Genomic DNA, 72,089 nt, shown 5'->3' with positions numbered 1-72,089 from the left:
GCCATAGCGCCTACTGACACATATTTCTTAAACATTTATTTCTTACTATTTTATATGTATGTGTGCCTGCATTTTATACTATTTTATATGTATGTGTGTGCACTACATTTGTGCCTGGTGCCCTCAGAGGTTAGCAGAGGGCCCTGGGTCCCTGAAACTGGAGTTACAGGAGGTTGTGAATCTCCATGTGGGTTCTGGAAACTGAACCCACATCCCCTGTAAGAGCAATGAGTGGTCTTAACAGCTGAGCCATCTCTCCTGCCACCTTAACACAATATTTTTTTAAAGTAAAAATAAAACAACACCGACAGATAAGTCTATTGAGCATGATGGTTGGTGGTTGCCCCAGGCTGGTGTGGGGGGGATGGGGAGCTGTTTAGGGGTTTCCTTTTCACATAATGAAATGTGTTTCAGAACTTTATGGGGGTGCTGTTTGCATACACTTCACACACATTAAATGTGACTGCCTTCCCTTTAAAATGACTAATTTTATATTATGCAAATTTATGTGAATTTCACCTGGATTTAAAAAGAAAAGAGCCAATGGATTTTGCCAAGCCTTATAACTGATCCTGGAGACTCACTTAGTGGAAAGAGCATGGACAGACCCCTGAAAGTTGTCCTTGATCCTCCCCTCACAAGCAGCATATGATCCTCCCCTCACAAGCAGCATATGATCCTCCCCTCACAAAGGAAGGAAAAAACTTTTTTTCAACTAAAATGAAAAGTATGTATTCTAATTTGAGGGTTTGGTTGTAGTTCAACCTGGGATCAGCATGTATGTGCTGTGAGTTCAACTTTTGGTCCCCAAACAATAACAGTATAAATAATAATAATAATAAACAATAAAAAATAATGTTAACTTAGGGATGCTTTCTCATATGGGAGCTTTAAGAAAGGTTCTGCAGTCAGGCACAGTGGCACACACCTGTAATCCCAGCACTCAGGGAGGCAGAGGCAGGTGGATCTCTGTGAGTCTGAGGCCAGCCTGGTCTACAAAGCGAGTCCAGGACATCCAAGGCTACACAGAGAAACCTTGTCTTGAAAAAACAAACAACAACAACAAAAAGTTCTGCATCCGTCAAAACTTCTCTTGGGGAGACACAGTACACAGTTCTGCTCACCCCAGACAGGAAGCCCATGACAGACAGTAAATTTGTGGTTTTCTATGCCCATCTTCAGGTACTACAGCTGGGCAGATACTCATTCTAACCAGTCAATACTGGCCTGGCTGACTTCCTAGCCACGTGTCTCATTACCTGCCATCTTAGTGCCATCCCTCTGTCAGCTCCTTCTTCATTCAGGTCTCCATGGTTACTCCCCATCTTTCTTGTCCCCACCTGAGACCCTCTCACTGGGCTCAGAAGTCCCACCTTATCCTCTCCTTCCCAGCTATTAGCTGTCCAGCTCTTTATTTAACTAACCAGAAGGTGATAGAGAACAATGTTCACAGAATACTAAGACAGGAGATGTTTCACAATAATGACAAAACCAAAGTCTAGCCTACAACTGGACCTCTCCTGGCACAGAAATCAGCATTTGAATACATAGTACACAAAAACATCCCTCCAACAATGGACCACGAAGTCCAACTTGGTGAACTATGAGTTTAATTGGGGTTACTTACAGGAACATAAATGACTCAAAGAGAGCTACATCACCAAAGTCCACCCCTGCATGGGTGACAGCTCACAAAGCTGGGAACCTGTAGCACACTGCACAGCCTTCTAAACCTCTTCCACGCAGCTCACTGGTTTCTTCTTCCAGACAGCTGGTCTGGTCTGCATCTTCTTTGCAGCTCCCCTTTGCTCCTCTGAGAGGAACTCTTTAAGTTTTTATTGTTTACTCTAGCCAGGAGGGACCTAGTAAATCTTGTCAATTTCTGGAACTTCCTGAAACTATTTTGTTTATAGTTGTTTAGCTTCCTGCTTAAGGAGCTTCCAGAAAGATGGAATGTTTCAATCTCCAAGTAAATTGTTAAACAACAGTTGTCATGGAGGATAGGAGAAGAATGGAAAAAAGGTTTTCTTTGACAAACTTAACAGGTTTCTAAATTTTCCAAGATGCAAAAATAATTTATTAAATTATGGGGATGAAGCCAGAACACCTGTGTAATGTGTGATAGAGGTTTATAATGCTTTAAATCTTATACAGGAGGAAAATGTTATAAATGTGAACTCTCAGAATCTGGGATTCATTTTAAAATACTGACAAGAAGCACTATTTAGTAGAGAGCACTGTGATCAAAGGGACATCGGGAGACCCCCTGCCCATGTGAACTGGTGGGAGAGAGGGCAAAGAGACCTGTGCTTGGTTTCAGAAGTAATGGGTAGGGCCATTGGTGCTTTGGGCAGTCAGGGAAGATCCTGCAGACTGAGGCACCTGTGCTACTCAGAGTCAACTTTGGTTCTGTGAGTGTCATAGGCCTTGTAGAGCAGTCAGGGAGGTGGCTGCTGGCACAGAACTCCGAGCAGGCAGTGATGCCCTAGTTCCTGGACTGTGTCCTCTCAGACCTTGAGGTTTTGGTGGTAAGGGCTCTCAGCAATGGGGCCGAATGCCTTCAAGAATTCTCTGACATTTTGAGGACCATAACAACCTGTTGCATTACAGTGCAGTTAAATGCAATGATAGGACTGTGAGATGGGGGAACACCCCAATTCAGAGTCAAGAGAGAGACCTGGTGTATTCACCACTTGCAAGTCACATGTTCTGTGGCCCCTGCCCTCATGTCGGGAGTGGGCAGCAGGAGAAGCCCCATCAGCTACCAGTTAGGTTTACATCATTCTGAGGACAATGAAGACAGGCTGTCTGGCAGTTCACTGAGCATAGAGAGCTCATCCTGAGAAGACAACACAGAGATTGCTGCTCAAAGTGGAGCCAAGGCCCTTATGGGAAGAGCACGTTCCCATCAGCCTCTGTCTTCTCCACCCTTTGACTGTGGTGCCTGGAATCACAGAAAAGCATACAGAAGGCTAAGACCCAGAAGGTAGGTCAGGAGGTTATTTTGTGGGTCTTCATGGACCTTTTAAACTAACGATGTACATTTTTTCCCTGCCATTCCTCAGTCATCCTTCCCATTTCAGCAGACATTTCCCCCCATATTTCTGCCTTGTCTTGATTGATTTAAGAGCTCTTTGACAATCCAAACCTCCACTAGGCCCATTATCTTGACAAGGCTGAATCAGAGGTATCCGTGCGCAGAGCAAGGCTTTTTGGCTTCAAAAAATAAAACTCTGCCACTTAGCAAAAATGACAAGGAAAGTATTACTGGGAGGACCGAGGGGTTGTGGGAGTGCACTGGAAACCAGATGCTGGGAAGTCTAAAGATCAATAGTTCTTTCCCTTCCCTCCCTGCAGGCTCTTCTCTGCCTTTTCCCTCCTCCACCCTTCATTTTCCAAACTGTGTCTCTATTATTCCCTTTTCCATACACTAGCCTCCTTGGCTAGTTCACTAGTTTGTGAATGACCCCAAAATAGCTCCCATGGCCTCACGCTTAAACTCTTCATAAACTCATACTGCTTGCTTTCTTTTTAGCTTTCTGTTTGATCACAATCTGACCGCTGTTTATGGAATCAACATGCATCCTGGAAATAGTAGATAGAGCCACACAATTCTTCAGTCCAAGTCACCCAAGTCCTTAGTTATCCAGTGGCCACTGCCAGCTTGAGCTCAGATGAACATCTGTGGCTAATCAGCAAAGTGCTTTCACCAATGAGATTCCCTTCTCCAAAGGTTTTGGGCCTGGCAGGTTACAGGGAAATATTTTCTATTCCGGCTTTTGGTTTTTCCAATCTGATGAAGAGACAGGCAACAAGATAGAAAGGAGGTGCTGGAGAGGTGACTTGGGGAGTAAGAGAGATCACTGCTCAAGCATGAGGACTGGAGTTTGGACCCTAACCCCATGTCTAAAGCCCAGTGTGGCTGTGTGTACCTGTAAGCTCAGTACTGTACAGGGCTTAGGAGGAGGGTTGGGGCTTCCTGGCAGCTAGTCACCAGCCTAGCTCCGAGGTCACAGAGAGGGAATAAGGTGGAGTGACAGAGGACACCCACCCAACAGCCTCCTCTGCACCACACAGAGAGGGGGGAGTGGAAATGCCAAAGGTAGAAGGTACAATAGATCGCCTGGAGTGTAAAGTTCATGGCAGCCTGAGGCACCTTGAACAATTCAGTAAAGTCCTGCACCCAGTGGCACTATCTGAATAGGCCTGGGTCTAGCCACACAGAATAACAGGCCGTAGCGGGCAGCAGGAACAGTAGCAATGTCCAAATGTCAGCCAGGCTCACTCGAAAAATCCCAGCACTTGGGAGGCAGAGGCAAACGGAGCTCTCTGAGTTCAAGGCCATCCTAGTCTATATAGAAACTTTCAGGCCAGCAAGGGCTAATAGTGGGACCTGTCTCAAAAATAAATGAATAAAATTGTCCATGGTGATATACTCCTTTAATCCCAGCTATGTCAAAGACTGAGGTTGGAGAATTACTTAAACCCAGTGATTTGAAGTCAACCTAAGCAACATTGTGAGACCCTATCTCAATTAATCAACCAATTAATTAATCCACTGATACAAACAGATGCTTTTGAAGCAGGATAAAAAAGTTAATGAATTAAATGATAGTATACGTTCTTTAAAGATTAATATCAAGACAAATTTACTATGTGATTATATAAACATAATAGCTATACTTGAACCTTTCTCAGCTAAACAACCTGCACATTTTACTCTGGCCTTTCTGTATTACTTGACCCTGAAAGAGGTCTGACACTGTGCTAGAACACTTTTCTACATGTTAAGTGAATTAATGATGCATCAAAGCGATGGACTGAGCAGTTCATGAACAAGTAGATAGATGGATGAATGAATGAATGAACACGATTCTTATGTCAGATAGGTAACTGCACTTGGTCATGAGGCACACAGTTTAGTGACAGAACATGTGAGCCCCTTTACACACACTAAAGTCTGCTGAGTGATATTTACTTTTCCTGACATCTCTTCTGAGCACACTGTCCAAGAGTTCACGAAACAGGGGAGCTCTTTTTCTGGGTGGTGACTTTCTGGAGCCTTCTGTTGACAGAGAGGATTGGGTAGAAGTGGCAATGATGTTATCTGTCACATCAGAGCCTTCCCATCCGGCTGTTTGCCACTTGTCACATCAAATATCCAGACTGACTTACAAGAGCTTTGGAGAACCTGAAGAGCAGGGTTCATCCTCTATGCTGTCTGCAGCCCCAGCATTTGGGCTGCTTTGATGGTTTCTCTGTGGCTTCAAGGGTGGGAATGTAGACACTCTCCCTGCATACTGATCTGGGGGAAGACACAGTGCCATCTTGATTGTCGTGGGGACTTTGCAAGGGACCATTGCAGGGTGTGCTAGAGACAGCTCTGCTATCCTCCTCTCTGGACACCCCTAGGTACTAAGACCTTTCTTCCCCAGAGCAGTGTAGATGTCAGTCACATTCCTTTAGGAACATCCAGTGCCCTCTGAATCTCCCTGAATCTGACCCTACCTGTCTTCATTCCCATCACCTTCTGAATCCACAAAGCCTCTGGTTTCTTCCAGATGTGCCGTTGCCTTTACACTCCCTGGCCCACTACGACCCTGATCCGAAGGCATCAGCAATTACAAGCGTTCTGTAGACCTGGATTTTAAAAGCCTGTCATGGCCACGTTTTAGGAGTTTTGACTCATGGGATGTGGGTGGCAATGCAGCACCTTCTCTTGATGCAGCTGTGTCAAATGTGAGGGGGTGGCATTCTGTGCTGTTTCCCATTCCATTTCATTAAAAAAAAAAATCTAATTGCAGTCCTCTGGACACTAGTGGATAGATATGTTCACAGTAGACTTTTCTTCTGGGCTAAAAGTCATTGAAGCAAGATCCTGAAGTTTTAGGAAAAAAAAAAAAAACTTTGGTAAGTCAGTCTTTTTATTTAAGGTGGATGACTTATGAACAGAGGCTGAAAGAGCAACTGCAGCGGCACTACCTGCCTGGCTTCCCTGCTCCCAGATCGTATGTCTGGTTCCTGCTGTTATCAGGGTCCTCTCAACAGTTGAAATTGAGCTTAGAAGCAAGAAATTGTCGCCTGTATAAGCTCCAGGTGTCAGCAGTGGGAGGAGAGCCCAGGGCGTGGTCTCTTCCCTAGTGGCAAATTCATTATCAGGTAATGCGTTCTTCAGAGGAGAGTTAGTTCATGGACATGCAGCTCTTGCTGCAGACCAGCCTGGGCTCGCTCCTTGTCACTGCAGAAATGGGGTGTGGTCATGCATTCGTATAACCTCATCACTCCAGCCCATGTGGCAGGGCTTGGTTTTCTCTTCCCACCACCTGAGTCCTGGAGAGAACTAGGTCCGTCAGCTCTTCAGAAAGCATTTTTACCTGCTGAGTCATCTTGCCAGCCCAATTTTTTTTTTTTTTTTCAGACAGGTTTTCACTATGTAGCCAAGGTTGGCTTTGAACTTGTGGCAATTTTCTTGCCTTTGCCTCTTGAGTGCTAGAATTACAGGTCTGTGCCGCCTCACTCTGCTAAGATGTTTTGTTTTTAAATGTTTTTTTTAATGTATTCTGAAATGTTCATACAATTATGCAATGCACTTGATCATATTTACCCACCACTATCTCCCCCCAGATCCCTCCTAGTGCCATCACTTCTCTCAACTTTTTCCTTTCTTTTTCTTTCTTTCTTCTTTCTCTTTCTTTCTTTCTTTCTTTCTTTCTTTCTTTCTTTCTTTCTTTCTTTCTTTCTTTCTTTCTTTCTTTCTCTCTCTGTTTCTTTGTTTATTTACTTTACTGTTACTAGTAATTCCAAATCCAACCAGCATGTTAGACACCATTGTGGCATTTAGAACAGTGTTTCTGTGTTTCTTCTTTCTCCTCACCTCTACACAATGCCCATCTCCTGCTTGTAGCCCTCCCCTCTCCCAGTTATATCCTTTTCCTGTCCCATGTGTCCTTCTGTTCAGCCCCTATCTACTTTCTCACCTAAGCTCATTCTCCGCAGCCTTTCTACAAGCATAAAAAGCCAGTGAGATTGTCTTGGGTAAAATAGCTTGCCATAAGCTGGACAACTTGAGTTCAGTCCCGGAGTCCATGGTATACAGAACCAACTCCCAAAAGTTGTCTTTTGACCTCTACATGCCCGTCCTCTGTTTCTCTCTCACACACACACATATGCACTTCTTCTTTTTTTTTTTTTTTATGTAACAGTGAATAAGAATCCTTTAGGAAAAAAAGTTACTGTCTGCTGTCATCAGGCATAAAATATTTTCCTTTCCAGGAAAAGTAACTTCTTTGTGGTTAGTGTTTTGCTTTAAAGTCCTGCTAAAGTCCTTTTAAAGGACAAAAGCTCAATGCATGGCTTTAGCTCCTCCATGCCCTTGACCCAGGATGTGTTTGTTGTAATAACTTGCTGAAAGCAGCCAACAGGTTAGAAGCAGCCTTACACAGCAAAAATCCACCATTAACTGTTGGAAGTCACATGCAGACTATAGGTTGGTACATCTGTTTGTGGTTTCGAATGCTGTGGAATCAGTTGGGGTCAGAACTTTCTTCCCTTGTAAAACTCTTAAAAGACTTTCTATTAAAAACCCCTCATTATTTTCCCATATGATTCTTTTTGTTTTGTTTTGTACCGTTCAATAAATAGAGCAAAGGCCTTTGTTAGGGACACACAAACACACACAGAGGCCGAGCAGACACTGACAGGTCAGGCACACATGCAATAGATTATATACAGGCCAGTAATTAGACTATAGACCGATGGAAGAAACAGGGAACAAAGTGGAGAATTCAAATTTGGTCTTGCTCTTGGTCAAATTAATGCAAAAGGGAGTTAATTACTTTACTTTCATTCCTTAATGTGTCTTGACACATTCGAGTGCACATGGAGGCCAGAGGTTGTTAAGTGTCTTCCTCTGTCTCCTCCATCTTATTTCATAAGCCAAGGTGTCTCTTTTTCATCCACACCAGCCCAGATATACCTGTCTCACTGTATTCATCCCACCTTTGGTGTGCCTGTCTCATTTGAACTCTGCAGCTAAGCTAGGCTCAGCTTTGTTGGTACTTGAGTGGAGGACAAGGTGTCTCATGAACTGGAAGTCCAGGAGGCCCCAGGGATCCTCCTGTCTGTCTCCCCAGATCTAAGGCTACGTTTTTACATGAGTGCTGGGTGAAGGGACTCTGGGCAGCTTAAGCATAGAGAGCATGGCTCTGGCAAGCCTTGCATTTCTCCCCAGTTCCCTCTGCCTTGCTAAATTGTTAGATTACATTTCTAAAGCTAGCCAGCAAGGTCTATTCCCTTATTTGACCACTTCCTCTTCCCAAGGCTGACTACTAAGGACCACCTATAAGAGAATTGAAATCCAGCAATAAAAAGCTCCCTTTGGCTCACCTAATCAACATGCCTAATGAAAATTTAAACACCTCATCCAAACACAAGGTTTCCCTTTGCACCTTTATAAACCTCCATTTGCCTATGTGCCACATAGGCAATGTGTCCTCTCCATCCAGAGGTAGTCCTCTGGGACAAATAACCCTGCCCTCTCTCCCTCCTTGTCCTCTGTCCCTCTGGGACAAATAAACCTCTGTGCTGAGAACTTGGTCTTGGGGTGTCTTAGGCTGACTTCTGAGGTTTCGTAACATGGGCATCAGAACTCAGGACCTCCCCCTCACACACCCTGAGCCATCTTCCCAGTCTCCTGGTAGAGGGTTAAGCTAATGTTAGTCACTTTCATGAACTGGTTCATGATTTTTTGTTTTTTGACACGGTTTCTCTGTGTAGCCCTGGCTGTCCTGGAGCTCTGAGAGATCTGCCTGCCTCTGCCTACCAAGTGCTGGGATTAAAGGCATGCACCACCTCCACCCGGTGGTTCATAGATTCTTGCTGATTCTTTTGGGAGCCATCTCCATGGATCCTGTTGAAAGGGTTAGGCTAACTTTGTAACCTATATGTCTTCTAAAGCCTATAGTTTTGAGTTTTAGGTCCAGGTTAAGCTAAAGCCTCTTAGTACCTTTCCAGAGAGTGAAGAAATGTGACCCTATCCGTGAGGACAGATATAAAAAAAAGGGCAAGCAAGCAATGACCTTCACTCAGCAAAAGAAGGACCAGACCCTTGTCCTTGAGATAGTTTCTTAGCAACGAACCTAGACTTCTGATTAGCTTTTGATCTCCAGCCAAGAGCCCGCAGCCCTAATCTTCAAGGATGAGCTAACCACCCCCACCTTCAATTGCAGCTGCATCCACACTTGGCAGGACTGGCCAAGCTTGAACACCTAAGACTAACCAATTATCTTACTTTATAGCTTCCTCATCCAATCCTAAATTGCCAAAACTAGAACTTCAAATCTCCCGCAATTTTTCTTTTAAAAACCTAAAGGCCTTTGTCTCCTGGTGCCACTCTTTGCTGACCAGCAGGGGTGACCCCATTGTACAATGGTTAATAAACCTCTTGCTTTTGCAACGAGTCTTGGTCTGGGGGAGTTTCTGGGAAGGGCGCGATTGAACTCCTGAGCTGTGAGACCCCAGGTCTTACACTGTTGACTCTGCTGTTATGTTCTCTCAGACCCTGCTGTGCAAGTCCTTACCCAAGCAGTTGTCTCAAAGCAAGTCCTATTTAAGATAGCTGTCAGTTGATCCCAAGCTACTCAGCAGGCAAGTTTGCCAACTCATACCTGGACATCCCAAGTCCAAGTTCTCAGCACAGAGATTTATTTACCCCAGGGACAGAGGGCAGGGAATAGCAGACAAAGACAGGAGGTAGAGGACAAAGGAGAAAGGGAAGGGAATGAGAGAGAGGGCAGAGTATTTGTTGCAGGGGACAAAGGGCTGTCTCTCAATAAAGAGGTAATTCAGACCACACTTTGCCAACTCATACCTGGACAGTCTACCACTTAATTACCATCCACCACCAGCACAGCCAACTAGCCATTTGTCTTCAGTTTCCCAGCAGCCTCAGTGGCACTGATGGTGACAACTATGTTGGATACTACTTTGTAAGCTGGTCCATCCTTTCCTCATTGCCACTAGGCAGACAGCAGTAGGGACATAGATAGCTAGCACTACAAATCTTCCTTCATCAAATTCATTTCCAATCAGGCTCTGAAGGACTAACATTTCCAAAAATAATTGTTCAAACACCTCTTGCAGATCTGGGGAAAAATAAAACCAACCAAATCCTACATTTTGATCTGAACTGTTAAAGATATACTCTCAACCCTCTCAAGTCAGACTTTTAAAAAAAGTGTTAAAAAACCCAGATTCCCCCACATGGTGTGGTAGGAGACACCTGTGGTGTAAGCCAACACTTGCTCCAAGGTTCAGAAGCCTTAAGATGGGCTGAACTCAATCAAGTGGTCTGCTAATGTGATGTAAGTCCCTGGGGCCACAGGAATAGACCCACTATAGAGCACCAGAGGTCCTTAAGAGGCCTTTCTGCTTCGTCCTGAAGATAGTCATTTTCCACTCTACAGGCTCCAGAGTTTCTTGAATCCACCTCAGCCCTCCCTTCACCCAGATCTCCAGTTCTTGCCACCTCCCTTTCTAAAAGTCAGGACAACTTTAAGGTGAAAGAACAGGTTGGCAGTTTTTCAATTTCCACTGAGTTTTGCATTTTCCTGTCATTTAAACAAATGTCTCTCCCCCTTTTCTCTTCCCTGATACTTTTAAGCACTCAAGAAAGCTTTTGTTTTCTCATTTCTGTGAACTGCATTAATTGCAACCCTTGTTTCATCCCTGATTTTGCATTTGGGAGCCCACCAGCACAGCCCAAAACCCAAAACACTATTACTGATAGTTCATTATGTACCTGACATTTGCCTTTGTCTAAGGCATCCTCTTCTTAATGTTATGCTTGCATTTTATGTCCTTGGTGAAAGAAACAGATTTATCACACATACTTGGATAAACATATGAACTGTTTTTTATGAGCCAGGCAGTGGTGGTGCACGCTTTTAATCCCAGCACTCAAGAAGGCAGAGGCAGATGAATCTCAAGTTTGGGGCCAGCATTGGTCTACAGAACAAGTTCTAGGACAGCCAGGGCTCCACAGAAAATTCATTTTGAAAAACAAGTTTATGGTTTGCCTGCATGTTTGTGTACCACTTGCATGCCTGGTGCCCTCAGACACCAGAAGAGATCAGGTCCCTCAAACTCGTTACAGTTTTGAGTTGCCACATGGATGCTGGGTTCTAACCTGGGTCCTCTGGAAAACCAGCAGTGTTTTTAACTACTAAATCATCTCTCCATCATCTAAAGCTGCATTTTAAAGAACTTTACTATTGCGAATTATGTTTGCGTACGTGAGAGCGCAGTGCTGGGGGACAGTGGTTGCTTTCCTGGGGCTGGAAGGTACAAGTGGTATGAGCCCTTAATGTCTGAGCTCACTCTCCAGCCTCAGAAACGATCTTTGCACCCTACATTATTGCTAGTATTTGATCATGTCTCGTTATATAGTTGACTCATGTTCACCAAAGATTACCAGAGGAATTCTATCCATTCTCCTTTAAAAGAAGCATTTCGATGTCTCCAGGCTTATTAGTCACAATAGCTGTGGATACGGATGGTTCCCTGGCTTCTTATGCCTATGCCCTAAGGCTTCTAGGAGACTGGGGATCGAGTGTTCTACTCCATGAGGTAATGTTTTTGTAAAGAACTAAACATTTTTCCATTTATACAAACAGTAAGACAGGGTTGGCTATGTACCCCAGGCTGTTCTCAAAACTCACAATTTCCTGTCTCAAATTCCAGCGTGCTAGGATCACAGGCCTCTCTTAAACACTCATACTAACATATCAATCTTGTTACACCTTGATTTCCACTTCTAGATACCTATTTACTGAATTTATATTGCTTTCCAAAAAAATTTTTTTTCTAGCTAATATGTTTAATAAACCTAAGTCTTCCTTATATATCAAGGTCAACAAGCTAGCCTAAAATTTTATTTTTGGCAATTTAACTCATGTATAAAATTAAATTACTTCATATATGTGAACAATGTTTTGATTAGATTCACTTATTACCCCCATCCCTTCCCTCTCCCACTGAACTAGTTACACTTCCCAGGTTCATGTCTTTTTGTGGCAACTGAGTTTAGGTAGGATTGGATGAATAAAAGACAAGAGGGTTACTTACTAGAATGTTCACGTAATTAGGGCACACTAATGTGAAAAACCTATTAGCATTACTCTTCTAGGAAAAACAATCCACTAAGCAGGTTTACACACCAACTTCATAAACTTGGTTCTCTCAGTAGAATAAGTGTTCCTTCGGCTTAATATTTTTCCCCAAGTATCAACATCATTCCATTAGTTCCTGCAGATTTTACAGCCACTTTAGCATATTAATACAAGTTTTGCTGAAAACGCCTATTCCTGGGCTTTTACCTTAAAATAAGAAGTACTTAAAATGAGTAAGGAGTGGCTAAAGCAGGTTCTCTGTCTAAAGCATTAGGAAGGGCAGCAGCATTTAGAACGCCAAAAATAAAGCTTGGTTCTCCTTTCTACAACCCCCGCAACAGCCCCCAAACTGGAGTACATCTTCCCTAAATGTTTAAATCACACTCACTTTGCACGCGTACTTGTACATGCATGCAAGCCACTAAGCCTAGGAAATGTCAGAGTACAAACTTCTCTCCACCTTCCACCATGCAGACTCCAAGGGCAGAATCTGGTCATCAGGCATGTGCTAAGCAACCAAATCTTGCTACCTTTCCCGTCCATGCTCCCATATGGATTCCATTCACTTTCCTAGTATTAACTTCAACATAAATCTGATACTGCTCACCTCTAACCAGCCGCTGGTCCAAGACAACATCTGTGAGGATCCATAAGCTTGGGTTTTCAAAACTGCTCTGAAGCAGATTATACTATCAAAGATTTCAGTCTCTGACACCACCTCGTGAATATACTTTGCTTCTGCACCAGGCACACTCTTCTCCAGGGAACCGAAGATCTTTTGGCCAGATCAGATGGTTAGGTAGTAACACAGGACAGTGTCTTCCCAACAGCTGGCTTATCCATCCAGGGTTTACCTATTCTGGTAACACCAGTTTTAAACCAGTTGACTATGGACAGGCCTCAGACTATAAACTGCAAAGGATCATAGCAGGCACTCCTGGGATGGGAACCCATGTAGGCACACTGTCATGGTCTCCACACCAGCTTGCACGTGGTAGTTTGCTGAAGCTCAAAGCCAACAAGCACTGTCCTCACCAGCGTGCTTCCCTTGTGGTGGTGAGGTAGATTCTGAACCAAGTGTTCTCTAAGAGCATTCATGAGATGCCACAAAATTCTTGGGTCAGCATTCAAGCCTACTTGGGTTTACAATCACTCAGTTCCTGTGTCAGGTTTGGGTCCAAGATGGCAAACTTTAATACTGGTCTTGGCAAATTGCCAAATATGGTTTTGACCATGGTGGGAACAAATATGTACTTAACTTATTTCTTCCTCAATGCTCTTATCCCACACCTCCCCTCTTGGCAGCATGAGAAAGTTAACAGCTGTCAACCTCAGAGGCCAGAGGTCAAAATTCCTTTTGCCTCAGCACAGAAGTGCTGCTCAACTTTAGAGTAAGACTCTGGTTTTTTTAAAAAAGGTATACTTCCAGTATTGCACACACAGAAAACACTGCTGGATTCAACAATTTCCTGGCTTTATGATGTATTAACAAAACAGACGTGAAGCCTTGATTTGGGACAATTAGGGAAATAAGTTAAAAGCAAATTTATTATTCATATTCCAAGGGGTGGAAAATTTGAGGCTGCAAATCTTTCTCCATCTATTGGGCACTATTATTAAAAAAAAAAATCAATAACTAATAGCAGGCAAGTACCACAATTTCAGAATCAAACTAGATTAGTGATGTCTAATGCATATGAATAGTCAATTAGATGTGACAAGTTTCAGATATCACTTATAGTTTACTGCAGTGAGATGACATCCTGCTGTCCGTTGTTTAATTCTCCTTGGCCTGGGAGCTAAGGCAAAAATCAAGGTAAATGAGTTGTGAATGATGCTTCATGGCACTGCAAATGCATGGGATTTCTCCTGAAAATATCCCCACCCCACGGCATTGTGTCTGAATGCAGTATTTGGAATAGTGTGTCCATAAGGACTGGGATTTCCGAATGTAATCATATCATAATGAAGCAAGCCATAGAACAGTGCTTGGGATTTTTCTCACCCTCATCATTGAGACTCACTGCCTCCCATCATCAATATTTATTGAGCATTTACAGTGTACTAGGCACAATAGAACATACAGAAAACATTGTCCCTGCTCTTGAGGAGCTTACATTCTAAAAGAAAAAAAAATACACCTCTTGTAAAATGGCATTTTTGTTTGGTGTTTTCTGTAAAGTACTGAAGAAATACTCGGTAGGGTGTGAGCTTTGGGTGTGACTTAACCCCATCATTATTGGAGAAGAGGCAGAGGAAGAATTTTAAAGGGAGATGATGACAGACCACTCAGGGCAGGATTTCTGGGGAGATAAACACAAGCTCAACCTAAGAAAGCTGGGCTGTAGGAAAAAGGATGAGGGGAGGCTGTGGGATGCAAGCAGAGGAAGCAGGTTCTCTTAGACACTGAATGGAGCGAGAAAGATCATGCGGCCGTTTCCCAAATACATGGCCACCAAGTCAGAATGGTTGGTGGCAAGACAGAGTAAAAGGGAAGTGAGCCTATGCCCCTAACAGAGAAATACAGGACTGGAACCAAAGGCAGGCTGTAAGAGCATCAGGAAATTCTTAAAACCAACAGCGATTTGGAAGCACAGAACTTAACAGGTAATGCTGCCCAGTGTCTCGATGGGCCAAGGACATTGTGGCTTCCTAAGTTAGAAAATGCCATAACCCAGTATTTTAATATTTTAAATAGAACACATTACACCTTTTTGCCAATCAACAAACACAACCCCCCCCCAAAAAAGTTCACTTCAATTTCTGAGAGGGATAAAAGGGGGGAAGTCTGTGGGACATGGTAGAGAACGGTAGTTACATTAGCATCTTTTGTTATGATAAACTTTGCATTCAAAACTGGTAAAAGCCCATTAGCTGCCAAGAGGGAATAAGAAGACAATTTCCTTTAAAGAAGTCTCAGAACCAAGACTAATTTACATGAAAAGCTGTAGAGAAAAGTAGTTGAAAAGTCCATTCATAAAACTTTTATTCCGCTTACATGAACTTTAATACACGTGTTCTTAACAATTATGCTTGGATTGTTCATGAAAATTTCATAAGACATTAAAACAAAGCTAGCCGTCATCTCAAGTTATTTCCCTGTTAACTATTTTTACAGCACATGCATGTTAGGCAAGTATAAAAAAAAAAAAAGAAAATCACAAAAGCAAAAAACAAAACAAAAAACTAAAAAAACAAAAAAAAACCAAAAACAAAACAAAACAAAACAACCCCCCCCCCAAAAAAACCCCAAAAACAAAAACAAACAAAAAACAAAAGTTAAATACATGGGCTTTTGTTTACCATTGTGCTTGGTACACACGGAGTGGTGACCACCAAGCAATTCAACTTACTGCATCTATACTTTTACATTTGTTCTTAGATTGCCTAAAACACTTAAATACAAATAAAATGTGTAGCAAAAATAATGAAAGCAAACAGCAGGTAACTTTACAAATAATGGAATGTGAACCGTTTCTGCCCTTATCAGACTAAATTGGGTCACAACTTTTGTCTAAGGACCACTTCTGGAGCTGTGGTCAAGGGTATGCACGCAGAGACACATGACCCCAGTGTGCATTCACGGGATGTTTGTACCACAAACTCACGAGTGTGCCAAACCTTAAAGTACCCAAAAAACTACACTCCTGACTGGAACCAATTATCCCTTTTATTCCCCACCAGCACAAACCAATATGTAGGCAGTTTTCTTTGCTTAGATATGGAAGCAGTTTTAACACTGGCCCTTCTGAAGCCACAATGTACCAAAAGTACTATGCCAAACATGTATAACTCATGTAAAAACTCCACATCCCCATATTGGCCACCTCAAGATGAAAACGAGTAACTCCCTAAAGTTAACTGGCTCTACTCCCCTAATATTAAAACATAAAAACCACATGGGAAATATAGAAATTCAAATAGAAGTAACATAAACCTGTCATAAATTGTAAACAAAAAAAAAAAAAAAAAAAACTATTTGTGGGACAGCATGGATGACAAATGGTCTACTGTGTGAATTTTAGAATGAGGCAGACAAAGGTTGGAGGCTGGTTAATTTTCCCCTCCTTCTCCTGCTTCTGCTTCGTCTCCTTGGGTATCCGATGTCCACAACTGGTAAGAGAGGGAAACATTTTTTTCAGCATGCTTCAGATTGAAACGAAATAAAACAGCAAAATAAAACCCCAACCTTTTGTATACAAGTGACCATGAGTTTTAGCTAGAAAACTAAAAGGATATCACTGAAAAAAACTTGACTGGAGGCATGGCAGATTCACAGTACACGCATCTTTAGTGGTCAATCACTAAGAGGAAGAGGAAATCGAAAGAAGGGTAAGAGGCTTAGTTACTCAGCCTTAATGCCCAACCACCTCCACAGTGGATGGAGAGCCTACTCCTGCAAGTCCTCGCAACCCACAAGCACATAACACTTCTCTCAAACATATAAAAACAAATGTAAAACAAAACAAAACAAAAAACAAAAAAACAAACCCAAAGCTCTAGGCTGTGATGAGGAAAATGGTGGGGCTGGCTGGTCACAGTGAAGTCACAAACTTCTAAAAGCAGCATCAATCAACTGAGCTAACCCGCACCCTGACTTTCCTGGTATTTCAGATTAAAAAAACATTTTCTCTGATTTCTAAAACTAAAATGAAAGCTGAACAAACATTACAGTCAGAATCTAATATTCTACCAAAAAAAAAAAAAAGGTGTTTCACAGTGCAACAGGATTAATGGATTCCATTGTTACTATTATTGTTATAGTGTTTCAATAGGCTAAAAGATAGCTTCTAAATTATTCCAACTGCTTCAATGTAAAACTATTTTAAGCCAAACACTTAAAAAGATTCAAGTAGATCTTAAAACTTCTAATGAGTTATAAACTAAAAAACGAGGGAAAAGAAATCCAACCTAACAGTATTTACTTATTCTCCCCAAATCACCCTCCATGTTTGGCCTAGAAAGGTGATTTGACAGACATATGGAGTTAGCCAAATGACTTCCTGCAGCCTGTATGCTCCAGTTACACAAGAACAAGACAGGAGTCTCTACTGTCTCTTTCTTGCCCTTCAAGGACAGCTCTTTCTGGTAAGGTGTTGACTGTCAGCTAGATTCAGAGTTACAGCAGTCCTGTTAACAAGCTCAGGGTAGATAGCAGCAGTAACAGGTTCAGAATAGAGGCCCTCCTTTTTCTCCTTACTCAGTGACTGTAGTACTCTTTGTTGTACTCACTCCACAATTCCAATGGAGAAAGAACATTAAATCAGGAACTTCCAAAAGTAATGACACACCTAAGCCTAAGGTCTACTTTAAATACCACCTCATCACTTCAAAGCAAGAAGAAAAAGTGACACAAAGTCTTACATGTTATGCAGGCTGGCCTAAAGTTTGTGTTTCTCCTGTTTCAGCCTCCCGCTAACTGGAATTACAGGCGTGTAACACCATGCTTGGCAAGGAAAATATTTAGCAGTACTGAGAAATACATCCAGGGCCTCACACATTCTAGGTAAGCACTCTTCCAATCATACTTGCCTAGTATACATGACACCCTGAATTCCAGAGTTCTAGCACACATAGCAAGTCAATTCTACACTAGTCCTTATTTCTTTTTCATTAAGTCTCTGAAGCTTGTAGAGAACCTCAGTTTCATTTACAAGTTTTAGCTATAGACCAAAGACTGAATTGAAACATGTAAAAGGATGGTACCAGTCTCTAAGACAAATGGCCCCAAACTGAACAAACATAATACTATACTATACACACTCATTTCTACCTTTTCCCTGACACACAGTAACTCCTGAATAACTTTTTCACCTAACCCCCAAAACTTCTTATTTAATACTTACCTGAAGAAAGGAAAACCCAAGAAGCTGACTGTAAGGCATGGGCTTTATATGGATGTCAACTTAAATAATAAATATCACTGAAATGAATTCTCAATAGTAAGAATTGCTGTTTGGTTAAGACAATGGCACTGGGTATGTGTTCAAATCTTCAGCACAGCAATACAGCAACTGTCTTCCCTGAGGTAAAGACACCAGGCAAGCAAGGGCTGCACATAGTACCTGAGCTTTCCCATCTATTGCTGTGGAACTTGTCACAGCCAGACAAAGATGAAGAGAACTAAAGAGCAAAAAAAAATTAACTTCAAAGCAAGTTAAACACAAATAGTCAAGTTAACTTTTTTTTTGAGACACAATCTTGCTGTGGAGCCCACACAGGCTTGTGATGTAGTTCAGGCCAGCCTGCATCTCCCAACCCTTCCTCACCAACAGGAAGCCTGGATCCAGCTGACTTGTACTGGATAAGAACACAACTAACTCTGGGATGAAAAAGAAAACTCTCAAGACTTAAAATGGAAAAAACAAGTAACTTATGACAACATAAGTCCAAAACAACATATCAGAAATACTGGCAATGTGTTTTCAATAAGGCAGTTTTCTTTGAGTGATTTTTAACAGTAGATAGGACTTAGTATTTAGTAATTTAAAAAAATCATAAATATTCTCTATAGCAGCATTTGTAAAGCACAGCCCCTCTGACCACACTCAGCACGGACACTGCTATCAGGTACTCACTGTCAAGTTGTCTCTCAGTAACTGCATTATTAGTGTGCTGTCTTTGTACGACTCTTCACTTAATGTATCAAGTTCAGCAATGGCTTCATCAAAAGCCTGCAATTGCAAAAACAAAGTACACTTCAGTATTAAAATAATAAAGAATGCTAAACTTTCAAGTAACAGGTAAAATACATACTGTTTTTGCAAGAGAGCAGGCTTTCTCTGGGGAGTTCAGAATCTCATAATAGAACACAGAGAAGTTAAGGGCCAGACCCAGTCTGATGGGATGTGTTGGTTGCATTTCCTTTTTGCTTATTTCAAATGCTTCTTGGTATGCTTGCTGTGACTGGTCCACAATTCCTGGATAACAAAACACAGTAAAATGTACTTTGAAAAATCTGCTACAACTTCACTTAAACAAACTTTTCATTTGAAATCACGTGCCCTCTGAAATACAAGCTCTAACAATTATAACTAAATTAGACTCTTTAAAACAAACAAAATGCTGTCCTGAATCACACTAGCCACTTGCTACTGCTGTGAGAAAAGAAAAGCAACTGGGAGTGGGGTCAGGGTCAAATAATGACTTGGAGCTTCAAGTTATACTTCCAGGAGTCTGGTTCAATTCCCAGCACCCTAATGGCAGCTCACAACAGTCTCTAACTCCAGTTCCAGGGGATCTGACTGTGCTGCTTTGACCTCCAAGAGCACTGGACACACATGCACAGATATACGCACAGGTAAAACATCATACACATATAAGGTACTAGTATTAGGCCACCTTGGAATCTCATCACTGTGAGTTCTAGTGATTTCCTCGTCCTGCTCTGGGGTTACACCTCTGGCAACAGTAAGGAAACACTCTTGTACCAAATGGCTTTTCAGGAAGTTTCAAGTTTAAAATACCAACATAGGCAAGCCACAGACACAAAGAAAGAGCTCTACATATAATAGACCAGAGCTCTAAGCAATTGAAAAGAACGTGTACTTCAAAGGGTGGGTTTCCACACCACACCTGCTTTATATAAGACCAACCAAGCAAAGCCAGCTTACCTTTCTTGTCATCACCAGCAGCAACCTCAGCCAAGTAGCGGTAATAGTCACCCTTCATTTTCAAATAGAAGACTTTGCTTTCTGCTTGTGAAGCATTGGGGATCAAGAACTTTTCCAAAAGAGACTTCAGAAGAAAAGAACCAGAAATAGTAAGAAAATAACTTATAAAACAAAGTTATATTTCTTAAGCACACAGAATAGACTGAGTTGTAAAAAAAAATTCAAAACAAAATCTTAATTTTTCTAATACTAGCACTCCAGAGGGATGGAGGAGGACTATCATAAATGAGGCTAGCCTGGTTTACAAACTGAGATTACCTCAAAAATATAAATAAGACAGTGAAAAGACCTCAGATGTGAAAAAGACCTTTAATCTCATCACAGCATTTTAAAAAAATCTACAGATCAGTACAAATGGTAAAATTTCATTCTATAGTTTTACATAAAACTATTAACAACTTAAAGCTTACTGGAATTGTCACATACCAAATAAAACTAACCCTTCAGAGCTAATTTAGAGTAAATAATATAATAAAAACCAGACCCTCACCATACCTACTTCCTTTTGGTAACCATTACTTTGAAATCAAAGTAAAGTCTATTATCATCTGAGCTGAACCCCAGATGAGCCAATTCTTACAAAGGGAAGTCAGCTGGTTTCTGCTCTCTGAAAAGACGCGACTACTTGAATGCCTATGTTCCAATGATGGGGAGCTAAGTGAACAAGTCTAACCCTACTATTCATTCTATGTATGCAGACAGGTCGTAAAGATACAATTAACTTAAGACTGACTCAATCCCTCATGATGTAAAAGTTTGGCAGCCAGCTTGGGCACCCTTGTAATCCCAACACTTACTGAGTTCAAACATAACTTGGGTTACCTACATAGAGACTCTTCCTCCAGAAATACCTTCTCCCAAATAAAAACAAACTATCAGTGGCCTTGCACTTGCCTAGCAAAGCCATGAAATCAATCCAAAGTATGTGGAGGCTACGATGTAAACACTTTTATTAACAGAAATTGACAACCTACTTTTTATTAGTAACTTCTGTAGCCCTAAAAAAAAATGTACTGGGAGCTAGGCAGTGGAAGCTCACACCTTTGATCCTGGCACCAGGGAGGCAGAGGCAGGTAGTTCTGTAAGTTCCAGGTGAGCCTAGTCCACAAAGCAAGTTCTAGGGCAGCCAGAGCTACATAGAAAAACCCCGTCACAGAAGCCAAACAAAACAAAAACACTTTATTGGGAATTACAGCAACAGGTAAGCACCACTTCCCTCAACCTGAACATTAAAGTGGGGATAACCAGAATAGCATGGCTACTTGTTGGTTTAAGGAGGACACCAAGTATGAACAGTAGTAAATGTTTCCCCTGAGGAAATGTGGACCCTAATATACTAACTATAAATAGCACACTTCTATTTAAACCTATCAAAGGGCATAAACCTAAGAAACACTGCGATTAAATTTACAGGAGCTTTGGCTCACAATGTTGCAAAGAATAGTGGAAGACTTTCTCCCCTGTCATTCCTATTTCCTGGAGCGCAGGTTAGATTTGTTGACTGGCTTTGAAGCAACAGGAATCAGCACAAGTGACTTCAAGGTATGTACCAAACTTGAAGGCCTCTGAAGTTGAACTATCCTACTGAAGAGATAGGCCAAACCACTCTCAGCTACATGGGCACACCAACGCTTTTAGAGTCACAGGGGGTATTCCTGCCATAGCCACCATCCTAGCTGAATCCAATGAACCAACAGCATGTTAACTGTTAAGTAGAGTCCAGCCAAGCCACAGAATCAAAAGAAAGAATAAGCCAGTTAAGTCATATAGAGCAATTTGTATGAGACAGATTCGAATGTTAATTTGTCATAGTATTTCAACAGTAAACAACAATGCCTCTTTGGTATGTGTTTCCTATAGATTAATTTGATTTTTTTTCTATCTATAAGCTACAAACTACAGTGATTCTCATAAATCTGAGTACTAACATTATGTTGTATTTCCTCCACTAAATAGCATGTTATGTTCACTGAAAAAGATAATGCAACTATACCAAGACAAGTAGGTGTCAAAGTTAGGAATGAAATTCAGTACTATGCTGTACTTAGTGGAACCAAGGCTAGAATATAGTGTAGAGCCTGTATCAAAACAGGCATTAAGGGACTGGAGACATCAGGATAAAGAACTGCCATGAAGGAGGGAAGGGATAACAGAACGCCTCCAACTGGAAAGCTGACTTGGAGGGACATGCCTATAATCACAGCAGTTGGAGGCTGAGGCAGTCCAGGCAAGGTGGCCTGGGCTACATGACAAAGTGTCAAACCCAAAACACTAATTAAATTTCTAAAGAGGAAAATCGTAAGCATAAGGAGACCGGTGGAATCAGTGCTGCTAAGTGGAGAGTTCCCGTCCTCTAAAATGTAAAAGGTCAGGCCTGGAGAGATGGTTCAGCGGTTAAGAGCACTGGTTGCTCTTCCAGAGGCCCTGAGATCTGTTCCCAGCACCCACATGGTGGCTCATGAACAACCACAATGGGATGCCCTCTTCTGTCATGCAAACATACATGCAAATAGAGTGCTCATATGTATACATAAATCTTCTAAAAACTGTAAAAGGCTGATGGTTTTATGAAGAGATTAAAAACCAACAGTCTCCTTCAAACCTAAACCCTAATTGCACTGCATGAGGCTAACACAAGAAACAGACCAGACTAATGAAACCTACTCAAAGAAGCCACTTACAAAGGTTTAATTGTAGGCAGACAAAGGAATGAGAACAAAGAAAGGATAAAAGGATGTCTAAAAGCAGCAAAGCAGGCAAGAAGATGCACAGGCACACATACTCTGAAGAAATTCTGAAACATATAATTTAATCTAAATTTTGTTCACTTACAATGTACATAGAAAATAATGATGACCTAATTTTTTAAAAAAGGTGGTGGTACAGCAAGGTTACATGGGAAAAATATAGCACAATGAAGGCTGTTTATCTGAAATTCATGTTTGTTTCAAAGCTTTGGTTTTAACTGCCCTTTGCACTCATTAAAAAATTGTTGGAACACAAGATTACAGAACTGAGTAACAGTTTCCTACAGTTCTCATTTATCACTATCACATATACTGTCTTCCTTGAAGTGCCTCACTTCATTAATTTGCATGTCTATCAAATACACATTTGAATAACCAGTCTGTCTAAAGTTCTTTGAAATAAAAAAGGATCCCATACACCAAAGCCACACCCACCTTTTCTGGGGATAATCACAGGCCCACCATAACCATGAGTTTTTCATTCATACCAACATTTGAAAGCCACAACTTATAAGGCTTGGGAATCTACTCATGTGGACAGAGAGACAACTTCATTTCTCACTCTTCCTCACAGAAAAAAGTTGTCAATGCAAGGGCTATTACAATTAACCTCCTAGTTCCAAGGATGAAACAATCTTAAAAAAAAAAAAAAAAAAAATTGTAAGTGCATAGCAGTAAATGAAATCCTCTTTGGCTTGCTACCGGATAGGGAAGCTTAGCTGTCATTTTCTTTGACAATAAGTGTAAAAGGTCAAGAAGAAGAAGAAAAGAAAAAGAAAAGGAAAAGAGAAGAAAAAAATAATTTGTGCTAAAATATTTTTCAATACTAACACTAACAGTAGTAAGACTAGAAATGGCTCCGCTTGGCAGTTAAAATCACAGGCTGCTCTTCCGGAGGGCCCACGTACAATTCCCAGCACCCAGACGGCAGCTCCTTAACAATCTAGCATCATTATCTCCAAGGACACCAGGCATGCACATGGTGTACAAACATGCATATAAAAATAGGGGAAGGTAACGACTGCTTACACCGTCACTGAAAGTCATATGTGCACCAAACGCTAGGGAAAAAGGCTATCAGGTGTCTGCATATACTTTTAGTAGCTTTTACTTTCAAGTAACACGTAACATCTTAAAATTGAGCAGCTGTTTTTAACTGCACACACCTCAAAAGAAAAAGAAATAATTTGCGCTAAAATATTTTTCAATACTAACACTATTATCCACCCTAAGGCTAATTTTTGTAAGAGCTTGAATTTCACCTACACTGTGTTTACTTCTAAAGGTTTTAGTTTGACAACAAGAAAATATCCTTCTTTTTTTTTGGTGGTCAGGAACTATAGTGTTATACCATAGAACACTACAGACACAACAAAAACAATGAAGCATGAAGTACAGAATAAACTGGCAAACACAAAAAATGGCAAGCTGGTTTTCACTTTATTTCAGAGCAGGTACAATTATTTAACAAACATAATTTTACACCTTTCAACTTTCACATACTCAACTTTGTTTCTTACACTAGACTTCGATACTGTCTAGGCTTGAACTGAACTCTTGGACTCAAGTGATCCTATCTCAACCCTACTAGTGGTTAGGACAGTAGGCTCTTACACCTTTTAATCTTATAAGCTAAACAAACAAAAAGCAAAAGCTATCATGTTGCCTGCATCTAAGACACTCAAACGTAAACCAAGCTGGTTATTTAACTTTTAAACAATTAAGACACAACAGAAACTAAGGCTGGCACTGTCAGATAATGAATATTTTCCTAAGAGAAAAAAATTGCCTGTCTGAAAATCCAAATGCTCCCTAAGGATGGCAGATGCAAGCACAAGTGTTCCTAAGCAGCAGTGATGCAGCTGCTGAACGTTTCCACCCACCTGCATGATCCAAGGAAAATTACTTTCTAGACCAACAATCAGCAAAGGCCAGAGAGTAAAGTGGTATGAGGCAAGAAAGCCTATCTAATGATAGGTGAAGTAGGCTTTGGCTGTCATGAATACATTACGAGAAGTTGCTCACATGCAATTATGACAACTCTTCACTTTTTTTTTTTTTTTTTTTTAAATTTCATGTCTATTTGTGTAAAGGTGTCAGATCCTCTGGAACGGGAGTTATAGTTGTGAGCTGCCATGTGGATGCTAGGGATTGAACCCAGGTCCTCTGAAGAGCTGTCAGTGCTCTTAACCACTGAGCCATCTCTCTAGGCCCCACACATTAATTTCAAGGTTTGCTTTCCATTTTATCCCAGGAAAAAAAATGTCCTTAATATGCTGACTGTTGTTCCTCAATCTTTCAGGAACCCTCACATTTCCTTGAAATTGAAGAGCCCATTTCCTTTCCCACCCCTTCCCTTTTCTTAAAGCAAAGACAGTTAAAACACAAATTTTTATCAAAGTAATTTAGTTTACCTTAAAAAAAAAAAAAAGTAGATGCTTTTAAACAGTGCTTATTTTGATGAGAACCATCTAATGGGTATGGTGGTTCTGTTATATTTAAGTAAGGTTTATAAGTTAAATAGTTTGTGAAGGGGGCTGGAGAGATGGCTCAGGAGGCTGCTCTTCCAGAAGTCCTGAGTTCAATTCCTAGCAACCATATGGTGGCTCACAACCATCAATAATGAGATCTGGTGCCCTCTTCTGGCATGCAGGTGTACATGTGGACAGAACACTGTATCATAATAAATAAGTAAATTAAAAAAAAATAGTTTGTGAACTATTTTGTTAGACTACTGGTTAAAATAATAAAAACTGGGGCTGGAGAGGTGGCTCAGTGGTTAAGAACACTGGCTGCTCTTCCAAAAAATCAAGGCTCTTACAGGGCAGCTAGCAATCATTTGTTAACTCTAGTCCCCTGGGTCTCTGATGCCTTCTTCTGGCCTCCACCGGCATCAAGCATGCTTGTGGTACACAGATACACTTGGGCAAAATACTCATACACATTTTAAAAAGTTAAGAGCAGGTAGATGGCTCACTGGCTAAAGGTCTTTGTGCCAAGGCTGGTGATATGATTTCAATCCTTAAGACTCCACAGAAGGAAAACTGACTCTTGCAAAGTGTTCTCTGGTTTAGGTGCATGGGTCTGTAACGCATACAGTTAAAAAAAAAAAAAAAAAAAAGAGAAACCCCTGCAAGTAGTGAGAATTTCTAGAAGATGGTTTCACAGTGTGATCTGCTCTTTCTTCCCCAAATCATTTTATACTTTGGTTCAAATTTCTGTACTGTGCTGGTATTCTGTGCCAACAAAAACAGCACAGACACAGTGATACATCTGAGAGGGAAGTTCTCACTTTGTCTTTCAAGTATTTCAGCAACCAATCAAGCTAAATTCAACTTCTATAAAGGTTAACTAATTAACAAGAACAAGCTCTAAGCTAGGGCTAGTGCTTTTACACTTGGGAGGAAGAATGCTCCAAAGCTTGAGGTCAGCCCAAGCTTTGGCATCAATTAAACCCTATTTCATACTGTGTCATGGCACTCAATAACACTAAAATAAGCCCCAAATAGGAAATCTACTTTCCAAGCACACTATAGTTCATATATCTAGTCTTGTACAATTCTTACCTATGTAAAGTTTTCCCAGCACTTTTATTTTATTCTGTAGACCTGAGAGAACTTCCCATCATTTCAAGCTCTCTTAAAATTTGAAATGAAAAGCTAAACCATTTATTTTAACAGGACCCACTACTTTAGTCTCTTGCTCCCCCTTGTGGTTGAAATGGCTTTGGCTCGAATTGTAACCTCAGCTGTTTCAAACTTAACAAATTGGTGAAATGTCGCATAGTTGGCGCCTCCAGCTCATTTAGTGGGAATTTATAGCCACTCTCATGCTTCCTATGGTAAAACTTCAAGTGTCGTATGAAGGTCTCATAAACAGCCACTTACCTTTAAAAGCCCGATATGAAGTAATGAAGTGAAATGCAAAGATTGTTTTTGACCAAGTCCAATGCATTTTCTAACAATAAGCACATAGCACACATTTATTTAATGTCTTAAAACCAACAAGAAATCTAATAATCTAATGTGTTTTTAGGCAATCCTAAAATACCACAAAACGCAGTTTATGCTAAAAATTTAATAAGCAGAGCATCTACAAAATTTGGAACTTGACAGAATGGATTTTACTTTTTTTGATGAAGGGAGGGAGTAGGAGGAGACAGAAACAGAAAGGACACCTGAATGAAGGCATTATGGGTTCAGGAAGTACTTGCCCCTGGGCTAACATTTCAAGAAAACAGAACCTGAAGGAGCCACTGTTTTAAACAACCCTATGGTAACTTTCTACTTAGGCAGGATTACTGTTTGAGGTCAGCCTGGGCTACAGAATGAGATCCTGCCTCAAAACAAACAAACAAACAACAAACAAAACAACAACAAAACACCCACCAACCAACAGTAAGGCAAAAGCTCAAAATGTAACTGCTAACCAATATGCTAATCAATATAACAATTACATACCGACTCATCAAGCAGTTCTTGCTAAAATTATTCTGACACTCCTGAGCATGTTCTATTTATTTATTTATTTATTTATTTATTTATTAATTATGTATATAGTGTTCTGTCTACATGTATGCCTGCTCACCAGAGGAGGGCACCAGATCTCACTGCAGATGGTTGCGAGCCACCATGTGGTTGCTGGGAATTGAACTCAGGACCTTTGGAAGAGCAGCCAGTGCTCTTAACCTCTGAGCCATCTCTCCAGCCCCGAGCATGTTCTTTCCTTCCCTCTACCCCAGGTCCCTTTTCCAAGTGGAATCAACCCTGAGGTTCATAAACAAGGTCCCACTATCAAGTACTTCTATCATGAAGCTGTGTACAAAGACAGGACACAGGGTAACTTCAGGTGTCCTTTCCCACCCCACCCTGACAGGATTTGTCAATAGACTGGACCCCACTTCAGCTGGGTGGCTGTGTCTGCCTCCTCAGAGCATGCATTACCATGTCCACCCAGCAGTAGCTGGGATCTGATGCTTCATGCTCACACAGCAAATGTTTTACCAACAGAATCATCTCTAGTACTATCACAACATTTTTAGTAAGTGTTTCTCAGTTTCTTTTTACCGTTTAATTTTCAAAAGTCAAGGTTTTATCACATACAGCCCAACTGACCTCAGATTTGTTATTGTCCTGCTTAAGTTCCTGGGGTTATAGGAATATGGCAACTAACTGGCTTTTTCTTTTCTTCCTGAGACAGTCTCTTTAGCCCAGGCTATACCATTCAACTAGCTATGTGGTGCATGGTGTTCCTCAACTTCTGGCCCTCCCACCATCATCCACTGAGATGCACGCTAGTATTACACCCTAGTATTGCACTACTATGCTCTTGAAGCTGTGCTAAGGATGGAAATCAAGGCTTTATGCATACTACACAAGATCTTACCTTCATCAAATGAGCCACATCCCCAGACCAACACTTTTAACACACACACACACACACACTCTCTCTCTCTCTCTCTCTTTTATATAGTCTGTAAATTCCCTATCAGCACTCCCCTGCCCCTTTTTATCAGACCTTTAAAAAATGTTGAGGCAGCTTCCCCAGCCTCACATTCTATTTGTTTACAAGTCATTTTCCTCTCTAGGTGAGACCTACAAGCAGAGGCTTTTTATATTTACCTTTCTATGATACAGGGCTTAAGTCTGTATAATCTGCCCCAACTCTGTCACTCCTTACTATAGAAATGTAGAGTCACTTGCAGAAATTAACATAGAAATGCCCTCTTCAGAGAACATTATCCTTGTGGTATGATTAAAGAAACAGAATCTGATAATCCCCTCAGATGAGAAGGACAACTAGAAGGAAGCCATTATTCCAAAGGACATGGTTCTGTTAAGCATATGTAGCTTAAAAGCAACTAAGTTGCTTATTCTGTCAAAACAATCCTAGAGCCTTAATCAGAGCCTCTGGGGTGAATAGCACTGCAAACTGAACAATGATTACTAATTTTTAAAATTTTATTTTGTGTACAGATATTTTGCCTGCATGTATGTTTGTACACATATATGCTTGCTGCCGACAGAAAAAGGTGTCAGATCCTCTTAAACAGGAATTACAGATAGTTCAGCTAACATGTGGGTGACAGTAATGAACTAGGGTCCTCTGGAAGAGCGAGTGGCTCTTATTGTTGAGCTATATCCCCACCTTAAGTCTTTCTCACAAAGCAGTTTTACTTAAAAATATCCTTAGTTCATCAACACCCATCCCTCTGTTACCCCCAAAGTTTCTGACCATTTTCCCAAAGTCTTTCTCTGGATTTTTGTAGATCTTAGTGGGAACAAATATGAGAGTAAGGAATCAGAAGCCAACGGGCCATAAAGATGACAACTGCAAAAGCTTACATCAGGGACAGTACCAGCTGAAGCTAAAGGCTTATGGGGTTTTGGCAAAGATAAGCAAATGTGCGGAATGAAAAGTTTTATGAAGATTTATGAAAGGAATGTACCTAACAGTACTGAGAAAAAGTCAGTAAAAGCCTCAAGTCCAAGTCAATGACCAGCCAGCCACAGCAGTCAAACAATCTTTTTAGGGGCTGAAGGGAGATGGCTCACTGGTTAAGAGCACTGGTTGTTCTTAAGAGTATCTGGCACTCCAACACCCACACGGTAGCTCACGAGGAGTTGCTAACTCTAAGGGATCTAATACCCTCATCAGGTTTATTTCGGCACCAGACACACATGTAGTATAGACAGAGAGGCAGAACATCCATGCATATAAAGTACTAAAAAAAAAATCTCCTTTAAAGGGATATTATAACTTGCTTTTATCCATTAAGATTAGATCAGGGTTGAGTATAGTCATCACATGCCTTTAAGCAGGTATCTGCACATTCCAAGGTCAGCTAGGGATATAGCCAGACCTTGTCTTAAAAAAAAAAAAAAAAAAAAGATGGCTCAGAGGAGTAAAAGTGTTAGAGACCAAGCTGGATCATGTGACTTTAGCTGTTCCAAGACCCCTACAATCATGAGTTCTACTTATTCTTCCTTTGAATTTGTTATAGTTCAGAAGGCTACCAGGGAGTAAGATAAAGACACAGTAGAGATCCCAAGCATCCTATAGGACAAACTAAGCTTACTAGAATTTCAATGGATCAATACTCATCCAGCTTAGTTGACATCAGAACATCCTTAATTTTGACCCTAAAAAGCCCATACTTCAGCATAAACATGCCAAAGATCATCTCTTTCTAGAAACAAAAATGCATGTTATTCAGTGTTGTCAAGGTTATAAATGCATAGCTGGTTACCTAATCTCAGCTCTTTTTGTGTTTCACTCTAAAGATTAAAATATTTATTATACTCAAGAGGAAAAATCCCAAGTCTTCACAGGCTAAAGATGCTCCAGAAGTCAAATCCAGTTCTGCAAAAATAACATTAGTATATAATTATTTTTATATAATCGATTTTGTTTTATGTACACCTGTGTTCTGTCTGCATGTATGTCTGTGTGAGGATGTCAGATCCTCTGTAACTGGAATTTTGGGCTGCCATGTTAAGTGTTAGGAATTGAACCAAGGTCCTTTGGAAGACTAATCAGTGCCCGTAACTGCTGAACCACCTCTCCAGCCCCATAGACTTGAGCTAATGGAGAAAAAAAAATGTCAGTTTGACACAAGCTAGGTCACCCGAGAGGAGAGAACCTCAATTAAGAAAATGTCTCCAGAAGATCAGGCTTTAGGCAAGTCTGTAGGACATTTTCTTAATGAGTGACTGATGGGGGAGGGCCTGGCCCATGGTGGGTGGTACCATTCCTGCGCTGGTTGTCCTGGGTTCTGTAAGAAAGCAGGCTGAGCAAGCCAAGGGGAACAAGCCAGTAAGCAGCAGCACTCTTCCCTGGCCTCTCCATCAGCTCCTTTCTCCAGGTTCTGCGATACTTACGTCCTGACCTCCTTCACTGTGGGAGTGCAGGCCAAACACCCTTTCCTTTCCAAGTTGCTCTTGGGGAGGAAAGTTACTATTCACAGAAATAGTAACTGTAACTAGGACAGAAACTGCTACCAGGATAGTGGGGCATGGACCACACTGACTTCGGAAGGACTGTTAGGACTTTGGAAGAGAAAAGCCATTGAGTGTTCAAAGCTTGATGAGCTGTTGTGTGAGAGCTTGGGAGTGCTGAGAGAGATGCAGATGGAGGCCTGGCTGGTAGAGTACCTGGGGCACTATGTACTCGCTGGTTTGAATCAAGACTCTAGTTTAGGTAAGCCAGGGATAAAGAGTCAGCTGCAATTAACAAAAGACCAGCACTGGGGGTTAAGTGAAACCTTTTGCTTTATTGAGACAATTGATCATTTGCTGCAGCTGAGAAATTAGCAGAGCTTCAGAGACCAGCATTGTTATGGTGAAATTTCCTGTTTCCTGCGTCAGCAAACAGAAGCCGTGTTCCAGAGGCAGCCAAGCTTGGCAGTCTAAGAGTCACCCAGGTGGTACTGGGTTTGAAGGGGTCAGGGGTCATTGAGAACGGCTAAAGCTTGGCACTGTGAGAGGCCATTAGTAAAGGTGCAGCCTCGGCAGCAGCTGAAGGCTCAGGATTGAAGGGGTCGTGTAAGAAGTTGAAAAGAGCATGGTAAAAGGGCAGCCCACCTGCAAAAGAGCTTAGCACCACCAAGGATAGATAGCAGTAGTGCTAAAGTGGAGTCAGTCTGAACCTAAAAGACAAGCAAGTGTGTGCTGCAGAGAGCAGAGCTGGAGAAGTGACCCAGGCCCCTTGGAGGAACCCAGAAGATAGTGAGTGAAGCATAGATATTAGGCATTGATTTACACTTTAGGACTCTGACTGTGGCCTGGTCCTTCCCTCTTGAATTAAGTATTCAACTTATTTTTTATTTTACAGGTTCCCACAGTTGAAACTTGGAACTTTAAGAGAATTAGGAATTGTATAAAGACTTTGTATTTTAAGAGACTGAATTTTTTTAAGTGTCTGAATTTTATTTCTTTTCTTTTTTTAATTCTGAGATAGGGTTTTTCTGTGTAGCCCTGACTGGCCTTAAACTCAAGAGATCAACCTGCCTCTGCTTCCTGAATGCTGGGATTAAAGGTGTACATCACTATTCCCTGGCAAGTGTTTGAGCTTTTAAAGTCTGTGGAACTTTTAATATCTGCAATGTTTGTATAACAGAATGCTGATATTCATATGTGGTCATGGGGAAGAAAGGAAAGGTGGTGGCTTGACAGTGATGTGTGTGTCAAGCTGACAAGGGGTCAGTTGTCCTGGCTAGTCTTGTGTCAGTTTGTCACAAGCTATAGTTATCTGAAATATCAGTTGAGAAAAATGTCTCCATAAGATCTAGCTGTATAGCATTTTCTTAATCAGTGAATCACATGGGGGTAGGAGGATAGCCCATTGTGAGTGGTGGTCTCCAAGCAGTGGTTCTCAACCTATGGGTCTGACCCCTTCAGTTACCCCAGACCATCAGAAAATAGATATTTACATTACAATTCACAACAGTAGCAAAATTTAAGTTAGGAAGTAGCAATGAAAAGTATTTTATGGTTGGAGGTCACCACAACATGAGGAACTATATTAAAGGGTTGCAGCACTAGGAAGGTTGATAACACTGCTCTATAAGCAGAATAAGAGTCCAGGCAGAGAATGTGGTGAGCTACAGAGTGCAGCCTCCTGTCTTTGGGCCCCAGAAGGCCTCCGGCCTATGTCGGCTGAGACAGGGGCCTGGGAGTAGCCTCAATCCCCGTCCTGGGGACACTGGGAGTCCAAGGCCTCGGGAGCAGCCGGCTGAGCCATCATCCTGCAGCAACCCTTTCCCCAAGGCCAAAGGAAGTGCCATGATGAAGCCCCAGCCAGGCCTTCCAGGAGTATCTGGGTGGCAGCAGGCGTGGCATGGCAGAAAGAATGGCAGCCACCTGAGGACCAAGGCTGGCCCTTTGGGCCCTCTGCATCCTGGGTTGGCGGGTCTGCGGAGGTGTATCAGGAACACTCGGCCATCCCTGGGAGGGCACTGCCCCATGGGCCAGCCCTCAGACCTGGGCAAATGGAGGCCTCGGCGGCCGGGAGCGGAAACCCGCAGAGCGACATGAGGAACAATCGATTGTAGGTAGAGCCGTGGGGTTCTCCTCCCCTCAACTCCGAGAGAAGCCGGGATGCGACAACCGCATGCTGCCAGTGGGAAACGCTCGAGAATATTTACCCGCCGCTGGAGGCCCGTGTATTTAATAGAAAAAAGCTGCTCTCAACCTCCACCCCCCGACCCTTTTACAGATATTCTTGGCTAAATCTGGACATCTAGCTGTACAGATTGCTGACACAGGGTAAAGTAGTGTTAGGAAATCACGCGTGTATCCAGTCGTCCAGTCATCTTAAAAAATAAAAATTGTAGACACGTCTTCCAGAAGCGCCACCTCTACTAAGAACACAGGAGCAACGCTAGGCCTTATTCAGTAGGTTGGAGGACCCAGCAGGAGGAGGAAGAGGTCCGGGGCCAGATGGGTCGAGTGAAGACTTTTTTTTTTTTTTAAACAATTCTAACTATTGTATTGTGTATGCATTTTATTCTTCCTTTCTTACCACACACAAGGGTGAGCAAACAGTAGCCAGGGGCTCTCCATGGTCTTCCAATAAGCTGCTGCCTTCAGTGTAAAAGCCTTTCCTCTCTAAGTTGTTTTGGTCATACTGTTTTATCACAGCAACAAGATCAACCTCTAGGCATTTCTGTGACTGTTTTCAGAGGTTTAACTCAGCACAAGTATGAACAATATCACCATCCATGAATGGGGATGGCAGTGAATCAACATTTTACCGCTACTGCCTGACTACAGACACAATGGGATCAGCTGCTTTGCTCTACTGCCACCATAAATGATGGTACCCTCAAATAACTCCCCTCCCCTTACATTTCTTTCTCTTTTTGCGTCTGAGATAGGATTTCACTATGTAGCCTTGGCTGGGCTTCAAGTCAGCCTGCCTCTGCCCTCTCCAGTGCTGGGATTAAAGGTGCGAGCCAACACACCAGATCCTAAATTTCTATTTTTTTCTTTTTCTTTTTTTTGGAGGGGAGGGCGACAGGGTTTCTCTGTGTAGCCTGAGCTTTCCTGGACTTACTTTGTAGACCAGGCTCACCTTGAACTCCCAACAATCTGCATGCTTCCACGGCTGAGCCAGTTCCTAATTTTTTTAGACACTATTGTTACACTTTTCCTACTCCCCACAGGTAAAGCCTGTTGTCTTTTTCTTTTTTTGGGGGGGAGGGTTCAGATTTTGCATGACTTTTAAAATCCTTACCTATTATAACATAATAAATCTTACAAGATGTGGCCAATGCCCATTTATCTTACTAGTCCCATCTCTTAGGAAAATTACTGAAAATGGGTTTGGTTGTGCTTTTTATTTTTTTAGACATACAAAGGGCTCTGACTAATATTCTCACAATGACTTGAGAACAGCTCTTACAGAAACTTCACTTAATTGAGAACAATATTTAAGCAGTTCATGACATCATCATGACCACTGATGTCCAAAACTTGGATAAACTGTCTCAGACCACTTCAATGTCCCTAACTGTTTCTAAAAGCAATCACAAGCTTACCAAAAGCCCAGTATTTATTGCTAAATTTATGCCACCATAATAGCCATAATTAACTTAATTAAGCATTAGGTTCATAATGAAATAAAGTATGAAGACTAAACCCAAAAAAGTTACACATTCTGAAGAGATGGCCTATCAAACACAAGTTCTCATTTTAAACTCCATCTTTAGAAAACATGGAATATGTGACAAAATTATTTCTGAATTCATCTGAAAAATTGGATACACACCTGCATTTCAGTTTAATGCTCAAAGCCAACTATGATCAACTTGATCTGTCACTTAAGCAACTAGGAAGCTTCTATGGTACCATTTCCAATGATAAACCAACAACAGTGCTTAGATTAATTTTTTAAAAAAGACTATTTGTAAGCTAGAACCCATACATGGTTTATTATGTATTCAATATAGTTGAATTCAACCATATTGAATTCATGGTTGAATTCAAAATTATAAGGAAAAAGTGTCTTTTCTGGGACAGGTTTAAGGATTAAGTCATTGTTTCAGATGTGACAATTTCTTCCTCAGACTGTAAGACTTTTTTCATTCTAATTCTCACCTGAATTCAACTTCTCCCTGTTCACTGTTAAGTATTTTCACAAGTCCTCCCTACATATGTTTTATAGGTAAACCCTCGCCCCTTAGATACTGCTCACCAGGAGCAATACCTATTCTCACAAGAACAGGTAACGTATTCTTCTTGGTCAGGTTAGTGGTTATTCCTACTCATTGACATCAAACAAGCACCACCTTCCTAATCATTTTCCTTTACCCCCATCATTTTTCACCTCAGACATCCTAACTATGGAAAACTCTTCACTGAATGCTATTCCTTAAGATGAAAAAGTTACCAAATTACCCCTAAAAAGATACTTCCCAATTACCCCATCATTCCTTCCAAGAAGGCACCATATCTATACTGGCATCTTAGTTCTTTGAATGTTAATATACCAAAAGTCACAAATGACAAAGTGTGAAAATACATAGCTAGAAAGCAGTGAAGATGGGTTCCAATCACTACAAAAATCTTTTGGAAAGTCTTAATTCCAAGTAATAGGAGTTACCTAGTGTTTTTTAGCTAATTTTTAAAGTCCAAGGCACATACTGACATTTAAAAAACAAAAAAAGCTGCCTGGGTATCTTGTTCCTGCACTAGTTAATAAATAATAATTTTGAGGGCTGAAGATAAAAATTTGTGTTCAACAATTGTACCTCACAAGGAGCTTCACCTGACTCTCCCTTCCACAACCCTGTGAGCTACACACACATTATCCTATTAAAGTGAACTTAGTTTTCTACACTGTAAAATTGTAGTTACAAACAAACAAAAAAACTTGAGCTTTCCATTATCGCAATAAGTCTGAATTAAGTTTTTTTTAAGCATATATGATTTTATTAAGACTTGCATAAACATTTGAGGCTGTATCTTTTGGATTTATGAAGAATTGTTAGGTATCTCAATGTTTGTGTCCTCTCACCTATGTAGAGAGTTTGATCTACATCAGATTCAATATTGCAACTTCCAATTAACACAACAATAAAGGTTGGAATATGTCCTTCTATGTACGGAAAAAAAAAAAACCCATGTTATGATGAATACATTAATGACCATTTCTATGTGGTAACACATTCCCTTGTAGTCTACTTTTTAAATGGTACACACTAAACACTTAATAAATGTACCTAGCCAGAATGGGACGTTGAAGAGCTACAAGTATTTTCTCAACTAATACAATGCAGGTGATTAAAAGAATTAGGTTGTACTCAGCATTGAGTACAGGAATTTTGCAGAAATACCTGCTCACTTTTCTCAGACAAAGAAACCATACTCACGGTTCACAAAGCATAATGCTGTACTTTTTCCCAAGAAGTATGTAGCAAATTTTACTCTTATATTTTACTAGAAAAATATTTCTAAGTCAGCATCACTTCTTTGAAAAGCCTGGTAGGATGTCCACTTTAAATAGAGGTGTTTACTGAACCTTCTCAATATGAAAATCAAAACAAAGCCTTAGCAGTAGTGCTGCTGACCTAATTCTACTCTTTCCCAAGGAACTATTCAATATTTGAGCATTAATGTTAAAAACCAGAGCTGTTCTTTTGAAAAGACCAAGACTGGGGACACAAGCTTGTTCACAATTCTCTAGGTCACTTACATGGTAAAGAAATTAAGCGTCCCAGCAAACACAACCATCCTGAAGGAGACACTCATGTATGTAAGTAGAAGCGACAAGAATCCCTTCATACCCCCAGAAGAGGCTATTTATAGATAACTGTGTCTGTCCTGAAGTTTTCTTCAAAAGGAAACTAAGAGAAGACAGTTGAATCAGCTAGTCTTTCCTTAGAAAAAGCAACATGAATTTGAGAACTTCTCTATTTCCTGCCTGTGGAAAATTTGCAAACACAACTCATGAAAGGCATATGTTGTCTTAGGAGAGTATAGAGTCTGTTAACTATATCCTTTGAAACCAAAATAAAAACCAGTACCTGGGAAACAAAAACCGCCACAAAACTTATTAGGCTGAATAAAACCTACAAATTAGTAAGAAAAGCAGAAGGAAACAAACCCAAGACATTTTTATTATGATATGGACATCTGTCAAGTTTTAAATGTTCTTAATTTTAAGATACATATATTACTTACCTTCAATATAGTACTTTTCAACCTTGAAAAAAAGCAAGCCTTTTATGAAACAAAAATGTACTCAAAACAAAGTTACTTAAGACTATGACTTCAGCTATGTTTCTATCTTAAAATGGGCTCACCCTTAAGAAGCCTGAACATTCTGAAGGATAAAGAAGTACAAATTGTACTATCAATAAAGACAGTCTTAAAAGAATTCTAATTTGCCAGGGGTAATGACTCCCAACTTTTAAACATTTGGGAGGCTGGAGACAGCAGGCCCAACACGATAGGCTAGACTGATCCTGCCTCAGCAAAGTAACTGGTTGGTCTTCTATTAGATTATCTTCAAAATTTCAGTAAAAAAAAAATAGATTTGTTTATAAAAAATAAGAAATCCACACAAATGTTTCATTTAATCCCTTAGTCTCTAAGAAACACAATATTTCAACACAGTAGGTGCCAAATACTTCTATAACCTGGAAAGACAAGTTTGAGTTTATTCATAAGCACCTTTCACTGTCAACATTCAAAGTTGACTTATAACAAAAATCCAAACAAGAAATTGAAAAGCAGTTTTCTGCACAGTAGATTCATTCTATTACAATGGCTAACACAGAGATGTGAACTGGATCTCCAAAAAGTCTATATACCACATTCTTTACACAAAATTAGAGATATAAAATTACTGTGTTCATATATACATTTATGAATATCAGCTCTAACACTTCAAAAACACAAACCATCAGTGAAATGTTTTTTCTGGTTTCTGTTTAACCTGAACTGCTTTACAAACATTACTGCATTTATCCTACAAAAATGAGGTACAATTGTTTCAGCATCTCTTAAACGACAACTTCTACTTTACAATAACCAATTTTTAAAAGGCGAAGAAAAATTTTTGAGTTTTTAAAACTAAACTAAATGATTCTTACCAGCACATCATTGCAGATGTCTCTTAGCTCAGTCTCAATTTTCTCTCTGTATTCTCTAGCCATCTGCTGCTTTTTCTCAGCACCTTCTGTCTTTTGCTCAATACTCGAGACGACCCTCCAAGATGACCTACGGGCTCCTACAACATTTTTGTAAGCAACAGAGAGAAGATTCCTCTCCTCATTAGATAACTCAGCTCCTTGCTCAGTTACAGATTTCATGCAGGCTGCCATGTCGTCATATCGCTCAGCCTGCTCGGCCAGTTTGGCCTTCTGCACCAGCTCATTTTTATCCATAACTGGATATTCTGCAAAGGAAAAAAACGAATATTCAGAAAATTCCCATTAAAAACTCATACTTGTTATAAGGCACCCTAGCATCTCAAACGTAGCTATGTTGATCTACACAGTAACAACAGCTTCTTAAAACCAACTACATAACCCATCTATTCAATAGGTCCCGATTTCAAGTAAAATCAAGTCATGTATAGACGTATGAACTACCTCAAAAACCACCTTTAATTAAATTGCGGTCAGCCTGCTGTCCTCTGCCATTTATTCAATAAATTTGTTTTCTTAAAATGCAAAGCAACCCCTCCCCAAAAGAAACCTCATGTCTATTTTCCTTGGTCAAAAGATGAATAACACTAAATGATCACCACTTGCAGCTTTCCCTCTAGTTTGTGTGTTGGGAGGTGAGGAAGGACTGGAAGTCACAGCGCCTATAGAATACTTTCAGAGTGAGTCATGTTGGTGTAATGAATTCATATATTCTAACCTTTATATTTATCTACTCATCAGGAGTGACTTTTTTATTTTGCAACTTCCCCAACCCTGATCACTTGTAACATTTGCCAGGTGATCACAGAACGAAAATTGTCTTAACATACCAATAGGACCACTAATCCCAAGACCAAAATGTATCTGTATCATCTATATGGAGCTAATATAAACACTTGCTGAGCAAACACCCACAATTCAATTCCCACTGAGTGAGCACTAAGGAATATGACACATGGAAGGATCCAGGTCTTCCAATGTCATTATTGCAGTCTAGAAGTAATACTGCATTATTTCTAGCAACACAATGCATTACTCAAGCTAGGAAGTTTTTTTCAATTTTAAAGTTCCTTAGATTCCAATTTACTTCTCTTGAATGACGTCAAAACATGATTCTACAGTGATCCCACAAAGTAAGTTTTCATGAAAAAGTCAAAACCCGAATGCAGTAGTAAACAGAGTCACTGCCACGCACCAATGAAATGACCACAACCTTTCCATTACCGTTCCAGAAAGTAGCACCTTCTTTTGTAACCAAATGAGAAGTGTCCACAACTGAAACAAGCTTAAATTCGAGACACAGTGCCTTCAGTGCATTAACTATTTAAAATGTGTGAACCCTACTTCCCCTGGGGTCTCGAAATCTAGTATCAGAAATGGTCTCTAGCTAATGCTGCTTCCGAAAAACGATGTGTCCCGTCAGTACAAACGTTCCCCTGCCAACCTCTCCCGCAGAAGGGAAGTGGATTAGGTTTCTCACAGGAAAACCAGCGCTCCGGGGCCTGGCCTCCAGACTGCGGGAACACTCGCCGCACCCACTTAACCCTTAGCTGCCTGAGGCCGGAGGGTGGGGCGAACCGAAACCGCGGAGCGGTGACTTTACAGCGCAAGTCCTCGCGTCCGCGCCATCCCCTGCCACCTCCCTTCCTTGGCTCCGCCCAGGCTGGTGCCTCCGCGCTAGTCTCCGACTCTCTTTGTCATGGCGGAACTGTGTCAAGGAGCTCAACCTACTCCGACAGTGAAATCCCCCCCCACCCGAGCAGAGGGAGGAGCAGTACGCGCACCCGCCCCAGCCGAATGGGGGAGGGAGCGGATCACCCTCCCCGGGGGCCCAGATATGGCAGCGGCGCCCGCAGAAGCGGAACCACGGCCGGCCCGGGCCGGACACACCCCGCTCCCGCCCAGGGTCCCCTCCGCCGGTGTCCGACCGAAGCCCCGAAGGCCCGCACAGCTGCCGTAGGGGAGGGGCAGGGCCCCACCCAGACAGTCGCAGCCCCCACCCTGAGGCAGCGGCTCCCCTAAGGATGCGCCCCTCCCACCCGGCACGCTGGGGACCCCGCGCCCTGCAGCCCCCAAGCCCAGCTCGGGCCGCGCCCCTCCCCCTCCCTCAGACCCTCTCCGGCTCGGCGGGGCCCTGTGAGCCCCACCCCGGAGGCTCGCGCGCTACCGGGCTGTCCGCGCGGTGGGGGAGGGGCGGCGAGGGCGCCGCGGGTGGGGGCGGCCTCACCTGCGCCACGACCGAGTCACAGACGCGGGCGGAAACAGGGTGCCGGCGTGGGCGGGTCGCGGTCGCCCATGGGAGCCCCAGGGGTCTCGCGCGTGGGCGCCTCACCCGCCATACCACCCCCTCGCGGACCAGCACGGCGCGATGAGCACCCCGGCAGGCCAGAAGCAAGCGGCCGGGGGCGGCAGTGGGCGCCCGCCCGGGCCCGGCGGAGACCAGCCGCCGCCCGGGTCCTCCTGAGGAGGCTCGCGGGCCGCGGCGCAGCGGCGGGCTGAAGGGAGCGGAGGCCAAACCGGGGCGGCTCCTCACCTGTGTCCGGAGTGAGTGGCGGCACACGGACCCGGCTCGGCAGTCTCTGGGCGGTGGCGGCGGCGGCGGCGGCGAGGCTGAGACTCTGTCCCTGATCTGGCTGCTCACAGGCTACAGCCGCTCCGCAGGCACGGGGTTTCCTCCAATCACTAGCCCCGGCAGCAGGGGCACCACACGCACGATGACGTCAAACGCTGCTATGGCAACCGTCGATTGGTGCCCACAGCTCTCCGGACCAGCGCAACCGCCGCTCCCCAGCGCGCGCCTGCCCGCGCCCGAGGCGTGCGGAGGAGAGCGTGTGCCCGCGCTGTGCTCCGCTCCCGACCCTGCCTTCACCCGCGTGCTTGGTTCGCTCCCTGCCACCCCCGCGAGCCGTCCTCCCTCCCCGCCCCTGCGGCCCGCGGAAGGAAGCCGCTCCCCGCCCCCACCTCTACTGGCGGGCACATCCGGGACCTTCGCATCCCCCCTCCCCTTCCTGGCCGGTCCCCCTCCGCGCCGGTAATGGCGGCAGGCTGCGGGGCAGGGTGACGGCGGCTCTACTGTCAGGGCATTGTGATCAGACCCTGAGCTGGGGAGCGGCTCCGCCACCCCCGTCGCGGGGCAGCCCGGGCGCGGCCGCTCCCTCCCCCCGCCCGCTTTACCTGCTGGTTACAGAAAGTCGCCTTAGACCTTTTAAGGCTTGGAAAAGCGCGAGGCTGAAGGACGCCCTGCCTTTCCAGTCGCGACCTCGGTGGCAGAGACTACCGCAGGGAACAATGGGTGGGTCGTCGGGAGGAACGGGAAAGGCTTGGGGTTAGCGGGTTGGAAGTGATACGGGAAGCCAGAACTGGGGCGACAGGCTGAACACACCGGGCCGTTCTTCGTAGGCTATACGGTTAAACCCTCGGTAGAGCTTTCATTGGGAGACACATTGTGCCTAGTAACGCCTTGTAAGACCGTGACCCTCTTAGCTCCTGGGAGCAAGGTTGGGGAGTGTGGTGTTTCCGTGGGCTGCTAGCTGGAGCAGAAGCGGGGACTTCTAGACCCGGAAGAGGGGAAAGGAAAAGGGCAGAAATGGCAGGTGCCTGAACCCTCAAGGTCTCCACTCAGCAGACGGAAGTTGAAGGAGATCGTTCTCAGTTTGAGGTACCTGCCCTTGCTCTCTTTAAATGTGTACCTCTGAGCTAAGACATCTTTACTGAGCATCTGCTGGGGACCTATACTGAGCACAACTGAAAACAGAACCTTAGGAATTCAGCCCAAAGCTCTCTGGAAGCTTTAACTGTATATTTCTCTAACAGTGTATATTGGATACATTGTCTGAACCACGAGCTTATTCTACAAATTATAATTCGCCTGAAATGACAACTAGATAGAGAATTGCCTGTGACCAGTTCAGTTCAGTGTCATCCCCACTCGAGGACCCTCCTCCCCTTGAGTTTCCACATCAACAGATTCATGATGAGCAAACTAATGTAGGTTTTATTTCCAAGATAACTGAAGTCAACTTACTTTGGCTCCAATATAAATTCTTTCAGGGAGTGACTCACAATGACTAATAATTCAAAAGCTTTTAGGTTTCCAGTTTTGTAGGCGCTAGAAATTTGACAAGATCCTAGGAATCTTGTAAAGTGGGAATGGCTGTTAATGTCTGTAATACACGTCTATTACAGACGTGTATATAGAATATACACCTCAGGGAAATTTAAGAGATTTCTCTACATAAATTGCAGACTTGCTTTGGGCTTTTACTTCATCAACTAGCAAGGTTTCTTTGCTTGTGTTTTAATAAATCAATAGGTGCTTTTAGCTTTTACAAACTCGTACCAGCACCCTTGCCTAGTAAAGGCATAATAGGGGCCAGAATTAGATTTGCCATGGAAGGCCTGAGTGAAAAATATTTTGAAGAATAAGGTATAGCATATAGCAAAAATAATAAATGGAACCTATGGACTTGAACTCTGGGGAAATTACTGGAGACTTTGACTAGCAGCCCAATGCATTTTATTTTCTTCTTTACTCAGGTCTTACCTCATCTGGTTGATTTCTCCTCCCTACCTTGATAGCCACAGTAATAAAAATGTCAGCAATAAAAACTCTGGGACTGAGGAATAAATATGCAGCACATAGGCATGTGTCTATTTCTTAGCATTGTTCTATGCAGTCTGATACATTTTGGGAATGATAAAGGTAGTAGATGTCTCCGGTGTTCTACATTTTCTTCATGACAATGAAGTGAAACTGTTAAAAGTGGTAGGTCTAAAGTTCAGTGTCTGAATATATGTGATATATGTGTGTGTGTGTGTGTGTGTGTGTGTGTGTGTGTGTGTGTGTATGAATGATAGTAATTCTTCTATTCCTGTCCTAAAGACTAGAATGATCTCTTTGGGGTTATGTTACACAGTAAGGTGAGAAAGAGCACAAGTAAATTAGCATAAACCTGTCATTCCAATTTTAAAGACATGATTAAGGGTGATCTTTTCAGTGTCATAAACAATTCCAGGAGGCTATAATCTTACCTCTGCATAGTTTTGAGTGAAGCATAATGTGCAGGGCTTTGCAGTCAGAAGGGGGCCAATCTTGCTTTGCCATCCAGAAGTATGTGAGAAAGAGCAAAGGACTACAAATAGTGCTATAGATTCTAATTATGCACAGTGGAGCAGGTGGATGTAGAGGCAGACAAGCTATTCACTAAACCCACTTCCCCAGTTGCCATAGTTAGATCCCACTGTCTAGTCTCTTGGAACCAGATGTGGCCCACCAATCAACTGCCAACTAATGAGACACAAAATGATGTCCTGTGCTTTTGGGCATGAACCATAAATCTCCCCTACTAGGATCATGGTTGGACTCCAAATCCACCAACCAAATAGCAGACCAAGACATTTGAGGAGGGTAGATTTCATAAAATAAAAGGTCCTGTAGTTGAGGATGAGCTCAGTTGTTAGGGTGTTTGCTTATCATGCCTGAAGCCCTAGATCTGATCCCCAGTATCACATTAGAGTAGTTGTGATAACACGTTTTTTACTTAGGAGGTGGAGAAAAGATCACAAGTTCAAGGTCACGCCCAGATGTATGAGCTCCTGTATTTAAAAAAGGAGAGAGCAAAAAGATGGGAAGTCATATAAGGAAATAATAAAATAGCCGGACGTAGTGGTGTATACCTTTAGTCCTGGAACTCAGGAGGCAAAGGCTAGCAGTTTGTGAGTTTGAGGCTAGCCAGGTCTACATAGTAGCAGGGCTACATAATGAAACTGTCTCAAAAAGGGGAGTGAATCAACTTATTTTCACGAGATCTGCTATCCATTCACCTCTGGAATGACCTCAGAACAGGGATATTTCCTCAATACAGACTGTTCTAATGCGCACACTGCTTTTTTCCTTTGCTATTTACTTGATACCATCTTCATTCTTTGTTTACTGCTTTGGTGGGGTTTTTTTGTTGCTTTTTTTTTTCTGAATGTTTCATTCATTCATTCATACCTATTAATTCTATACCCTAGGCTCTAGCCCTGTGTTCTTTGAAACCTTGGGTAAATGTTTTGTTTTTTTCCTCCTTCTGTACAGTGATTTAAAACAAGAGGGTTGCTGGGTTGAATAAGAGCACTTGCAGTGTAATGGACATATGCATGATTAAATCCCCAACATCTGTATTTAAACAAAAAGCCAAGAAAAACTAATGCCAAGTGCTTTGCATGTTCATGAAGTACCTAGACAGTGTTGACTGGTTAGAAATTACAATGGTGGTTGGTGATTTTTAAAAAGTTTGAAAATATGTTGGGTTGGCAAGCTGACTCCATTGATAAAGTACTGCTGAGTTCAGGTCCCTTTTTGATGGCCAGCACACTGAGAAGATGAAGAGACTCCCTGGAGCTTACTGGCCATCCAGGTTCAGTATAGAGGCCTGCCTCAATGATAAGACAGAGCTAGGCTGCTTAGCACCTCTGGGATCTCACTTCCCTGTGCTGCCAATTTGTATTGCACTTAACTTTGGTTAGACAAGTTTCTCTTTGCAGTGGAGAGTGGCTCATACAGATTTACAAGAGGTGAAAGTGAGAAGGATAAGTAAAAGTGTTTACTATGGATGAATCACCTATATCAACCTCTATCCCATCCAAGATCTAGGGAATATTGAGGATTGAGGGTGTGGAAAGATTGGAAGAGCTGGTGAAATGGTGAGGAGAGGTGGGAAATACTGTCTTCTGGACATGACAGGACTATTGCACACATCAAACTTTTCATAGCAGCTTGCCAAAATTCCAGCATGGATGAGGAAGGGACTCCTAAAGCCTCAGCCTTGGTAGAGGAGCTGTTGGTAGTTGGTGGCTACTAAGAAAAGAAGAGTTGTTCTCCTTTGAGGATATGGCTATCAATAGGCTGCCCAAGTCCTAGTGTATGGCCACATGGGCAGCACTTAATTAGAACCAGAGGGTTATTGATAATGTGAAGGCTAAAGGTAAGTTTTAAGTTTTAATTACTGTGCTTAAGAGATATGTAAAACGGAGGCTGGAGAGATGGCTCAGAGGTTAAGCGTGTTGGCTGCTCTTCCAGAGGACCCAGGTTCAATTCCTAGCACCCACCATGGCAGCTCACAGCTATCTGTAACTCCAGATCCAGTGAAGCTGACACCCTCACACAGACATACATGCAGGCAAAACACCAATGCACATAAAAATAAATCATAAAAAAGAGAGATCTGTAACACAAAGATGCCTCTATAAGGCCCACTTCCTAAGGACAGATAAACCTTTATAAGCCCTTCTTGCCCAAGGACAAAAAGTGTCCTGGAATGCTGGGGCCTATTGTTGATGTAAGATAACAAGCCCCATGTTTTCACCTCTGTAAACAAGGTTGGTTGCCCCAACTGCACAAGTTGTTCTTGATCACATGTAAAGCAGGCAGGAGGTGCGTAGGCAGGCTTTATATCAGGATATGTGCTTGCTTCTGACTGGATAAAAGTAGGAAGTATTAGCCTTGGGGTTTTGCCTTTATAAGCACATGACTAACATAATTTTGGCCATTCTCTGGGAATCCCAGGTGTGGACCTGGCCAGTGTCCATTTTCCTAGCCAGTATTTAATAAAGCTTTCTTCAAATTTGGCTTAATACTTACGGTAGTGGTCTTATTCTTGCTCAGTGGGATTAACAACCAAATAGAAAGATGTGAAGTTGGGATAAGGGGGAGGCACTAGAGGAGTCAAATGTATGAAATTTCAAAGAATAATTAAAGAATATTACTAAAACAGGTAGAGAGTGTTGTGACAGACTTTCCTGGGGAGACTCAGTGTATATCTGCTCACTTCAGATAGGGAACATGCAACAGACCAAAGTAGGGATTCCACCAAAATCCAATTTGGTAAATCAATGAGTTCTACTGGTATTACAAAGTTATGGGTGAGGGCTTACAGCAACAGAAATGACTCAAAGACAGCTCCAAAGCACAACCAGTCATGGGGATCTGGAGAACACTGCAGCCTGCAAGACACCCAGAGTGTTGAAAGGGTCCTTTCCATATAGCTAAATTGATATAAACTTCAAGACAGCCTCACTGCTTTTTTTAGTGGTCTCTGTGCTTCTTCCAGGCAGCATGGCTTGTCTGTCTTCTTTGCAGCTTTATTGTTTACTCTTGGGAAGAGAGGGACATAGTAAATCTGGTCAGTTTCAGGGAGTTCCTGAGCTATTTTGAGTAGTTTATCTTTTGTTTGAAACTTTCCTGCAGGATGGAATGTTTCACTCTAGTAGGAAACTGCTACACAACAGAGCCTCTCAGGGAGATACCAGTATTGATTTGTGGCCTTTGCCTCTACCCATTCACACACACACACTGGGTGTGTTCATTTTATGTAACTATAACAAAATACCTGAAAAAAAAAGAAGGAATTGTTGATTTTGATTCAGTTTCAAAGGTTTCAGTCCCTCAGCAGTTGGCCCTGTTGCTCTGGGCCTGGCAGAGGAGGCCTGTTCAAAAGGGAACAGGAAACCTGTCAGGGTCACAATATCTTTTAAGGGTATGTGCTGACTTGACTTCCTTTCAACTCAGCTATGTGTCTCAGCAGAATGAATTAATATCCACTTTTCCAGTGATTAATTAGTAAACAGTCATTTATAGCCTAGGTTGGCCTTGAACTCCCAACTCTCCTACCTCCATATTCTGAGAAGAATTACAAGTATAGGCTATCACACCTGCCATTTCCTTAGGTTCTTAATTTTGGGGTCTCTTGATTAAATGAGTATGTCTCTTGCATCCTGTTGAGAACAGACGCTTTCTAAAAACTCCTCAACCCCCTCCCTCCCCAAGGTGGGAACTAAATCCAGGGCCTTGCCCTTGATAGGCAAATGCTCTGCTGCTGAGCTAATCCATACCCTACAATCTTTTTCTTCCTTGGAGTCTTTGGGCAGTTACTCAGTTTCCTGTACTCTGGAATTGCTAGTGATTATTTACCTATTCTCTGTCAATGAGGGGAGTTACTTCCAGATGGTGACATTTCCTCTGCTGGTCTTGACTGTGATTGTAGAAACCATCTGACCTACTCAGTCCTAAAATCCAGCAGCTGCTTCTATTTGTCACCTACTTAGTGGCCTCCATTACAAGAGCCTTCCCTACTCTGTCCACTTTTTTTCAGTGAGGGGAATTTATGTTGCCAAGAATCAGAGACTATCTCTGCATTTCTTTAGTTAGCTCTGATAAATGGGAAAGCGAAAACTTGAATGTTTTAGCTGCTGTGGTGTGCTCTTAACCTTATTTGGGCTTTGTGTTCTAGTCTCTATTCATCCCAATTTGTAAACCGCTGTCTTGTAGCCCTGGGTATTTCTGTTGTTTTCCTGGGATTTATATAGGCTGATTTAGTAAATAGTTTCAAATTACTCTGTGTGTGTGTGTGTGTGTGTGTGTGTGTGAAGCAGGGCCTCCAACAAGCATAGTAGGAAATGACTTAAATCCCAGCACTCCAGAGGCATGAGAACCCCCAACTCCCATGTCAAGGAAAAAAAGGAGGAGGTAGAGGAAGAGGGCTGGAAAGTTACTGTGTAGCATAGGATGATCCAGAATTCTGAATCCTTGTGCTTCCATCTCTGTAATAGGCTTACAGTTATAGGTCACCATCCTGGTTTGTTCTGTGTGGGGACTGAACCCTTGACTTTGTATATAATGGGCAAATACTTTCCCAACTGAGCTACATCCATGGCCATAGGTTCAGGTTTCGTCTGCTTCCTTCGGGTCTGAAAGGAAGGTATTGCTTGTAATATCAGAGATTTGTCTGGATTCAGGAAGGATTTCTATGGAGAGGTACTTATCCATGCAAAACAAAACAAGCAAAAAAAAAAAAAAAAAGGCATGGGGGAGGAAAACAGGGGTGGGGGGATACAAGTACCACCCTGACTGTTGAAACCCGCTCAGGGCCAGGCCATGGCAGGCAGAAGCCCTTGGTTTCAAAACACTTTTATTTATAATTCAGAAGCCATCAGTTCACCATTCAAAGGACAGCCCTAGAAAGGAAAAGGCAGAAGACTGAGTCACTCCACGGCCCTGGTTCAGCCTGAGTAACCAAGTATCAGTGAAGGGAATGTTTGGAATTCATAAAAGTTTAAATTTGTACATATAAACATACATACATACATACATTCATGCATAGCAGAAGAAAAATTGTTTTATTTCTCCCCTTTCTAGCAAAACAGGCGTCTGGGTCTGGAAAGGAATTGAGCGTCAGTGACTTTCTGGCAGTTTTCCTGGAATTTGACAGGAAGTTTCCCAGGCTTGAGAGCAGACTTTCCATACTCTACTTTCCTGTCTTCCTCGGGGCAGTTTCTTTCAACTTGAAGTTCTCTTGAAGAAAAGTTCCCATTCTCTCTTAGCCATGAATTCCTCAGAATTCCTGAACTATTTAGATATTTCAGGACCCAGATGGGAAATGTAAACCTATTATATAGGACATAAGATGGTTATTCTGGGCAACTCAGATGGCTTTTTTCTTTTCCATAATTCACATTCACACAACTCATGCCTCACATTGATTTGTTTTGCTTTTAGCCAAGCTAATAATATTGGTAGGCTTCATACTTGCACCATAAAAAAACTTGTAGGAAGGGATGTATTCATTGACCAGTAATCAGTGGAAGAAAAGACACAATAAACGGTTTCACTGTTGCTAAAAGATGAATCTCAGCTGTTTGCAAGAAGTAGTCACCTTTCTTTTGTGGCTGTCCCATTACAGCTGGCCTTTTACATATAAGGCCAGATATTAACAAATAAATGCAGGCAGCCTCTAGAACTGAGAGTGTAAAAAAAGGTGACTCAGACCTGTGAAGGTCAAATTGTACAAAGAAAACCCTCAGCTGCTGACAAAGACAGCTTGATTATCTTATTAGAGCAAGTTGAGAGTCAGGACAGGGAGGAGAAATAGCTGAAAATAGAGGAACAAATTCAGGGAAAGTCCTAATGCCTGCTGTGTGGACAGAGTGGAGAGCAGATGATGTGAGAAGACCTTGGCTGTCATATCCTCATCTTTGTAAACACTGCTCAAAGAAGGTAACTAGTATTAGGACCATGGAATTTTGGAATGTCAGTATAATTTTCAGTGCTAGCATGAATTATTGTAATTGTATTTGATGGTCAAAGGGTTCATTCTTTCATTTATTCTTAAATGTTTATTGAATAGTTGTTTTATATGTAGCAGATATTTTAGGTGCTGAGGTTAGAAGGTTGGAGATGAAGTTTAATGGCAGGGTTCTTGTCCTACAATGTACAAGGCCCTGGATTTGATCCGCAGCAGACACCCACCCACCCAAACACACTTCAAGTCTCCACACAGTCATATTCCAAGAGGAAAATCAAATATAATAGCAGAGTGTTGGTAAAAGTTGGTTGAATGAAATAATAAAGTAAGTGAAATTTTTAAAAAAAAGAACAATAGCATTTTGTTAATGACTAGTACCATCATATATGGATAATAACAAATAAATGCACACACTCCAAATATTTAAACTCAGAATGAGAAGTGCTTCTTATTAATAAAATTTGTGTAGCAGGGCATGGTGGCTCATTCTGGGATTTGCCAGGAAGGCAGAAGTTCAAGATTATCCTCAGATACAGAGTTCAAGGCCAGGCTAGGCTAAAGGCCTTGCTTCAAAAAAAATTTTTTAAGTGAAAATTTTATTTTTGCTTCTTTAGAAAGCACCATAGCCTGAATTTGGTTAGGCATAAAAGGAGATCAGACGTTAAAGAAATAAGACCTGAATAATCTGATTGTATGTGAATACTTATCATACATAGAATATTGTCTTTTTTTTTCAAGTATTTACCTGATTCAGGAGATAGACTGAAATGATAAATGTAATAGTATTAAAGTTCACGTCTTCCAGTATATTTCTGAAAAATATCCAGATAAAGGATTATATATAAAGCAAAGCCTAACTTAGTTACTTTTACTTTTGAGAAGGTGTCACTATGTGCACAGAAAGACTATCCTTGATCTTGCAGCAGCCTGTCCTGCTTCTGCCTCCCAACCCCTGAAAATCCGGTTTTCTTTTAAACTAAGAGTTAATTCTACTGCACAGAGTATTGGCTTAGAAAATTTTCAAAAGGTGTGTTTTCAAAATTGTAGATCAATAATAAGGTTTTAAATTATTCATAAGACATTTTTCCAGCCACATTGTATCTTTGTCTTAATAATTTAGCACCTACCCCAGTTTCTTGAAAAAAATATTTTATAATTACTGGATAAATATGAGTAAATGAATGAACATGGGATTTTTTTTTAAAAGAAAAGTCATATTTCTGGTTCAAAGTTATGAACAAATAGAAACGTGGGACCCAATTAAGAAACAAATGCAAATATGGCCTGAGAATGAGTCAGCAAGTTCTTTTCTCTCAAGACATTTTTTCTTCCCTCATGTATTATAGACTATCTGATAGTCTCTGGGCACTTGGCTCTCTGGAATAAAGACCACAATACTCAGCCTTCTGTCTGGCCAGGTGCACATGGGAGAGACAGACAGACATACAAGAACACAGATTAGGAGGCTGTCCCTAGCAGCCAGGGATGTACCTTGTTTGTCTTTCCCTTTCTAGCTGGTAGAATGAGGACGTAGGACAGAACTTGATAGGTACCCTGGTCCAAGTCGGCATGTGAGGAAGTGGAGGCTTAAGGTAAAGGAGGCCAGGCTCTCACAACCTGAAGTCATCACACTCATCCAGAGCTTTGACTTGTTTGGCTGTCAAACGTAGAATCTTAGAAAATTGTCGCTTCTTACTTGGGATTAATTTTTTTTTCCATGACAGGGTTTCTCTATAAAAAGCCTGAATGTCCACGCACTTGCTTTGTAGACAGAGATCCACCCGCCTCTGCCTCTCAATTAGGGGCAGGCGGGGTTTAAAGGTAGGTGCCACTATATCCAGCAAAAACATTTTAAACTTGATTCCTGTATTCATGTATGTATGTATTATGTGTATATGGGAGCACATGTGTAGAAGTCAGAGGTCAACTCTGTAGAATTGATTCTTTTCTTCTACCTCTGTGTGGGTCCCAGGGGTCAAACTCAGCAGACCTTAGTGGCAAGTGCTTTTACCCTGTGATCTTCTCTCCAGGCCTGAGATTTGTGTTTGTGGATGTATGTTAAGGTTGCATGTGTGTGCATGTACTTGTTAATGTAGGTGTGTATATGTGTGTGAACTACCAACATGTAGATGCTGGGAATTGAACCCTGGTCCTCAGAAGAGTAGCCAGTGCTCTTAGCTGCCAAGCCATTTCACCAGTCCCTTTGTTTTTGTTTTGTTTTGTTTTCTTAGACAGGGTTACTTATTCTGTAGCTCAGGCCAACTTGGAACTCATGGTGTAGATAGACTTGGACTTGTGAATTCTCCTAACTCCTCCCAAGGCTGAGATTACTCCTGTGTCTCCATGCCAAACTACTCTTGAATTTTTCAATAGAGATAGAATTTCACATAAATCATGTGTTATATACTATCTTCTGCCTAACTTTCTCTTTTTCTTTCATATATTTCTTCTTTCTTTTTATTTCTGGTGGCTTTGTTTATTTGTTTGTTTTGGGCTTTTTTTTTTTTTTCCAGACAGGGTTTCACTGTGTAGTGAGCCAGCTTCAAGTCCACAGTCCTTGTATCTGTGCTCTCCAAATGTCAGGGACACAGAAACACAGGCCTGTGCTAACTTTTGCAGGGCCTCTGACATTTTTCACTTAGCATAATAATGCAGAGAGATCCCATTTACCTTCCACCCAGTCCCCAGTGGTGGCAACCAAGGCCTGGACATTGATACAATCAAGATTCAGATCATTTCCATCAGCCATCAATCATTTCTTTTTGGCTACACGCTTTCCCACCCACCCCTATCCTTTCTCTATAACTCCTTGCAGACACTAATCTGTTCCTCATTTCTATTTTATCATTTGAAGAATGTTATGTGAATGGAGCCCTTCTTTGCAGTTCGCTGGAGATTTATCCATATTCCTGCATACACAGACAGTTTGTATTCTGAATAGTAGCCTACAGCATGGCTCTATCACAGTTTATGTAACCATTCGCAAATTGAAGGTTATGAGTTGTTTCCAATTTTGGAAGATTACAAACAAAGCTCCTATGAATATTTGTGTTGTTTTTCTGTGTGACTCTGGTATCTTAGGGTTTCTAATGATTAAACTCCATGACCAAAAAGCAAGCTGGGGAGGAAAGGGTTTATTTAGCTTACACTTCCACAGTTGCAGTTCACCACAAATATAAAGTCAGGACAGGAACTCAAGCAGGGCTAGAACCTGGAGGCAGGAGCTGATGGAGAAGCTGTGGAGCAGTGGTGCTGCTTATTGGCTTGCCCCCCTTGCATTGTCAGCCTGCTTTCTTGCACCCAGGACCACCAGCCTAGCAATGGTACCACCCACCATAGGCTGGGCCTTACTGCATTGATCACTAATTGAGAAAGTGTCCTACAGCTAGAGCTCATAAAGGCATTTCTACCTTAATTGACACTCCTTCCTCTCTCATGACTCTAGCTTGTGTCTAGTTCACAAACCAGCCAGTACATCTAGGATTCATTTCTTTAAGATAAATTTCTGCTAGGACTTGAATGTGACCATGAATGTTTCCCACAGGCTCATGTGTCTGAGTATTGTCCACAGCTAGTGGCACTCTTTTGGGAGGCTGTGAACTCTTTGGGCCTGTGGCCTCATTAGCAGAAGTGGATTGCCGGGAGTGGGTGTTGAGGGTGATATCCACTTTTGGTTCCTGCCAGAGCTCTGATCCTAAAACACCTTTATGGGAGGGGCTGCCACTGCAGGCTCTTGCAGCTGTGCATCATGCTGCCACAGCTACTGTGATGGACTGTATCCCTAAAACTGTGAGCCAAAACAAATACAGTGCCCAAGAGTGTGGTTGGTAAATCCTGTTGGTAAAAGTATGTGTAGCTTTCTGACTTTCCCACAGTGGCACCATTATAAGTAGTAATGTGAGTGGTCCAGTTTCTCTCTAGTTGGTGATAGCACTACTTTTATTTATTTATTTATTTTCAATGCAGTTTATTCAGGAACATTGAACAATCCTCGGACCCCGGGGAAAGCCAGCCCACAGCTTAAATAGCCTCTGGGTAGCCAACCCAGGCGTGCCACGGGGGCAATGCAGATAGGTCCACATACATGGAAGCAAGCCAGATCCTCGGCCTTAGCCAAATGTGGAGTTGTTCGTGGCAGAGAGCACTCACCATCGGGAAGGTGGAAGGCGGAAACCAGCTCCATCTTTAAGGCATAGCATTCCGCAGCTCTCTACAGTTCCCCCTTTTTGTTTTAGACGCATCAGGCAAGAGTAGAGGTCTGATCTCTGATATTAGAAATAAACTGGGACTTTGTACAGATGTTCATTTAGGTGTCATCCACCCAAAGAGCATCAGACCCCTCCGATACCTTTTTCTCAGAGGCGGGACCTGGGGCATCAACCCGCCTGCAATCAGACATGCTCTTCTCTGGGTCGAAAGCGGCTGACCCTGAGTGCAGTGCTTAGCCTCGCATCCTGAGCGTATCATTTTAGCTTTTTATGGTATCCAACCATGCTTGGGGAGAATGTCCTGCTTCAATGGCTGTAAAGGCCTGAATGATCATGGCTGCATCACACTGTTGTGAGACTCTAATCTTGCATTATTTTTTTAATTTTAGCCATCTGATTAGGTAGTACTAGCTTCTCATAGTTCTAATTTGTGTTTTCTGTTGATTAATGATGTTAAACATTTTTTCATGTGTTATTTGTCCTCATATCCTATTATCTGGAGAAATATCTGTTTTAAAAATGAATTCTTTTAAACTTGATATTTGAGATTTTTTTTTTGTTTATTCTTGTTTGGTTTGGATAGGGAATGTCTCTAAAAGCTCCTGTGTTGAAGGTTTGGTTCCCATGGTCCTTTTGTTAAAAGGTGGCTGGAGAACAACTAACAACCCCATCTCCCCATCACCCCCACCACCCAACCCACCCTGGCCCCATACTGAAGGGCTGTTAGGAGGTGGGCATAAATGGAGATGGGGTGCCCTGGGTCTGTTGCTCCTTCTCTGCCTCTATCTCTGATGAAGTGCCACATGCTCCCTGACAAGGTATGTTACCCAGAAGCAAGAGAGCCAAGTGAATGGACTGAAACTTTGGAAACCACTGGTTGCAATGTGTGTTTCCTCTCTTGTTGGTCACAGCAATGAAAAGCTGACAACAATCTAGATACCAGACCTTTGTCATATACGTGGTTTTGAAATGTCTTCTCATTCTGTAGCTTTTCTCTTTTCTTTAACTGTCTTAATTGTGTCCTCCTTAGAGCAGAAGCTTTTAATTTTGATGAGAACTAGTTTATTGACATTTATTTTCATAGAGGCTGGAGAAATGGCTCAACAGCAGTACCAACATAGCACCACACAGTACCTCACAACATTTCATAACCCCAGCTGTGTGTTGTAATGTTCACTTATAAACTCTATTTTATTTGGGTTTCCTTTCCCTTCCAACCTCCCAACTCTAAGTAGAAGAAGAAGATTGGTGGGGAGAGTGGCCACAGACCCCTTTACTTCTCCTGGCTGTTTAGGTCTGATGGGTCTTGGGGGTTATACCAATCTCCATCAAAAGCAAACACAGCCAGTAGTCTCCTCTCAGCCACTGTGCCCCAAAGTATCTCTCTCTGTCTGTCTGCTCCAAACCACCAAACCGTCTGACTCTGGTCTCTCCAAACTGCCACTTGCCACACGCCACCACTGACTGCCACACATTCACTTTTTGGGCTCCCATATTTATATCCTCAGAGCCCTAGACCATGCCCCTTTTTGCACAAAGAAGGCCATTGCCAGCAGCAAAAGCTGTACCCCGTACAAGACAATTAACAGCTGTGGACAAACTATAGCCCAACTAAAACCTCACACTTGGGATTAAAACAAAAACATATTTACACAACATAACTGAATCTACAAAGAAACCAAAACTTCCATTACAGTGTGTCCAGTCACTCTATCATTGTCCCGAAAAAGCTAGCCTTCCTGTATTCAGCTGCCTTTTGTCTTTGTCAAAAATCATTGGGGCAGTGGGGGATACAGTTCAGCTGGCAGAGCACTTGCTCAGCGTATACAAAGCTCTGGGTTCAATCTGCAGTACTTCATATTACCAGTCATGGTGGCACACACCTGTAAATCTAACACCCAGAAGGATGAGGCAGGAGTACTAAAAGTCCAAGGCTTCAGGTACATAGAGGGTGTTGAGGTCAGTATGGGCTACCTGAGACTATGTCTCAAAATAACTGGTATATTCATTTATGAACAGTACTGCCTTATAGGGATATACCACCATGTATTATCCACATAGATATGTGATTATTTTTAGCTTTGGGCTACTATGAAGGTCATATGAACATGTGCATACCTGTTTTTGTAAAGATATATATTTTATATCTGGGAGTGGACTTCAGGGTTATATGACAATTATACATTAAATACTTTAAGAAATTGTCAAAGTCTTCTCCAATGTGGTGGTGTCATTTTGTGTTCTTATCAGCAATATGGAGAAACCTAAATCCTTGCCAACACTTAGCCATATATGTTTTATTTTAGTCACGCTGGTATATACGTAGTAATCACATTACTGTGATTTTAAAATTTATTTTTCCAACAAATGATGTTAGACATTTTTAGGAGTGCTTAGATGCTATTTTCTTTCCCTTATTTATTTACTTATTTATTTGAGACAGGGTTAGGGTTAGGCTGTGTAGTCCTGGCTGTCCTAAACCAGGCTGACCTCAAACTCATAAATGGCCAAGTGTCTAAGATACGAGACTTAAGCTCATTTCCCCTCAGAGACGGCCCCACCTCTTAACCTGGGCATAATGGGAGAGCTGGCCCCAAAGGCATGAGCACAGGCGAGCTGGTCCTGCCCCTCAACAGCTATAGCACCTGGGAGAACAGATACTGGTTGTAGGGGTTTCAGGTGAATTGTCCCCTGAGAGCATGAGCACAGGAGAGTCGGCCCTGCCACTTGTCTGTCCTGTGGCGGCAATGATGAGGGAGAGATGCCCCTCTTTGCCACCTGTGGGAAAGCTGGCCCTAGGGTCATGAGAGCAGGAGAGCTGTCCCTGACCCTCTACTGCTGCTTCAGTCAGGAAAGTGGGCCCTGCTCCTCGCCTCAGCAGCACAATAGAGCTGGCCCTGGTTGGGAGGGGTCGGAGGGTTGCAGGTGAGCCAGCCCCAAGGTTGTAAGAGCAGGAAAGGTGTTCCAGCCCCTTGCCTGCTGCAACGCTCAGAATGGGCCCTGCACCTCACCTGGGCAGCAAAATTGTGCTGACCCTGCTGGTGTGGGTGCTTGTGAGCTGATTCCAGGGGCATGAGATTGGTAGAGCTCACTCTGCCCCTTGCTGGCTGTGGCTTTGGATGACCAGTGCTGAAGAGCTTGCCCTGGTGGTGTGGGTGCAAAAGGCCTAGCAGACTAACCAACTCAGCTACCAACCAGGCTCAGATCCAGGGCTTTGAGCTGGCCCACCCCATCTATAAACTGTTGGAGTATGTAAAGGGCCAATCCTTCAGATCCAAAGCTGCAGGGTCTCCATAACACAGAGTAACAAGATATCTGAGGTGTCCCAATGTATTGATACGGTAGCATAAGCTAGAGGCCTCGAAACAGACTAGTGACTCATTACAGTGAACATTTGCAAATAAAGATGTGTGGATAAAGGGACTGTGGGACACACTGTGACACACTAAAACTTCCACAGCAAGTTTTGTTTTGTTTTATTTTTAATCCTATCTTATTTTATTTTCTTTAGGGGAGGAGGTTGCAAGGGCAGATAGGAAGGGGAAGGGAGATGAGTGGGATTGGGATACATGATACGAAATTCACAAAGAATCAATAAAAAGTTTTAAAGAATTTTTGTGAGGAATATCATAGTTATGCTAACTGATGTGAGAAGACCAAGCAGTCATGATGGACTGAACTACTCCCTGGGCTTGGGATCCTGGGCTGAATAAATGTGAAATCCGGCTGAGCAAGCACTGATGTGTTCTGTGCCTCTTGTCTGAAAACCCTGTGATCATCCTGCCTTGGTGTACTGGACCCCTACATGGCTCTGAGGTATCTGATCACAGCAACAGAACCAAAACTGAACAGTGGTGATGGGCTAGGCTAGAACCCTGGAGTTGGCTTCAGTTCCTGGTGTGTTGGCAGAGTGGTCTCTAGCATGGTGGGAGTGGGCCCTTGAATTCTAACTCCAGGCTCCTACCCAAGAGGCAGGAGTGAGAGCTGAGACTCCATAAGGCCTGATCTTCCACATAGAATAATGTCAGTTTAATGAAATTCTGTTAGTCATTGGGGAGACTAAAAAGACTAAAACTCAAGGGGAGAAAGCACAGATCCCATAATAAGCACAATAGAAACTTGTTTCTCTCTCTCTCTCTCTCTCTCTCTCTCTCTCTCTCTCTCTCGCATTTATGTGTGAGGACTCCTGAGCATGACTGGTTGGACATGAATAATCCCAGTGTAAGGAAGGCCTTCAGTGTACTGCTGCACCCACAGCTTCCATGCATGAGGAGCCCCTGAAAGCCAGGCATTGTGTCTGTCTTACTGCATTGTTTCTCATAACTGCACCCCCAGAATGCAGATTCTAACACATGTAGTGAGAACTTTGGGTTTTTGTTGTTGCTGCTGCTGTAAACAACAACAACACAGAAATAATATGGGAATATGTTTTTGTTTTAATCCCAGGTGTGGGATATGGGGCTGCTTCAAATTTTCCCAGCAACTATGATTTGCCTTGTGCTCCACCAGGGGCATGATTTTGCCAGCTGCAGCTAGTTTCTTCAAGTGTATGACATTTGGAATTCTGGGGACTCTTGAGAGGTTATATAAATGCCAGAGCCCTGAGAGGTATGGTAGCTGCTGCTCCCCCTGCTGCTTCTGCTCCTGCAGCTCCTGCTGTTGTTTGTTGCTCTTTTCTGGACTGCTGGTTGCTGGTTGGAGATATCATGCCAAAGAAGATCAAATTTACCCCAAGGAACTTGATGCCCCTAATCAGCAGTCTTTACAGGGTCTCTGACAGCCCCTCAGGGAAGGGCGGCAGGTAGGGAGGGTTCCCTTTGGGAAGGTTAGGTTCCCAAGGGCAGGATCAGAGAAGAGGGTGGAAATATTTCCTGGGGAGGAAAACTTAAGAAAGCAGATTGCCACCCCACCAGGCAGACAGCCACCAGGTGTTCTTACCCTCATGAGCCACAGCAGACCTGACCCAAGGTGCTCTGCTCACACAAGAGACTTTATATGTGTCCTGCCATAAATGAGGATGGCTGGGCCTTTGCACACTGTCCTGTTCAGTCACTGTGGGTCTCCCCAAGAAGAATGTGACTGTTATAGCTTAAATATCCCCACCCAGGCCCACATTCCAAGGCTTAAGAGGCTAGGTTGGTGGGGCCTTTGGAGTGATTCAGTCGTGAGGGTCTGATTCAGGGTTAGTCACCAGACCTAGTCTTCTACAGAAGCCAGTTTAGCTCCACCTCTTATACACACCCCTGCTGCATTCTGTTGCCTTGCCCCACCTCATCAGCAAGGAGGCTCTCATAGGATGTGGCACCTTGACGTTGGACCTCCCAGCCTTCAGAACCATGAGTTGAGCAAATTTTTTTAATTTATACATTATCCAGCCTGTAGAGTTAAGTTATAGCAACAGAAGACTGACCAAGACAGTGACCCAGGCTCAAAAGTTGAGGACCCTAAAGAAGCCAAGAGCTGGAGGCTCTTGCCTCTCCTACAGCTAGACAGCAAGTCAGGTCTTGAAGAGGTTTCCGAGTAAGGCATGTCTGTGGCTGCCCAAAGACAGAGAAAGGGAAGAATTGGAGAGTGATTTTAGAGAAGTCTTGACAAGTCTTGCTGATTGGGCTGATATACAGCCTTAAACTAAGAGAATCACCGTCAGCCAGGGCAGCCTGGCTGAAACAGAGCTCACTCCCACCATGGACCACTGCCGCCTTTACTGAAAGCAGACCAAGTAGCTTCTGTAAATTGCCTTGGCTTGAGCCTCTTGGAGGAGAGACTAACAACTGTCCTCAGCTGCAGCTGAGAGGCCTTGCCAAGGAATCCATAGACACAGGCCCCCAAAGCAGCCTGAAGGTGAGCTGATAGAGAGCTGTCTTTTAATGGGGATGATGATGAGGCTCAACATGCTTTGAAAGATGCCAACACAAATGAGAGGCAAGCATGTTGAGGCTGTATTCTTGATGCATGCTTAGGCTGCTGTCTTTCTTTCCTGCTGCACTGAGCTATCCTGACAGCAGTGGGGCCTAGAAGCAGAACAGGTGTGTTGTTTGCTCCCAGGCATGTTCTTGCAGTAAACTTTATTCTCCACTGGGGCCTGAGATGCCACTTCCTTTAACACAATGTCCTGTGAATTTGAAAACAATAATACTGTCATTTCTTCCTCATAAAAGTAGGCCAAAAATAAGCCATAGCCTCTAAAAATTATTATTATAGTAGCTTGTTTAATTTTATTTTTCGAGTCTGCTTTTCCTTATGTAGTCTAAGCAGATCTGATCTGAAACCCATGATCCTCCTGGCTCAGCCTCCTAAGTACTAAGGTTTACAGGCCTGCACCACCACAGCCAGCTGTGCAGGAACTTCAGTAAGCCCATGAGTACCTGTCTTACCTCTGCACTTTCTTGGCTGTTTTACCCAAGCAATGAACACATCTCTAATTTTAATGGAAGGATCATTTGCTGCACTTTCATAGCTTTCTAAAAATACGTCAGTATAGTCAAAGTAGCCAAAGGAATTTTTTCTTAAAATAATATATTTTTTTCTGCATCGTTTAGCTCTCTTCTATGCAGTTCCAAAAAGATGGATGACAGGAAGTGGATTTCTCATTTTGCTTAGTCACAGAAGAGCCCTGCTATCTGCTGTCTCTACTTTTTCACTGGTTCATCCAGCCACTCCCCCATGGGTGGGCCTATTGCTGTTAGTCATTGCTGCCTACAATTATTCCAGTAGCTCAGGAGGCCTGATGCAATGCTTGGGTATAATGTGAATAAGATGAGGATAGAAGAGAATAGAATAAAAGAGAATTACTTGCTTTGCAGAGAATTCTTTTACATTTAAATTCAAATTTTCACCTTAGTATTTCTTCATGATGGCACTGCTTAAAGTGGAATGAGCTTGCTCAGTGTTTCCTGAAGTTGCAATGTGGAGAGTAGGAGAGACTCAGGTTTGTCTCTTACCTGGGTCTCTACATCAAGTCCTTTTCCAGGGGAGACGGTAACCACATCCTCCTGCATAACCCTCATGTGAACCCACTTCTGACTGGTTATAAAGATGAGTGAAAAGGACCTGGACCTTCACCCAGGCAGCCCTGGTTGGTACTATTACTCTGTGTAATGTTATATGTGTCATTGTTTGTCTTCCCTTGAATCAAATAATGACTATTGTATGGATCTTCCATCCCTCTGCTTGTGAGAGGAGATGAATTAACTAAACAAATTACAAAAGAAAAAGAAAAACAAAAGACAGAAGGAAAGAAAAAGAAAGAAAGAAAGAAAGAAAGAAAGAAAGAAAGAAAGAAAGAGAAAGAAAGAAGAAAGAAAAGACTTTGGAGAGAAGACAGTTTTCCACACAGGGCATTTTTTTTAATTGTTCATTCTTCTGCCAAGAAAAAAAAAAGAAAAAAAGAACACAGACAATATAGGCTTTCCATGTTTCATTAAAATGAACTCAAAGTGGATTACAGATAAAAAATACAAAATGTAAAACCACAAACATCTTAGAAGAGAACATGAAACGCAACATAAAGGTTTGGGGGCTGAGCAATGAAGGGTCACTAAAACTGAACATGTGTGCTCCATGAATGGAATGGTGCTATTAGTAGAATGAAAAGAAAAGCCATGTGTAATTATTCAAATGTAACATAACCCAAAATATAACACTTAAAAAACTTGGAGTAAGAAGCTGGGTGGTGGTGGCAGAGGCACGTGTATCTCTCTGAGTTCAAGGCCAACGTGGTCTACAGAGTGAATTCCAGGACAGCCAGGATACACTGAGAAACCCTGTCTTGAAAAAACCAGTAGACAAAACAAAACAAAAACACACTTGGTACTAAGAGAACAACCTTATTTAAATATGGACTAAAAGCCCAAGTTTCCCCCCCCCCTCTTTAGTCAGAATCTCATGAATCCAATGGCCTTGAACTCACTTTGTAGCTGAGGATGAGCTTTAATTTGTGATTGTCCAAGTGACTGGAACTGCCTAAGTCTCCTGAGTGTGAGGTTACAGGCACATGTCACTCAAACTCAGGACTTCCTGTATGCCAGCTAGGGAAATACTCTACAACTGAGCCCTATGACCAACCCCTTAACAGATATTTTTTCAAAGTAGAGACATGCACAGCAGTTGAGCAGGAGAAGAGATGGCCTATATAGTCAGGGGCAAATGTAGCTCTGTATAGTGCTCACCCAGCATACAGGGAACCATGAGTTTAATTCCCAGCGGGGTGGGGGTGAGGGGTGGGCAGAGATATCTTAAAGTATTATGCTATATATAGGTGTACTTTGCATAATTAAGTACATTTAAAATATTCATTCACTGCTTGAATTTTTAATTATATATTTTATGAACATTATTAAAGTTTTTGTTCCATCTTTGGACCCAAGAAGAGTCCCTCTAATCAATTTTTAGTGAAGAGATCAAAGCTGTGGTTCTTGAGCAAGGGTGATTTTGTGCCCTATCAGACGTGTGACACTGTCTGGAAGCAATTATCCTTATAACAACTCTGCTAGAGGGAGAGGGGGTGCTCCTGGCATTCGGGAAATGGAGAGGGGTGGGAGTAGGGTGAAGGTGAGGGGGTGAGGAGGGTGGCAAGTGGGCATGTGGGAAGGGGAGAGCTTAACATCCTTTACCAGTGAATTAAACTGTGCCCAAAAGAGTGATTATGTGGCCCAGAATAAAAACAGCATCACAGGTAGAACCCTACGTGACCCTTAGCCTCAGATGGAGCTTGAGGGACAGAGCCTTGTAGCCCAACCATCCAAGCAGGCTAAAGCTGAGGTTGTGGAGGCTGTATTTTATTCACTCACTTCCTTACCTACTTGTTTCACCAGTATTTACTCAATGTTAATGTTTTGTTTTGTTTTTGTTTTTTGGTGTTTCAACAGAGGGTTTCTCTGTGTGGCCCTGTGGTGAATTCTTGTCCTGAACTTTGTAGACCAGGCTGGCCTTGAACTCACAGAGATCCACCTGCCTCTTGCTTCCTGAGAGCTGGGATTAAAGGTGTGTGCCACCAAGCTCAGCTTCCTATTTTGAAAATGTGACTGTGTATGACTGAATCTGTAAGTACCCCCAGCTCTGGCCCATAGTCAACATGAATTTTCTTCATAGTTTCTATGGGTCAGGGACGTGGAAGCAGGTCAGCTGGTTGGTTCTGGCTCAATCTCTGTCACAAGGTTGCCATCACTGAATGTCAGTCAAGATGCAGTCAGTCATCTGAAGCCGTGAGTGGGGCTGGGCTCTGGGCCCCCGGTAGGGCCTCACACAGAAGAGGAGTGAAGACAGTAGAAGACCTCTGCTCCTTGTCTCAGGACACTGTTTTTCTAAGGCCACTTGGAAGTCCTTACCATGTGGCTCTTCTCACAGCAGATGATCCACAAGGAAGCAAGGCAAAACCTGACTTAAAAAAAAAAAAAAAGATTTATTTTATTATTTTATGTGTATGAGTGCTTTGCCTGGATGTATGTTTGTGCATCATGTGGGTGCCTGGTACGTGTGGAGGTCAGAAAGGGGGCATCAGATCCCCTGGGTCGGGAGTTACAGTCAGTCATGGGCCCCTTATAGGCTCTGAGAATCTAATCCCAGTCCTCTGCAAAAGCAATACGTGCTCTTAACTGCTGAGCCATCTCCCCGCTCCCCGAGCTTGATATTTTTATTACTGCATCTTGGATATTGCACCCTGTCACTTCTGAAGTATTTCACTGATTTTACAGGACAGTTCTATAGAGTGTAGGACAGGTGTGATTATAAGAAACCGAAGAATCATGAGGGATTCTTGCAGCCTGGTTACCACACTGTCCCAGGGCATCCAGACACTGTTTAGTATTCAGTAGTGAATTCTGTAGCAAATAAGGGCTCAGTTCTCCCAGGCCCTTTTCTAATGAGTAACAGATAAACTGACGAATGAATAAGGCAAGTTCTAGAAAGAGTGCGGACTTAGTGAGTGACAGAATTTGGAGGTATGCTAATTTAGGGAGTTTAGGGGCACCCTGCCTGAGACCTGAATGGCCAGAGGAGACCAACCCTTGGAATAGTGACAGGCTAGTCCAGACAGAGAGACCCTCAGGTACCAGCTATCATTAGTAATTGGTAGAACCTTAGCTAACATACAAGGGCTAAGTATGCTGAGTGATCAAGGGAAAGCTTTTACAACTAAAGCTTAGTCTCTCCCCTTTGAGATAGGATGGAGGCAGTGATGTACAGTACATCTACTGTGGACAGACTACATCTATCTATAGTGCATCTACAGAGCACTTGTGATACGAGTACAAAATAATGCAAACACTTTAAAAACCTGTTCACCTATACCAGTAAAAGCTGAATGTGGGTCTTGTTTATAAATGAGGAATTCCCCTAAGACCAAAAGACGTACATGGGTACAACTACCCAGAGACATCTAACAAATATTCATAGCAGTCTCAAGCTGGAAACCACCCAAATGTCAACAACTAGGAAGAGATAAACCATTCATACTATAGGATACTATATGGTAATAAGAGAGAACTACTTTTATATAGAGCAACTTGAGTGGCTCTCACAGGTGTAGCATTGGGAGAGACAGGAAAAAGAGCCTCATACAGATGAATACCTTCTGTGTGGTCCCATGTAGCCAAAGGTCAAGGGTAGTCAGATGAATTGACCTTGACAGAAATCAACAGCGGTTTTTCAGGATGGGAGTGTGTCTTTTGACTTAAAAAGACTTAGGTGTACTTTGATAAGGATTTCTGAGGAATTAAAAATGTTAGTTATCTTGGGCTGGGGATGCAGCTCAGTGGTAGAACACTTGCCTATTATGTTGAAGTTCTGAGTAGATTCTCCAGCACTGCATGGGGGGAAAATCATACCCTGCTCTGGGTTGTTATGTCTGTATCTAAAGGTATTCTTTTCCAAACTACATAATTATTTCTTAAATTAATTATCTATCTATCTAATCTGGTCTGTCTATCTTGTGTGGAGCAGGATAGTGTACATGTGGAAGTCTAAGGACAAGTGGCAGAAGTGGGTGCTCTCCTATCACAAAGGTTCTGGATACTGGATTCAGGCTGTGCAGCAAGCTCCTTTACCTGCTGATTCATCTTGTAGGCCCAGTACATGTAAGTCTTAACAGGAACAGAAGCACCAGGTCCAGGCTTACCTAAGGTGACAGCAGCTGTCCCAACATGTCCAAGAATGGAGTTGTGTGAGAATTCTGAGTGCTTGGGAGAAAACTCCAAGAAAACAAGACAAGAGTCTCATGGCCTTAGTTTCTTCCAAACATGGAATTGTTTTTGGAGTGTGTTTTAGTGCCTTTTCAGGTGTAGATGACAGGAGTGAGCTTACTTCAGATTATTTATCACAACTGGCTATTGTTATTCATTTAAATGCCTCTGTGGAAAAACATGTTTCTGTCATGTGCAGCTTCCTGTCAGGTGCAACTTGCCTGCTCCCTGTGCTGCTTGTGACTGCATGCTTTCCTCATGTGCTCTTCTCAACCCTCAGAGTGGCACGCTATGGAAAAAGTTGGCTAGTGCATGAGGCTTCGGTCTGCCTCATTTGTCAGCTCAATTCTTCCAGGTCCTGCCACCTCTAGAGCAGTAAATAATCAATGACTCAAATAGAAGACCCCTCCCCCCAAAAAGAAAAAAACAGCTAGAGTCTCAGAATTAGTCTTAAGGATCCCAAATTTTATCTAGGGCTCAAGCTGGCCAAACAGGGAAACTGAAGACCTGGACGTCCATGAAGCCTTGGAAACCCATTCCCTTCCTTGACCAATCCTCACATGTCTTTACTCAGGCCCCAGGAAGTCCATTCATGCCCAGCAGATCCTGCACTGTTCTGCCACCTGGCACCTTGTTTCTTCTGTTCTATTGTGTGTCTTTTTGTTCCTTTCCTCTACCCTAGAGAAAAGGTGTTTGTTTCATATACTTGAAAATGTATTTGTGTGGCAGGAAAGAGATGCATTAAGTAGATGGCTTTAGCAGCTTGTAAATTTGTCTGAATGTTTCTGCTAAGAATTAATGGAGGGCTATAGATGAGTGAGGTGGAGAGGAAGGACAGTCAGCTAATGACTTAGTCTTCTAGGTCACTACATCTTATGGAAGGAAATGGGCTGGACTCCTAGTAGTAGAAGGGAAAAGTGTGGTGTGTTTTCTCTTTGTTTTAAATCCCTGCAAGATATGGACAGCTGAGAATGGGGGAGGGAATTGTTTACTGGCATCTAACGTGTGTTCAGTTCAGTATTACTTTGTGTAGGAATAAAAGGCATGGGGTTTACCAATCTGATAAATGCATACACACTAAGCTGTGGAGCTGTAGAAGGCGCCTGTTTTTAGCAATTGGAAGGACAGAAGTATAAGTTCTGATCTTTGTCCTTGAGCCTTGATTCTGAGAGCTGTTTTGTTTTCCTGAGCTGGGTAGATGAACTGTGTTGAACACTGCCTTTTCTCATTTCAACTTTTGGACAACTTCATAGCTCTGTATTAGCATCTTTTGAGAAGGCAGGGCTCAGAGAAGGAAGTTCACATGTTGAAGGTCATTTAGCAGAGCTAGAGAAGAGAGCCAAAGCCCACGCCCACACTCAGCCCTTAAGGCTGTCCTGACCACCTCTGTCTAGACAGACTTCCTTTCCTGTCCTGAGGCACTGGGCATGCTGTGTGTTCCCTTCCCAGATCAACCCAAGAGAACAAGCAATATGATACGATTTTGTTTCAGTTTTTTGTTCATTTTTAATTTGTGGTATATTGTATTTATTTTGTGTATGAGTGTGAGCACATGTGATTGTGGACAACACAACTGTGGAGCTCAGAGGATGACTTCTGTTAGTTGGTTCTCTCTTTCCACTGTATAGGTCACAGGCATCATTAGGCTTGGCCACAAGTGTTTTACCTTCTGAACCATCTCCATGTGCTTTGTTGAGACAAGGTCATTACATATAGTTATGATTGGCCTGGGATTTGCTGTGTAGCTCATGCTGGCCTAGAATTCACAGAAATCTTTTACCTCAGCCTCCCGTGTAGACTCCACGTAGCCTATCTTGAAAGCTTTAGAGGTGGAGAAGATAAAATTTCTCCTGCTTGGCAACATATGTGGCTCTACCGTTTTGAGTTTCTTTTATTTCGTTCACATCAAGCTAAACCTATCATTTATCTCTAGGTTAGGTTTTTATATCCTACTCACACACTCTGACCAACAGGTCAGATAATTTCCATTATTTCATAGCATACCCATACACAGTGTTTGAGAACTTGATGTACCTCAGTGTTAGGGTACTGGAGATTAAGCAGTGGTTAAGACAGAAAAGGACTCCTTCGTAAGCTTGCATCAGTGCAGGTGTGTGTGTGTGTGTGTGTGTGTGTGTGTGTTAAACCAATGGGCATATCGAAAGGTGACAAGTGACATAAAGAAAAATATAGTACGGAAGGAGGTCGAAGGTGGTGAAGGGTGTGCCATTGAAGCTTTTTTTTTTTTTTTTCTTTTCCTATCCATTGGCTTCTGTGTCTTCTCCAGGTCCAAGCCTGGGAGAGGTTTCATCAACTCACTGCCTTCCACACAGCCAGCCCCTGTGCAGTTCAGAGCATTTGTTGGTTGAACATGAACCACTTTCTTACAGCTCATTAGTATAGAAATAGTTTGCTCTTCAAAAAAAGTGTTCTTCGTAGTACTAAATGGCCCTTCCCAGGAGGAAGTGAGTGTTTATTTTCAGGGCAGGCTCTCTGCAATTTATGGTCTTACCAGAACCTGGTTTACACTGGCAGTTTTGAGTGAGGCGCCTGTGTAAGCCTGTGTGAACAAAAAATGACCAACTTGGTTAGCAATAGTTAGCAATGTGCTCTTCCATAAATGATGAAAAGTGGGAAATTAGAAGGCCAGAAATAATATCCATGTTAGAAAAAGGAACAGGAGGAAGCAATGGAAGGGAACAAGGAAGAAACAACAGGAGAAAGACAGAGACAGAAAGGGAATGAATTGGCAGCTTAAAAAACTAGAGAGGAATAGGAAAATAAGGCCTGAAGTGTGGTGAGGCTTTTTTTTTTAGAATTTTTCATCAATTACACTTTATTCATTCTGCATCCCCCCATAAGCCCCTCCCTCCCCTCCCAATCCCACCCTCCCTCCTCCCTCTGCATGCATGCCACTCCCCAAGTCCACTGATAGGGGAGGTTCTCCTCTCCTTTCTGATCTTAGTCCATCAGTTCACATCAAAAGTGGCTGCATTGTCCTCTAGTATGGCCTGGTAAGGCTGCTCCCCCTCAGGAGGAGGTGACTAAAGAGCAGGCCAGTCAGTTCATGTCAGAGGTAGTCCCTCTTCACATTACTATGTAACCCAATTGGACTCTGAACTGCCCTGGGCTACATCTGTGCAGGGGTTCTGGGTTATCTCTATGAATAGTCCTTGGTTGGAGTATGAGTCTCTGGGAAGTTCCCTGTGTTCAAATTTTCTTGTTCTGTTGCTCTCCTTGTGGAGACCCTGTCCTCTCCAGCTCTTACTATTTCCCAGTTCTTACCTAAAATTCCATTCACTCTGCCCAACAGTTGCCCATCAGGCTTAGCATCTGCTTTGATAGTCTGTAGGGCAGAGGCTTTCAGAGGCCCTCTGTGGTAGGTTCCTAGGTGGTTTCCTGTTTTCTTCTTCTTCTGATGTCCATCCTCTTTGCCTTTCCGGATGGGGATTGGACATTTTAGTTAGGGTCCTCTCTCTTGCTTAGTTTCTTTAGATGCACAGGTTTTAGTGGGTTTGTCCTATTTTGTATGTCTATATGAGTGAGTATATTCCATGTGTGTCTTTTTGCTTCTGGGACAACTCACTCAGGATGATCCTTTCCAGATCCCACCATTTACCTGCAAATTTCATGATTTCCTTATTTTTCATTGCTGAGTAATATTCCATTGTGTGGATGTACCACATTTTCTGCATCCATTCTTCAGTTGAGGGGCATCTGGGTTGTTTCCAGCTTCTGGCTATTACAAATAAAGCTGCTACAAACATGGTTGAGCAAATTTCCTTTTTGTGTGCTTGAGCCTCTTTTGCATATATGCCTAGGAGTGGTATGGCTGGATCTTGGGGAAGCACTATTCCTAGTTGTCTGAGAAAATGCCAGATTGATTTCCAGAGTGGTTGTACCAGTTTACATTCCCACCAGCAGTGGAGAAGGGTTCCTCTTTCTTCACAACCTCTCCAGCATGTGCTGTCACTTGAGTTTTTGATCTTGGCCATTCTCATGGGTGTAAGGTGAAATCTCAGGGTTGTTTTGATTTGCATTTCCCTAATGGCTAGTGAGGTTGAGCATTTCTTTAAGTGCTTCTCTGCCATTCGGTTTTCCTCTACAGAGAATTCTCTGTTTAGCTCTGTTCCCCATTTTTGAAGTGGGTTACTTGGTTTGCTGCTTTTCAGCTTCTTTATACTTGATATGAGTCCTCTGTCAGATAAAGGGTTGGTGAAGATTCTTTCCCAATCTGTAGGAGGTCGCTTTGTTTTGATGACGGTGTCCTTTGCTTTGCAGAACCTCTTCAGTTTTATGTGGTCCCATTTATTGATTGTTGCTCTTAGAGCCTGTGCTGTTGGAGTTCTGTTCAGGAAGTTTTCCCCTGTACCAATGAGTTCTAGGGTATTCCCCACTTTTATTTCAAGCCGATTTAATGTGTCTGGTTTTATGTTGAGGTCTTTGATCCACTTGGACTTCAGTTTTGTGCAGGGTGATAAGTATGGATCTATTTTCATTTTTCTACATGTAGACATCCAGTTGGACCAGCACCATTTGTTGAAGATGCTATCTTTTTTCCATTGTATGGTTTTGGCGTCTTTGTCAAATATCAGGTGTCCATAAGTGTGTGGGTTTATTTCTGGGTCCTCTGTTCAGTTCCATTGATCCACCATTCTGTTTCTATGCCAGTACCATGCAGTTTTTAAAACTGTTGCTCTATAGTACAACTTAAGATCAGGGATGGAGATACCTCCAGAAGATCTTTTATTGTAGAGGATTGTTTTAGCAATTCTGGGTTTCTTGTTATTCCATATGAAGTTGAGAATTTTTCTTTCCAGGTCTGTAAAGAATTGTGTTGGTAATTTGATAGGCATTGCATTGAATCTGTAGAATGCTTTTGGTAAGATGGCCATTTTTACTATGTTAATCCTACTAAGCCATGAGCATGGGAGATCTTTCCATCTTCTCATATCTTCTTCTAGTTCTTTCTTCAGAGATTTGAAATTTTTTTCATACAAGTCTTTGACTTCCTTGGTTAGGGTTACTCCGAGGTACCTTATGTCATTTGTGGCTATTGTGAAGGGTGTTGTTTCCCTAATTTCTTTCTCAGCCCTTTTGTCTTTTATATTCAGGAGTGCTACTGATTTTTTTTGAGTTAATTTTGTATCCGGCCACTTTGCTGAAGGTGTTTATCAGCTGTAGGAGTTCCCTGGTAGAGTTTTTGGGGTCACTCACATATACTATCATATCATCTGCAAATAGTGATAATTTGACTTCTTCCTTTCCAATTTGTATCCCCTTGATCTCCTTCAACTGTCTTATTGCTCTAGCAAGGACTTCCAGAACTATGTTGAAGAGATATGGAGAGAGTGGGCAGCCTTGTCTTGTCCCTGATTTCAGTGGGATTGCTTTAAGTTTCTCTCCGTTCAGTTTGATGTTGGCTATAGGTTTGCTGTATATCGCCTTTACTATGTTTAGATATGTGCCTTGTATCCCTGATCTCTCCAATACTTTAAACATGAATGGATGTTGGATTTTGTCAAAGGCTTTTTCAGCATCTAGGGAGACTATCATGTGGTTTTTTTCTTTCAATTTGTTAATATGGTGGATCACATTGATGGATTTCCGTATATTGAACCATCCCTGCATACCTGGGATGAAGCCTACTTGGTCATGGTGGATGATATCTTTGATGTGTTCTTGTATTCGGTTTGCGAGTATTTTGTTGAGTATTTTTGCATCAATGTTCATAAGGGAGATTGGCCTGAAATTCTCTTTCTTTGTTGAGTCTTTGTGAGGTTTAGGTACTAAGGTGACTGTGGCTTCATAGAATGAGTTTGGTAATGTTCCTTCTGTTTCTATTTTGTGGAATAGTTTGAAGAGAATTGGTGTTAGCTCTTTTTTGAATGTTTGGTAGAATTCTGCGCTGAAACCATCAGGTCCTGGGCTTTTTTTGGATGGGAGACTTTCGATGACTGCTTCTATTTCCTTGGGGGATATAGGACTATTTAATTGATTTACCTGGTCCTGATTTAGCTTTGGTAAGTGGAATCGATCAAGAAAATTGTCCATTTCATTTAAATTTTCAAATTTTGTTCCGTATAGACTTTTGAAGTAAGTCCTAATGATTGCTTGGATTTCCTCAGTGTCTGTAGTTATGTCCCCCTTTTCATTTCTGATTTTGTTGATTTGGATGGTGTCTCGCTGCCTTTTAGGTAGCTTGGCTAAGGGTTTGTCTATCTTGTTGATTTTCTCAAAGAACCAGCTCTTGGTTTCATTGATTCTTTGAATTGTTTTATTTGTTTCTAATTGATTGATTTCAGCCCTGAGTTTGATTATTTCCAGCCGTCTGCTCCTTTTTGGTGTGTCTGCTTCTTCTTTTTCTAGGGTTTTTAAGTGAGCCATTAAGTTGCTTGAATGTGCTGTCTCAAATTTCTTCTTGAAGGCACTTAGTGCTATGAACTTTCCTCTTAGCACTGCTTTCATTGTGTCCCACAAGTTTGGGTATGTTGTGTCTTCATTTTCATTGAGTTCTAGGAAGATTTTAATTTCTTTCTTTATTTCTTCCCTGACCCAGCTGTCTTTTAGTAGCAAGTTGTTCAGTTTCCATGTATGTGTAGGCTTTTTGCTATTTCTTTTGTTACTGAGGTCCAGCTTTATTCCATGGTGATCCGACAGGATACAAGGGATTATTTCAATCTTCCTGTATTTGTTGAGGCTTGCTTTGTGACCAACTATGTGGTCTATTTTGGAGAAGGTTCCATGAGGTGCTGAGAAGAAGGTAAATTCTTTTGTGTTTGGGTGTAAGGTTCTGTAAATGTCTGTTAGGTCCATTTGATTCATGACCTCTGTTAGAGGTCTCTGTTGTTTCTTTGTTTAATTTCTGTTTTGTTGACCTGTCCTTTGTTGAGAGTGGGGTGTTGAAGTCTCCCACTATTAGTGTGTGGGGATCTATATGTGGTTTAAGTTTTATCAATGTTTCTTTCACAAATGTGGGTGCCCTTGTATTTGGGGCATAGATGTTCAGGATTGTGATGTCTTCTTGGTGGAATTTTCCCTTGATGAGTATGAAGTGTCCTTCCCCATCTCTTTTGATTAATTTTGGTTGAAAGACTATTTTATCAGATATTAGAATGGCTACTCCTGCTTGCTTCTTGTGTCCATTTGCTTGAAAAGCCGTCTTCCATCCCTTTACCCTCAGGTAATGTCTATCTTTGTGACTTAGGTGTGTTTCTTGTATACAACAGATGGCTGGGTTTTGTTTACGCATCCATTCTGTTAGTCTGTGTCTTTTTATTGGAAAATTAAGTCCATTGATATTGAGAGAGAGTAATGACCAGTGGCTGTTAAATCCTTTGACTTTGATGTTGGCTGTGGTCATACGGTTGTGTGCCTGGTTGTTTTTTGTTTTACTGAAGTGAGGTTATTTATTTCCTGTGTTTTCTTGAATGTAGCTAGCTTTCTTGGGTTGTATTTTCCCTTCCAGTGTCTTCTATAATGCTGGATTTGTTTGTAGGTATTGTTGAAATTTGTTTTTGTCATTGAATATCTTGTTTTCTCCGTCTATGAGGACTGAGAGTTTTGCAGGGTATAGTAGCCTGGGCTGACATCTGTGTTCTCTTAGGGTCTGCATGATATCTGTCCAGGCCCTTCTGGCTTTCATAGTCTCTGTTGAAAAGTCAGGTTTGATTCTAATGGGTTTGCCATTATATGTTACTTGGCCTTTTTCTCTTGCAGCTTTTAGTATTTTTTCTTTGTTCTGTATACTTACAGTTTTGATTATTATGTGGCGGGAGGATTTTCTTTTCTGGTCTAATTTATTGGGTGTTCTATAGGCCTCTTGTATTCTTATTGGCCTCTCCTTTAAGTTGGGGAAATTTTCTTCAATGATTTTGTTGAAAATATTTTCTGGGCCTTG

General features: G+C 42.3%; 1 protein-coding gene across 1 annotated transcript; it reads right to left on the bottom strand.

Annotated features, from left to right (window-relative positions):
* Positions 1 to 14,195: 14,195 nt before the first annotated feature.
* Ywhaz (tyrosine 3-monooxygenase/tryptophan 5-monooxygenase activation protein zeta) lies at positions 14,196 to 40,425 on the bottom strand. Its single transcript, XM_021657529.2, has 6 exons — positions 40,275 to 40,425; positions 37,685 to 37,989; positions 19,781 to 19,904; positions 18,924 to 19,087; positions 18,746 to 18,841; positions 14,196 to 16,280 (listed from the first exon to the last, which is right to left on the bottom strand). The coding sequence occupies exons 2-6, from the start codon at positions 37,976 to 37,978 to the stop codon at positions 16,221 to 16,223; spliced, it is 738 nt and encodes a 245-aa protein (XP_021513204.1). The 5' UTR covers positions 37,979 to 37,989; positions 40,275 to 40,425; the 3' UTR covers positions 14,196 to 16,220.
* Between the last annotated feature and the right edge of the window lie 31,664 nt (positions 40,426 to 72,089).

The sequence above is a fragment of the Meriones unguiculatus genome, chromosome 8, assembly GCF_030254825.1.
Source record: "Meriones unguiculatus strain TT.TT164.6M chromosome 8, Bangor_MerUng_6.1, whole genome shotgun sequence".
Taxonomy (NCBI): domain Eukaryota; kingdom Metazoa; phylum Chordata; class Mammalia; order Rodentia; family Muridae; genus Meriones; species Meriones unguiculatus.
This window is presented reverse-complemented; position numbering and strand designations above follow the sequence as displayed.

What these genes read in the sequence shown, in the direction of transcription:
- Ywhaz (XM_021657529.2), bottom strand. Translation starts at nt 37,978, where the DNA reads ATGGATAAAAATGAGCTGGTGCAGAAGGCCAAACTGGCCGAGCAGGCT. An exon ending in ACATCTGCAATGATGTGCTG is followed by an intron (nt 19,905 to 37,684) that starts GTAAGAATCATT and finishes TTTCTTCTGAAG; the next exon opens with TCTCTTTTGGAAAAGTTCTT. An exon ending in TGCTGGTGATGACAAGAAAG is followed by an intron (nt 19,088 to 19,780) that starts GTAAGCTGGCTT and finishes TTTGTTATCCAG; the next exon opens with GAATTGTGGACCAGTCACAG.